Source organism: Mixophyes fleayi, chromosome 4 (assembly GCF_038048845.1).
Source record: "Mixophyes fleayi isolate aMixFle1 chromosome 4, aMixFle1.hap1, whole genome shotgun sequence".
Lineage (NCBI taxonomy): Eukaryota > Metazoa > Chordata > Amphibia > Anura > Limnodynastidae > Mixophyes > Mixophyes fleayi.
In genome coordinates, this window is record NC_134405.1 from 71,482,790 (window position 1) to 71,539,994 (window position 57,205).

Genomic DNA, 57,205 nt, shown 5'->3' on the forward strand with positions numbered 1-57,205 from the left:
TTACAGCCAGAAATTGCTCAAGGCTGATTTTTTAAGCATCTTAACTCATCTGGGCAAGATATGGCCTGATGGAGCCTGCAATATAGCGCTTTAAATACCCAAATAGTGCCTCCCTTAGATTTACTTGGTGGGTTAAACAGAACTCAAGAACTTTCACTATAAATAATGTGCTCAGAGGCTGAAAAGGTAACTTAAAAGTTGTAAATGTGGAAAACCAACGCACAAATGTCCACCTGTGAAGTAGTGCACCTAGTATGCCCATAAACCTACAAGCCTAGATGATGCTGCATTTTGCAGAGATGTAGAAGTTTGCTGTGGCTGATGGGAGTAGTTGTGCAGGTTGAAGGTGTTCCTTGCTAAGGGAAATGCAAAACAAGATTTAGGTTTGCTGACTTGTGATTATTTAAATGATAAAGAAGTGTACAAGGTGAATTTACAGATGCATTCCCTGCTTTGAAGGAGAGTGCTCAACCTTTTTACCTGCAAAAGGTCTTGAATTCTCCTCTATCTGAGAGGTCCCAGAGATTGGGTCTTGTCCATATATTTGTAATGGGATACACATTGCACCTTCTAGTTGCAGTTCTACATGAAAGCCCGTCAACTAGTGTAATAAAATGTAATGTGCATTAAAGGCAGTCCCCATGGGCCCTCACTTTCATGTTTAAGATGTAAATTAAGTCAAACAGAGCAGTATGTTAGGGGGTGACAGTGAAACGTTTATAGAGTTCTGAAAATTGTAGTAAGGTTTTTATTCTTCTTGCCCTGCAGGTTCTCTGGTGGGCTAGGTGGATAATGCTTTTACTAGGCTGTTTTCAAAGTCCATAAAGTTTATATGCATCTTGAAATACGCTTGACAGACAAGTAGATTTGTTTCTGCACATGAAGATACATTGTGGGTCCCTAGATTTTGCAATTCGTAAATGGCCCTATGAAGATTTGTTAATATACTTGTGTTTATCTTCTAGTATTACCTTTTTTTCCCCCCCAACTAATTCTGGATTGTCTTGTTTGTTTTTTTAGGTTCATGGACAAGAAGCTATCATGTAAGTATTTTGCTTGCTTTATCGGTTATATGTAAAGTGGTAATATTATGTAGCGCTTTATATTGAGTGGCTCATGATACACATTAATAACATACAATGACATGAAACAGAAAGTGATAATGGCAGTTAGAGAAAAATAAGCACAGAAAGCAATGCGTTATTACCAAAACTATGAGTTTTTACACTCTTTTCACAGCTTATCATTTTATTGTGAATTGCCTCTTATTGTAGTGCCATGTATTTTATATTTCTTCATGGCACATTCGTTTCCTATGTCTCAAAGCAACTTTTTTTGTTAATATGAATATTTAAAGTTGCACTGCCATCTACTAAATAGATATACGGGTAGTTAGGGGGACCCATCACAAGCCACAATCAAGAGGTGCTCCGGCTAGGGGGAAGAGCACTTTAGAACACTTCAAGTAGGCAGTAGTTCAGCTGTAAAGCATAAAATCTTGACTAATGTACAATATACAGTTAATATTAACATGCATACCATTATTGTATAATAGCGTATAACACTGTGCCCCTCCCTCTGTGTTTTGTATATTGCCTTATGATATATTGATTCCACTTGTGTAAGACATGTTTTATTTTCCAGTAAAGTTAAATGGTGGTAGACATGTCCAAGGAATTCTGCGAGGATTTGACCCATTCATGAACTTGGTGGTAGACGAGTGCACAGAGGTGTCTGGAAGCGGGCACCAAAACACCATTGGCATGGTAGTAAGTATAAGTTGTTGGAATTGCTGGAAAAATGATGAAAATATCTTAAGGTTTTGGTCCCTGTTATCTTTTTCCTTTTTTTTTTTTTTTTTTTTTTTTTCATTGTAACTGTTGAAGCCATTGGTTGATGACGCTACAACTTCCAGAGCAGGATGATTCGGTTGGCTCTATCCCCTTCCCATGTAGCTGAAAAGATTACAACCCATTTAAATGAAAATCTTGGTTATAAGAATTCCTGACCGTTAATCATTCTCACACTGCATTACATTTGTTATCTCCAGGTTATACGAGGGAACAGCATTATAATGTTGGAAGCTTTGGAAAGAGTATAACACTGTGAAGATGGACCCTTCAGACCCCTTACCAGATCTCCTCCCTCAATGAGTCCATAGAAGATGAACACCCTGGATGCGTGATTTGTGACATACTCTTTACTTGTGTTGTGTACTTTATTTTCTCTTTTGTATTAAACGTTTCTAGTTAAGAGGATGTTTTTGTGACATTTTTACAATTTAATTTGGAATATGCTTAAATATAATTTATAACATCTAGCCAGATACAATAACCTAAGTTTGTTACCAAAAGCTAAAATGTTTTGGTCTCCTGTTCATCTTGGGCGGTGTTTTACTTGCAGCCTGAACACCAAGCTGTTTTTACACAAAATGCATTTGCAAATCCTATCTAACTTGTACAAAATGATACAGGAGATGCTTGAACTATCTATAAGCTTATGTTACTGACCGAATATTTAAGCTGAAATATTTTGCTATAAGAAAAGGACATTTATTAGGAAAACAGGTCTAAAGCTATATATAGAAATTTGTGATATACGAATATCACTTTTATTTAACATTGAAATGAAAAGAAATGGGATATATCTAAAATAGTTCTCATTTTAGCACAAGCAAAATTTGGTTACAGTAATTTCAAGTGAAATAGGTAGAAAAGGTGAAATGGTAAATTGCCGAGGGTATATCATCCAATCTACCAGTAAACCCAACATAAAGGATAAGGCTGGGATGTCACAATTTTAAGTACATTTAAAGCAGTATACTACAGTAGCTGAGCCCTATTGGTAGAACAATTGCCAGTGCAAGGGAATCCTCTCTCCAGTAATTGTTCTGAGACTCCTAAAACCTCTGTTGTTTTGATTAATCGCATAGGTCTGTCGTATTCTGCCTGATCTATCTATTAAATTCTGTTATCTTGAAATCCCTGTTGAATACAAAGAGAATTACATGTCATCCACTACAATGGGTTAGCACCTTTAATTAGCAGAGTAGACAGGAAAAGGAACATGTCTGTACAGTTACGGCCAAAAGTTTAGAACCACAAAGTTTGCTGCTTCACTGTTTTTAGACCTTTTTGTCAGATGTTATGAAATGCTTGTAATTTTTCTTCAGTATACCATAAGTATCAAAGGCTTTTATTTGACAATTACATGAAGTTTATGCAGAGAGTCAATATTTGCAGTGTTGACCCTTCTTATTGAGGACCTCTGCAATTTGCCCTGGCATGCTGTCAATCAACTTCTGGGCCACATACTGACGTCCGCCCATTCTTGCCTAATCAATTTTTGGAGTTTGTCAGAATTGATGGGTTTTTGTTTGTTCACCTGCCTCTTGAGGATTGACCACAAGTTCTCAATGGGATTAAGGTCTGGGGAGTTTCCTGGCCATGGACCCAAAATTTCAATGTTTTGATTCCCGAGCTACTTAGTTATCACTTTTGCCTTATGGCAAGGTGCTCCATCATGCTGGAAAAGGCAATTTTCATCACCAAACTGTTCTTGGATGGTTGGGAGAAGTTGGTCTTGGAGGAGGTTTTGGTAACATTCTTTATTCATGGCTGTGTTCTTAGGCAAACTTGTGAGTGAGCCCACTCCCTTGGCTGAGAAGCAACCCCACATATGTAAGGTTTCAGGATGCTTTACTGTTGGCATGACACAGGACTGATGGTAGCGCTCACCTTTACTTCTCCGGACAAGTGTTTTTTCAGATGCCCCAAAAAATCTGAAAGGTGATTCATCAGAGAAAATGACTTTACTGCGGTCCTCAGCAGTCCAATCCCTGTACCTTATGCAGAATATCAGTCTGTCACTGATGTTTTTCCTGGAGAGAAGTAACTTCTTTGCTGGCCTTCTTCACACCAGCCCGTCCTGCAAAAGTCTTTGCCTAAGTGTGCATTCAGATGCACTCACACCTGTCTGCTGCCATTCCTGAGCAAGCTCTGCAGTGGTGGGAGTGGACTCACAATGTTGCCTAAGAACCCAGTCATGAATAAATAATGGTACCAAAATATCCTCCAAGAGCAACTTCTCCCAACCATCCAAGAACAGTTTTGGTGACTAACAATGCCTTTTCCAGTATGATGGAGCACCTTGCCATAAGGCAAAAACATTGAAATATTGGGTCCATGGCCAGGAAACTCCCCAGACCTTAATCCCACTGAGAACTTGTGGTCAATCCTCAAGAGGCAGATGGACAAACAAAAACCCACAAATTCTGACAAACTCCAAGCATTGATTAGGCAAGACTGGGCAGACATCAGTCAGTATGTGACCCAGAAGTTGATTGACAGCATGCAAGGGCAAATTGCAGAGGTCTTCAAAAAGAAGGGTCAACACTACAAATATTGACTCTGCATAAATTTAATGTAAATGTTAATAAAAGTCTTTGACACTTATGATATGCTTGTAATTTTACTTTATTATACCATAGCAACATCTGACAAAAAGGTCTAAAAACACTGAAGAAGCAAACTTTGTGAAAACCAATACTTGTGTCATTATCAAAACTTTTGGCCATGACTGTATATAAGGCAGCTCTTACTTCCATCTGTTGTTTGAGAAACTTACCAAGTTGTCCTGCTCAATATAGAGAACACAAATGGGAATATTAGGCTGTCATGGAGTATTCCAAAGAAATGGTAATTATATTGCTCTTTTCATACACCATGGCAGTTATTAAACGGGATGTATCCGAACTGTGTTTTCAAAAAGGGTGGGCTTAAGAACAACACATTTATTGAACAACTCTGCTATCCAGAAGATAATGTCTGGTAAGTGTGAAGGGACGACCAGTCACCTGTTTTGCGGATATAGTCTGAGTCCTGAGCTTTGTGTGCCCAGGAGGTAGCTACAGCCCTTGTTGAATTTGACTTCCATCTGACAAGGTTTGGATGGAGTATGCCCCTTATGGGGAACCTTGTGGAAGGACAAATCGCTGTTCCATGTGTTTATAAATGCAAGGCATGTAGTTCTCCAACTCAACAAGCAGATTTAATTGCTATAAGAAACACTAAGTGTGAGCCATTTCAGTAAGATATTTCATAGAGGTTTAGAGATGCTCAGGCTCGGTTCCTCGGGAACCGAATACACCTGAACTTGGGGGATCCACGTTTTTTTCAGAAGCGAAAATGAGGCAAAACGTCAATGTGACATCGTCGGATATCGCAAGTTTTGGAATCTAAATACCGCTCTCCACGGCAAGCTAGCGCCATTTGAGAGAGGGACACAGAAGGAGTAGCATAGAGTGTACAGCAGTTGGGCAGGCAAAGTTATAGAATTGAAAGAGGAGGGTTGTAGCAGTGTTAAAGAAAGTAATCAGTGAAATTCAGGAGAGCTCCAGTGTTAAATATCATTGCAGAAAAATCCAAATAATAGTGCTTACAGGGTTGATGTAATTCTGCAGTCCAATTCTACTGTTATATATAGGTAACACACAAAAAGGAGATCTGCGTTGCTAATTGTCATTGCTGAAATACAAATACTAGTCCTTGCAGGCTTTTCTTCTGAATTTGAGTCAAAGTGTACGGTGTTATCAAAATGCATTCACAGCAGTACACAGAAGAGCAGGAGCACCAAGCAGCTGCTGCCACCAGTCATGATCATAGTAATCCCTGTACGTCATCTGGTAAAGCCTATGTAAAAGTACATAGTGTATTTAAGTCAGCCAAACAAAAATGTAAAAAAAAATACCCTTTACATTGGTCAAAAAAAAAAAAATCCAGGCAAAGTTATCTGCAGAAAAAAATAAAATTGCCAACATGCCATTCTACACACGCAGTGGCAAAGAAAGAATGAGGCCTTTGCCTTTCTCTATGAGTGCGATATCTGAAACGGTTACTGAGGCATCTTGTAAGGTCAGTCGTGACCAAGCAAGACCTTGTCATTCGGACTCCAAAAGTGGTGCCCAAATATTTTTACATGTAAAAGCTGAGCTGGAAGAAAACAGTAAGGCATTAGAGGAAAATGTATTTTCAGATATGACACCAATCCCTGAGGAGAGTCCATCCACGAATGCTATGTGTAATTGTGACCATTCTGATAGTGTACCCATAAAGAGGGCCCCTTTCAGCATTTCTGCAGATGTGTGCCTGAACAGCCCGAGTGTAGCCAGTGATACATCAATTGAGGATGCCAGTTTGGAATTGCAACAGGATGAGGGGAATATTTGTGTAGCCGACAAGGGCGCTTATGAGGATGTTGAGGCTGAGGATGATGACAACAACATCTTGCCCCAGTAGAGTTAATTAACAGCACTGTTACCTTAGGTGCCTTAAGGCCATTGTTACTGTTACGAGCCGCGGCGGTGCCCAGCCGCCGCGACTCACTCACCCGCGTCCCGGCCGTCGCCATGGCGACCGGGACGTCATTTCCGGCCATAACCCGGCCGTTGCCGGGGCAACCAGCAGACGCTTCAGAGCTGCGTCCCGGCAATAGGAGGAAGCCGGGCGCAGCGTTCTACAGCCTGTGGGCTAATTAATATGGGCAGATTATAGGAGGCAATTACAGGCATTAGCCTGCAACTGTGCAGGCCAGGGGCAAGCCCTGATTGGCTCTATTTGTGACTGCTCTATTAACCTGCAGGAGTGTGTTTTACCTGTGATTGGTTCAGCTGGGTATTTAAGGCAATGAGGTCTGCTGCCTCATTGCCGGTTATAGCTTCTGTGCTCCAGTCTGCTGACCTGCTTGTTCCAGTTCCTGTATCCTGTATCTACGTTTGACTTCCCGTGTATGACCCTTGGCTTCGTATTGGACTTCGCTTGTGTTTCCTGTGACCCTGATCCTTGGCTTGTTTACCCGTTCTGCTACTTTGCCAGTGACCTCTGACCTCAGCTTGTTCATCATTACTGTTACCTGCTGCCGGCCTTTGACCTCTGCGTGGACCTGACTCTTCTTGCCTGGGTTCTCCCCAGCCGGTACACACTTCACGACCCTCTGTCAGTCTGCAGCCCAGTCTGTCCCCACCATCAGGGGCTCCAGTGAACACCTGACTGGCAGAGTAGACTCCGGGTTGTGTTGTGCCGGCTGGAGGGGTTCCTAACATTATAACCGGCCCACTCACGGAGACAAGATTAGGATGGATGCAAGTGGATCCACACTGTCTCCGGCACAAACCCTAGCAGGCCATGTTGAGTCTTTGTATCAGATGATGCAGGGATTGGCTGAGCGTATGTCTGTTCAAGAAGAAGCCACAAAAGCTTCACAATCTCCTCCAGATCCCATCTGTGAGCCCAAAATGAATTTACCGGATCGGTTCTCCGGAAATAGAACCTTGTTTCGGAACTTCAGGGAGAGCTGCAAGCTCTATTTTCGGATGAGACCCCGCTCCTCCGGTTCAGAGCAGCAACGAGTTGGGATTATTATTTCCCTTCTACAGGGTGACCCCCAGTCCTGGGCGTTTTCTTTGCTACAGACCAGTCCGGCCATGCAGTCCGTAGACTCCTTCTTTGAGGCATTGGGTTTACTGTATGATGACCCGGATCGAGTGGCCTCCGCGGAAGCTCACCTACGGTCCTTGAAACAAGGCAGACGGTCGGCAGAAGAATACTGCGCGGAATTCCGTAGATGGTCACCTGACAGTGGATGGAACGACCCTGCCTTACGTAGTCAGTTCCGTGTCGGCCTATCTGAACAGATTAAAGATTCGCTGGTGCAATACCCGTCTCCTAGCTCTCTGGAAGATCTGATGCACCTCTCCATTAAAATTGACAGGAGATATAAAGAGCGGAAAACTGAAAAGGAAATGTCATCACCTCCATCCGCCTTCGTTCCTATCTCCCAGGATGGTGAGGAACCAATGCAATTGGGAGCATACCGTCTTTCCTCTGAGGAGAGAGACAGGAGACGGTCACAAGGCTTACGTTTATATTGTGGCGCAAGAGGCCACTTCTCCCGTTCTTGCCCAAACAAGTCGGGAAACGAGCATGCCTAAGGAACGAGGGGAGAGTTCACTTAGGTCTACAAATTGTCTCCCAGAAAAATGCACTATTGGTCCCTGCACAGCTCACGTTCAGTGCTCGTTCTACGAAACTATCAGCCTTCATTGACAGTGGAGCTGCTGGCAACTTCCTTGACATCGAGTTTGCCTGCTCTGCTGGGATTCCGCGGATTAAACTCCAATCTGCCATTACGGTATGTGGCTTAGATGGTAGTCCGTTGCCAGGCGGCAAGATTACTTGGGAGACCCCACCATTACAGTTGAACATTGGCGCTCTCCTTTCGGAATCCATAGTCTTACGTCTTATCGAATGTCCTTCGGTTCCTTTAATTCTGGGCCACCCTTGGCTATTCTGCCATAACCCCGTCATGGATTGGGCAAAAGGAGAAATTGTCCAGTGGAGCCCCCATTGTACACAGTCTTGCTTGACACTACCTCTACGTATTATTCAGTCTATTCCGGAGCAGCACCCTTCTCAGTATCATGACTACTGGGATGTTTTCTCCAAAAAGGCTGCTGACACACTACCACCGCACCGCAATTTCGACTGTGCCATTGAGCTCATTCTGGGCTCTAAATTACCCAAGGGACGCTTGTATCCTCTCTCTGGTCCAGAGACCAAATCCACGCAGGAGTATATTGACGAAAACTTGGAGAAGGGCTTCATCAGGCCATCCAAGTCCCCAGTAGGAGCGTGGTGTTTCTTTGTACCCAAGAAGGACGGTGGACTCAGACCCTGTATCGATTATCGAGGGCTGAACCTTATTACGGTTAAGAACACCTACCCCCTTCCCCTCATCTCCGTTCTTTTTGATCAATTAAGAGGAGCCACTATCTTCACAAAAATTGATCTTCGTGGGGCCTATAATCTCATACGTATTAGAGCAGGTGATGAGTGGAAGACGGCTTTCAACACGCTCTCGGGCCATTACGAATACCTGGTCATGCCGTTTGGCCTTAGTAATGCTCCTGCCGTATTTCAGGACTTGATTAATGAGGTGTTACGTGAGTTCCTGGGACACTTTGTTGTTGTTTACTTAGATGACATCCTCATATATTCAAAATTGTTGTCTGTGCACCAGGGTCATGTCAGACAAATCCTACAGAAATTACGGGAACATCACCTCTACGCTAAACTCGAGAAATGCGAGTTCGAGGTCCAGAAGGTATCCTTCCTCGGTTATCTAATCTCCTCAGAAGGTTTCTCCATGGACCCAACCAAGGTCCAAGCAATTCTGGATTGGATACAACCGAATAACCTCAAGGCGGTCCAGAGATTCCTGGGATTCGCCAATTACTACAGGAGGTTTATTGGCGGCTTTGCTGATATCGTGGCTCCTATCGTCACCTTGACCCGAAAAGGAGGTGATCCAACTGTTTGGTCACAACAGGCAATAAATGCATTCAAAACCCTGAAGAAAGCTTTTGTGTCTGCTCAGGTTCTCAGACATCCGGATCCTAGGGTACCGTTTGTTCTTGAGGTAGATGCGTCTGATGTCGGTGCTGGGGCCGTCTTGTCACAAAAAGACCCCCAGACCCACCGCTTACATCCATGTGCCTTTTTTTCCCGTCAGTTCTCATCAGCGGAAACCAACTATGACGTGGGAAACCGAGAATTGCTGGCAATTAAATGGGCCTTTGAGGAATGGCGGCACTGGTTGGAAGGCGCTGCACACCAGATCTCCGTTATAACGGATCATAAAAACTTACAGTATATACAGTCAGCCAAACGTCTGAACCCCCGACAGGCTCGGTGGTCGCTGTTCTTCACTCGGTTCAACTTTATTATCACCTATCGTCCTGGTTCCAAAAATATTCAAGCAGACGCCCTGTCTAGAAGTTTCCTGGCACAACATGCTCCGGTCACCTGCCCAGAGCCTATTGTTCCTGTTTCTATGATTCATGCCGGATTAACTCAAGATTTGAGCTGTACCTTACAAAGGTTCCAGAGGTTGGCTCCTGATAACACTCCGGCAGGATGTTTGTTTGTCCCAGTTCATCTAAGGAAGACAGTCCTTGCTGAGGCACACAACAGTCGGACTGCTGGGCATCCTGGAGTCTACAAAACACTGGAAATCCTTTCCCGTACTGTATTGTGGCCGTCTTTGTCTGCTGACGTCAAGAGTCACGTCCGGTCCTGTGAAGTTTGTGCCAGGAACAAAGTTCCCAGGACTCGCCCGGTAGGTCAGTTAGTTCCGTTGGCCGCCCCTGGTAAACCTTGGACACATCTGTCCATGGACTTTATAGTCGATCTGCCACCCTCTGCGGGACACAATACCATTTGGGTCGTGGTAGACCGGTTCAGCAAGATGGCGCATTTCATTCCACTCACTAGGCTTCCTACTGCTCGAGATTTGGCAGTCTTGTTCATTCAACACATTTTCCGCCTTCATGGACTCCCTACAGACCTCGTCTCAGATCGGGGTTCCCAGTTCATAGCGCAGTTCTGGAGATCATTCTGTACCCTCCTGGGAATCAAGGTCAGTTTATCTTCTGCATACCACCCTCAGTCAAATGGGCAGACTGAAAGGGTTAACCAGTCCTTGGAGAAGTTCTTGCGATGCTACATATCGGAGTTCCATGACAACTGGTCCTCCTTGTTGCCCTGGGCAGAATTTGCCTGTAACAACTCCTGTCACGCATCCACGAAAACCTCTCCGTTCTTTTGCAATTATGGTTTCCACCCCAGATCTAACTCTTTGTATTCACTCCAGTCCGTTGGTATTCAGGAGATCCGTTCCACTGCCAGGGATCTCAGAGTTGTCTGGAAGAAAGTACATTCATCTTTAAAACAAGCCTCACTTGTTGCAAAAAAAAATTCGGACCGACACCGTACCCCCTGCTCCCTTAAGGTTGGCCAGAAAGTCTGGCTGTCTACAAAAAATATCAGGCTCAGACAACCTTGCAAGAAATTGGGCCCTAAGTTCATCGGGCCGTTTCTTATCATCAAGCAGGTGAACTCCGTCGCATTTAGGTTAAAAATTCCAGGCTCGTTAAGAATTCCAAACACCTTTCATTGTTCTCTATTGAAGCCAGTGCTTTATCCTGGTCAAGCCCAGTCTTCAAGTGTGCCTGGGAGAGGTTCCAGTGGGCCAAAAAAATTTGTGATTCAAAAGGTCCTTGATTCTAAAAATGTTCAAGGACAGGTGCATTTCCTTATACAATGGAGGAATCGCGGATTAGAAGAGCGATCTTGGGTTCCGCGGAGACAACTCCATGCCCCAAAGAAACTGAAGGAGTTCTTCAAAAAATTCCCTAGAAAACCAGGATGTCGGGGTCCCTCGACCCCTCCTCAAGGGGGGGGGTACTGTTACGAGCCGCGGCGGTGCCCAGCCGCCGCGACTCACTCACCCGCGTCCCGGCCGTCGCCATGGCGACCGGGACGTCATTTCCGGCCGTTGCCGGGGCAACCAGCAGACGCTTCAGAGCTGCGTCCCGGCAATAGGAGGAAGCCGAGCGCAGCGTTCTACAGCCTGTGGGCTAATTAATATGGGCAGATTATAGGAGGCAATTACAGGCATTAGCCTGCAACTGTGCAGGCCAGGGGCAAGCCCTGATTGGCTCTATTTGTGACTGCTCTATTAACCTGCAGGAGTGTGTTTTACCTGTGATTGGTTCAGCTTATTTAGGTTCAGGTATTTAAGGCAATGAGGTCTGCTGCCTCATTGCCGGTTATAGCTTCTGTGCTCCAGTCTGCTGACCTGCTTGTTCCAGTTCCTGTATCCTGTATCTACGTTTGACTTCCCGTGTATGACCCTTGGCTTCGTATTGGACTTCGCTTGTGTTTCCTGTGACCCTGATCCTTGGCTTGTTTACCCTTTCTGCTACTTTGCCAGTGACCTCTGACCTCAGCTTGTTCATCATTACTGTTACCTGCTGCCGGCCTTTGACCTCTGCATGGACCTGACTCTTCTTGCCTGGGTTCTCCCCAGCCGGTACACACTTCACGACCCTCTGTCAGTCTGCAGCCCAGTCTGTCCCCACCATCAGGGGCTCCAGTGAACACCTGACTGGCAGAGTAGACTCCGGGTTGTGTTGTGCCGGCTGGAGGGGTTCCTAACAGTTACCTTGTTTTGTGGGGGCCCAAACAAACCAAGCACTTCAGCCACAAGGAGTGGCATATTTGTGGCTGAAGTGCTTGGTTTGTTAAAGTGTGCATGTCCTTTTTAAGATCCAACATAAGGTTAGGTGGGAGGGCCCAAGGACAATTTCATCTTGCACAACTTTTATTTTCTGCCAATGTGTCCTAGATGTGCTAGGAACTGCTGTGTGTTTGAGTCATTGTTCTGTCGCTTAGAATCCAGCCAGGTCGCTGCAGTATTTGTCCGAAAGTGTATGAAAATAATATTGTGACCTATGAGGTGGTCAAAATTGACTGCAAATTACTTGAAATTAGTGTTATTGAGGTCAATAAATAATGTAGGAACAAAAAAAAAAAAGAGCAAAATTATGTGATTTTAGCATATTTAAGCAATTTTTCTAAAAAAATACAGATCCAAAACCAAAACACACAAGGGTGATTTTGCCAAAACCAAAACACGAAGCTAATCCAGATCCAAAACCACTTCACGGGGGTCATTGAGCATCTCTAATTTAAAGGGAAGAGATATTAGGGCTCTAAACTTTACCAATCATGCAGAATAAGTGTTACTTACAGCCTAAAGTTTGGAAAACTCTGCACTACATCCACACAGCCCATTATCCAGGGCAGAACATAACACCACCGCTTGGAGGCTGCCTAGTACGAAGCTGCTTAGAAGGAAAGGGTAAAGCATGTTGTAACCTGACATTATTCTAATACCTTGGGACACACGTCTGTCCTTAAATGCTCCCTTCTAGTTACTCCACCTCCCTGCTCTGCCTTATATCATGCACTGTAACCATTTAAAAACATGTGCTCCAACAATTCTCTGCATTATGTAAACTGTTCATTTACTAAAATATTCAAAATCCTTGGTCCATAGATCATTCTCCCCAACTGAGTCTCTTAAGTACATGTGTCATTCTTCCAAACTTCATACATACCTGCATTATTCCCCCAAAATATTATCCTTAATTTATATAGCACCTATATATTCCGTGGTACTGTACAATCATTGTTTATTCATTCACACCAGTTCCTGCCCTGCTTTACAATCTAACACACTAGGACCAATTTAATCAGAAGTCAATTACCCTATCAGTATGGTTTTGGACCATGCGAGGAAAGCTTCGCAAATGGGAAGAACATCCAAACGCCATAGCATTGTCGTCAGATTCAACCTGAAACCGTAGCTCTGTAAAGGCAGCAATGCTAACTACTGTGCAAAACAAACAGGCACTGAACATCCATCAGTGGCTTGGGGTAAACACATCCCAGACTTTCAGCCCAGAGGTTTTTGAAACAACAGATCTTGGCACTAGTGTTTAGGAGGCTTATCAGTTACAACTGCTTCCCCCTTGGTGCAAGGTCCGTGCTGATAATTTTGATCACCAGGGCAGACCTTGCCTTGGCCAACCTCATCCCCCCCCCCCCCCAAAAAAAAGGCAAACAAGCTCTATTGCTACCATCTCCAGCATACCCATGGCTGCCAGGGAACCCCAAGTGCCAGCATGACCTGTAGAGCATGAAGGAAAATGTAAATTAAAGCACACAACAAATTGAAAATAAATGTAATTGATATAAATACACCCCCATACTACCATCTTTAGACCCCTTTATTTCTTTAACTAAGTATGATGGTTGGTACCCTTGGTATCTTCTTGTAACAATCCAGGTCTTGGCAAAATAGCAGCAGAGTAATATACAGTATAAAATAGGGAAATTTCCCATGCTCTGAGGTCAGGGTGTGCATACTAAGTAAATTGCATTAAGTTATCGAACGTAATTTACACCTATGACGTAAATTACGTTTGACTCTGCATGTGACCCTTTATACATTGGTATATTGTAACTGCATGTATAGCATATTGTATGTCTGCTTCTTTTGCTGATTGTTAAGACCACAGAAGAGAGACATACTTCCACATTCTCAGACCATGATTTTAGACATTACATACGATTAAAAATGATCAGTGGTCGATGTGGGGGAGTATACAGTGGTATGCCATACACCACTTCTCCTAATGTCTTTATTGTAACGCTATCAAATTACATTCACTTAGATTTTTCATTCCACCACTTCTAAATTCCCACTGTATAAGACCAAATAGAAATTGACTGGAAGAGGCTACCACTGTCTTTTGTCCTTTTATCAAAAGAAGTAACTATAAATCCATCAATATATGATACCTATATTTTACACTTAGGGGCATATTCAATTGTGTGCGGAGTACCTTTGCGCCTGTTCTGGAGGCACTCCGCGTTGTCCGCAACATTGCTGATTTCCCTTCGCCCCGGGAAATCCGTGTTGTTGCAGTACTGTTTTAACTGATGGCATGCACAGCCACAGTGTTACCGCAATGTCTGCAAGTACTACTGCCTTCTACTGCCCAAAGTTAGTATTGCTTTAGTCAAGTATTTAGTTCAGACTGATAAGACTATATATAGACTGCACAGTGGCACATTCATTTGGATCTCTTTGGTGGGCAAAGATCATGCCCCATTCTCCTCCATGAACATTTTAGGATGCATGTTTCAAACTGAACAGCAGCAGGTTTGGAGAAAGTTCCCATTCATATATCCGGGAAATCATTTATTCATCATTTAACCTAAGTTTAAAGTTAAGTAAACATTTCCCTATACACACTTTGGATCAGTTTGTCATTCATTCTTTGTGCTAGAATTCAGGATTGTAATCTATGTAACCTGTTACAACACTATACCCTCATTAAAATGGAAACATTTGAAACTCCAAACCTCCTATGACTTATCCAATATAAAAATAAAGAGTCTTCTTCAAATATACATAACTCTATAACTCTCTTACTTTTGGCCAATTGTACCTCAATAGTAACTTCATTTTATCACTTTAGTTGCCACAGAATCCATAGTTTAAAGCCTCTAATTGTGACTCACTATATATTATTCTATATCAAGATATATAAGGTTTCCATAGAATAATTTCCCAAGACATTAGAATTCAGTTTGAGATGTCTAGTTAAGTTCGAGATAACAGTTGATTTAAATTCTTAAGCCACTATTTGTAAAATGTTACAGTTATTCCCCAAGCACCAATTATTATATTTTCAACTTACAGGTACAAAATATTGCTGAAAATGCCTGTTAGCTGCAAGCTTGTTATGTACAAATATGAACGCCAACATATCCACATGGTGTATAAGTGTGACTCTCCATTGCATCAGAAACCCTGATGCAGGAGACTGAAACTGTCAGTTAACATTGGATGAAAGGGGCAACTCAAAATACCAGCATGGATGGCTATTCAATACCAACGTAGAAGATGACAGTAGCATAGTTTTGCCCAATCAACTCGTGTCCCAAAGGCTTCCTTCAGTCTTCCTGTACTCCCACAACCCTGTTAGAACATTAATATGGTGACAGTCTCCTCTTGTCACCTTGCAGTAGAAGTCAGGGTGATTTTTGGTATAAAGGAGGGTTCTGTAGGTGGTGGTGTTGGGCGCTAATAGTGATAATGTCCTAGTGATCATTATGCTTAATATGTGCCACTGACTACTGACTGGCCATTAAAAGTCATCAGACCCAGATGTGCAACTCTCACTCGAGGTACCAGGAAACTCTCAGCACCACCGGAACTGTTACTAACATAGACACCACCACCTGGAAAAGGCAGCAGTGGTGAGCACATGATGACCATATTATATGTCACTATTTAATGTCACCACAGCTACTGGTGAAATAACTGGGCTTGTCTATGCACATTATTGGGTATTACTTCCACAGGGTACTTTTTACTGCACAATGCTATCAATGCTTTATATTTTAAATGGAAGTTTTGCTGCTGCTGGAATATTGCTGGGCATCACTACAACTACATGACATATTACAGGTAATATCACCACTTCTGCTGAAAGTGGATTTTATAGTTACTATGATAATCACTTGAAACACACATTACCCTTAGTCTCAGGAATAAGATAAGACTATACATTTAATGAAAAACACCTATGTGTAATAACATATCAGTAGGCAGTTAAAACAAGTGTTACAAGCTATAAAAAACACACATGACAATAAAGCAGGAAGGAGGAGCGGTCACTGGTGAAGACTCAGAGGGCCGTCTGTTACCCATCACTGTGTGGAAACCTAACACCCCTGCTATGGAAACTGCCAGGCCATGTGTAGTAACTTATATACAGAGCGTCTGTACATGCCACCTGAGACCAGAGAAGTAAGACTAGAGGCACTGCTGATTCACAGGCTTCACAGTAAAGAGCCTCAGTCCAGGATGATATCATTAACAGCATATAAGAGTCCAAGTGCTACACACTGCATATCATAGACATTTGCCAGTGAAAAACTAACAAAAAAAACATATTATTGTTCATTTTTTACCAAGCAAAATTTAAAAAACTGTAATATGTAGCCCTGTGGAGGAGCCAGGGCTGCATACGACGTCGCAAAATTCTAGATTGGTACCCACTGTTATGTCCGTATGATCGCTACGAATAAATATTGTCCGATGCGATTAGTGTGGTTCCAACGCACAAAGAAATTTAATAGCAAAATATAACAGTATTATAGAAAACTATGATAAAGTATAAAAGGTATAACAAAATGCACGGTGGCTAAGTGGCTAGCACTTCTGCCTCCCAGCGCTGCGGTCATGAGTTCAATTCCCAACCATAGCCTTATCTGTGAGGAGTTTGTATGTTCTCCCTGTGTTTGCGTGGGTGTCCTCCGGGTGCTCCGGTTTCCTCCCACACTCCAAAAACATACCAGTAGGTTAATTGGCTGCTATCAAAAAAATTGACCCTAGTCTTTCTCTGTCTGTCTGTGTATGTTAGGGAATTTAGACTGTAAGCTCCAATGGGGCAGGAACTGATGTGAATGAGTTCTCTGTACAGCGCTGTGGAATCAGTGGCGCTATATAAATAAATGGTGATGATGATGATGCAAGAAATTATAACCGAATACATTACGCAAAGCCCACTGGAATCCAGCAATCAGCCATCAGTCTTGAAGTATGAGTTAGCAAAGAGGCTGAATGTTACTAGCCAGTGGCTTTTCATGCAGTTTGAGTTAACAACAAACACTGATTATGTCACAATGTACACAAAGATAAACTAAGGTCTTTCTTTATTGGTCCAGGGGTCAAGTCAGTCCAATACAAAGCAGATCATAGGTTAGTTCAAATAATTACTCTCCCTAGGTGGGGGCAATTCATCCAAACAGCTGTATACGAGTCTTGCCTCGGGAACCGCCTAAATTCAGTTTAAACCAACCTATTAACATGTGCTGCATACAGGACCCTGTTCATCAGCCGAGCCAAATGACCAAACACAGCAATTGCCCACCTAATAAGGCTACATGCCCACTGGTATTTCAGATGTGTTTCTTTAAAGCAAGTAAAACCACATATTAAACACAGTATAAGTATATCAGTATTGAATTGCTCTGCATCCTAGTGGTAAAAGAACAGACACCCAAGACATCTGCACTGAAATAGGGCCATTCTAAGATATAAGGATTTTGATATTCATTTATTTTTGTGACTGGGTATAACTTTATATTGTTGCATTTTCATTTTAGGTCTCCCAGCTGCAGTATAGTATATGTCCTGTTGGGTAGAAATCAACCTTTATTATTGTACCTATTATAAATAACATTTTATGTGTTACCTTTCATGCAGTTAACACTTTACTAATATTGTGCACATTCATTTATTGATGAAGAGGCATTTGGACCAGTCAAAACATTAAGAGTGCAAAGGTCAATACATTTAATTAACTTCTGTAGCCCTCTGCCCATTTTTCGGTCGTGTAGAAGCATACTCTCAATCAAAGCACCTTCTTCTTCCCAGGATACCGGCAGGTGGTCTGGCACATGCTGGTTTAAGAACAAGAATGTTATGTGTGGAGCTATCACAAGCATGGTGGGCCAGTAGTTACAGATGACTAAATGAATGGGCACCAGAAATAAATGAAATAATCACTTTATTACATCTCTTTTCTCCTGCACAGTTCTTGGCTGCATATACCTCAGTGGAAATGCCTTGGATTGTCAATCTGTCCCACTCTTCATCCTCGTTGCTATCAGGGCCTCTCTACTGATCTCACCCCACTACAGGGCATCTCTGCTCCTTTATCCTCTGGGTGCCTCTCAGAGCAGACATCCAAGCTCCTACACACAAGTCATGCTGACAGCACCTATCTTGGCTGTATCTGGCATCTTTCACGGCACCTCGTAGCAGTACAACCGTCTCTTATTTCTCTTTCACCGGATTCCGAGACACTGTTAGAGCGTGGGGCACGCTCACTGGCCCACTAATACATCTCTCACTACAGTTAAGTGCTGGAGTCTCCCTCTTAGAACTCATACTGACTTCCGCTTGTCATTATGGGACTGGCTCTGTGTTTCAGATGGCACTAAGGTAAGGGTTTAGACTTATACTGAATAAAGTTCCTTAAGTTCTAGCTCTGGCTATCCCCTCATTTTCTTCACTGATCACAAGAGTGGACACTTAACTGCTCCAGTCCCCCACTACATTACAGTCACACACCAGAGATGATATAATTCCGTCCACATCACTCAAGGTTGTCACACATTGAGCACTGGAGTGTATGTGTAATATATATATATATATATATATATATATATATATATATATATATATATATATTGTGAGTAAACACTAGGAAGCTATTGGATGGTATACATATGTGTTTTCCAGATTTTTGTATTTTAAAACTTCACTAAATTTTCGTATGTTGTTGGAAAACTGTCTCTCCAGTGTGTTCGGCTCAAATAAGAGCTGGTTACAGGGTTCATTGGGTGAGTGGGCAGGCCACCATTCCTTTATGCCAATTCTGGTCTTCTGGACCCTTAGCCAGGTAACAGGATGATTAGCAGGCAGCAGCTGTGAGACATAAATAAAAGGGCAGCTTCCTAGGTGTGCCTCACTGCCTAGGGAGAAATCATCCAGAGAGAAGGTACAGTGATTTGTAAGTTGGCTAAACCTGCTGATGGGCTGGATATTATGCTTCCCCATCAGTAAAGAGGGAACTTTGAATGTTAGTCAGAGCCAGACAGACTTCATATTTATTTCATTGTTATTTTATTTTTGCTCTTTTATTTACTGCACAATAAAATTAGTTGTGGGCTGAACTTGTGTCCCATTACTGGCTGCTTTAGTGTCATGAGCCACCATCTACGCCTATGCCAGGAGATTGCTTCCTGTCATTATTTATCTTTACATTTTAGAGTAGGAATTATTTTATAAATCATTTTCAGGTAGGATGAAAACAAGGTAGCATACATTTAGAAAAACTATTCTTTTGACAACTGTAATAAAGGCAGTGTTGCCAATAGCAACCAATCAGATTCTGGAATTTTTTTAGTAATTTACTAAATGAAAGCAATAATACGATTGGATCCCCCAAGCAACACCACCTTTTCCACAGTTGTTTCTAGGACAGTTTCCAGACATGTCTCCTGGTGCTTGCCTTCACCTACATTCCATTATGGAAACAATGTAAATTCCGCCATGGGACATCAAGTGCCTAATAAAAATGAATAAAAAACCTCAGGTATAGGGTTGTAAAATCATAGGACAGGTTTCTGAGAAAAGATGTCAGAACCATTTATAGGCAAAAGGTTGCAGGCAAGCTTTTACACAGGTCACAGAAATCCAAAGTCACATTTAGCATTCATAATCATCTACAATAGTGCATTGTTTTTTAATAATCCAAACTCATCTTTTATACAGATATTGTTTACAGCTGAGAGTGGAGTTACACATATAGAATACACAGGAAATGCTACAGCAGATACAGACAACATTGAACCTCAAAAGATTTAACACTATAAAATTAGTGCAAAGCATATTTCCTTTCCTTTTAGTCTATACTTTAATAAACAAGACCATGGCAGCCAGGGGCATAACTAGACATCTGTGGGCCCCACAGCAACATTTTGTAAGGGCCCCCATGTACCACCCTATATTGAGAAACTCACATATACACATATGACAAGGCAGGCACACATATGATAAGCTGTGGGTCCCATAGCCACTGCACCCCCTGCTACTATGCTAGTTACAATTTTGACGGCAGCTCAAAGTGAAATCTGGCATTGTAGAACTGATATGTCTTTCAAACCACAAGGATGCAACGCTAGCAGAGTACCTGATGCCCCTGGGATTCTGGCTGGGGACTGGTTTTGAGTTTAAATGGGTCTTAATTACAGACAGGTCAGAACAGAACAGATGTCCTGCAAGTTATGTACCCAAATTGAAGTGTAAGCATAGACAAAGGGAAAGTTGAGGTCAGAGTAGTGAACATGAAATCACAGCCTTAGCAATAGTCAAACACTGTAATCACACCCAGGAACCATGGAACAAGACTTGTAATTAGGCAGTTAGCAGGCCACAATTCCATTTTTATAAAAACACAGACAGGAAGTTGATGGCTTCCAGAAAAATGGGAAAAAGTGTGTCAGCCATCTTAGCTGAGGGCAGACACTCTTCCTGTTATGACGTCCTGTTTAGGAGGCCTGCCCTGCATGACACCTGCTTCCCATCACCGGAGGTTGTGCTTTAGGTTACACCAGAGTGGATGAAGAATCTGGCATGTAAATAGAAAGCGAAGCATTGACACAAGTTGAGCAGACCAGTTGAGTAATATTACAACATAATTTCATATGTATATTTCATACATTGAGACTTTACATGAGTAGTACTTTTATGACAAATAGATGGAAATATTTAGCTATTCCGATCATCATTATTAGATTAAATTATGTTTTGGTACACTCATGTTTAATTAAGAATATTCTTTTATTGATGAAAGGAAAATAATCAGTTTGTCACGAATATTGTATCTTGTTAAAGGATTCTGTGACAGGCTGTTGCATGTTAATAGATTGAAGCAGTTGTGCTAAATGTATTGTGAGCAATGTAATGTCTAGCTGAGGTTCACTTGATGGAAGAGATAAATGAAGTGGAGAAGATGTAAGTATTGTTCAAACACAATGTATAAACAAATGTAAACTATATTAGTTCTGTCACAGTCTGGCATGATCATATTCTAAAATGGAGACTATAATAATTATTTGTGACTGTTCTCTTTGATGACTAGTGCCGTTTCCTATTTTGACACTAGAAGTGTCAGAATTCAGACTCCGCCACATAAATTACAGGGCTAAATATATTGCAATTATTGTTTTAATGCACTTGGTATCGAAAACACAGTAATCTATCTTTTCCCTAGTGGAAGTTTGAAACTTGAATGGATAAATGCTACCAGTAAGCTTCTTTACTGGAGGCAAACAATTTTATGACGTTGAAGTTCAACAATAGTTGCCTTTATCACTTATTTAGGTGCATTATGTTTGGGCACTAGAGAGAAAGGTACAGATTGGTAACTGGGTACATGGACAATTATTTGGGGAAGTGACAGGTAATCTCATACGTACGTGATTAAAGTACTGGGTGGAGAGTGAAATCTGTCATGATAATGGATGAGTGGTGGGTTATCAAGGGCAGTTCATGAAGGAGATCCAAAGAAAAAGAGTTGAAATCTAGGCTGAACCACCATGTGGCCCACGGAATTCACACACCATTAGGTTTTAATGATCATGCTCCACTTACAAAGCAAAGTTCCATCTAATGTTCAGTAACTATTTCATTACTAACCCAGGAACCAACTTACATGGTTCTACAGATTCTCAGTAACTGTCACTTTGATTGTGCTCAGTACTGTACTAACAAGGGAGACCGACACAGAATTATCAATAGACCTGAACATTACAGAATACACCCCCTCCTCTCCTTCCAACTACTATAAAGATAGTGCAGAGTGATTATACCCTCACCCCACTGGTGTGTTTAGCAGATAATTCTGAAAAGGCAGGATAATTCTATTCATAGATACTTGTATGCAGAGCATCCAGTAGTTGCTGCAGAAGCCATGCAATTGATTCCAAACTTTCCTGCTTCCTCAAGACAGAGGTACTGTTGCTGCAAGTATCTAATGAATGGCAGGGTTTCAGCCAATGGATTCTTCACTTTACTGCTAGTTTTGGGGTCCACATCCCACAATACAATTTACCAAATAATTTGTAGTTTGGGTAGAGTTCTTCTTTAAAGGCCACACTGCACAGAAATCATTGGGGAGGTAGGGATTTGCAGTTTCGAAATGACAAATTCCAACACTTCTGGAAACTATGACATCAAAGGGCCCATGTGCAAGGATACCTTTTTAGCAAAAGGAGGCAGATGCTCAAGTGACTGCTACCCAGATGCTTAAGTGACTGCCATCCACGAGAACAAGTGCAAAAAATTAGAGTTACAACAGTCACTAACCCATTGCTTAGAAAAAGAAAAATTTCCCTTCACCAGTGTTGGAAGATTGCCTAGTTAGAGCCAGGCTTAGCAGTGAAGTCCATCTATAACTCAGACTTGAGGCGCTCTGCCAAATCCTCTTGATTGATGTGTTCATCCTTTCCATTCCACCGATGATAAGCTAGAAGAACCACATTCTTGGCGGAGATAGCACTCATCTCCATGGCACTGGCTGCCCACTCTATGCTGTTCACATAATAAATACCATCATGCAGTATTATTGGGGGTGATTTCTCTGGTGGAGTATACTTAGGATAAGCCAGCCATTTTTTTGCACTTACTGCATGATAAGATTCAAACAACAGGCGCAACTGATTATCCGTCAGTGGCTCCGGAGAAAAGACTTTCCAGACTTTAAGATCAGAGTTTTTTGAAACGTCAGATTCCGGTACCGGTTTCACCGGGGACACAGAACCAATGCTGCTGATAAAATGTTTGGGGTTATCTGTGGTTAATATCTCCGATAGGTCAAATTGACATGGCTTTGCACATCCAAAGAAAGAAGCATTGATCCGTCCATGGACAAAAGTAGCCACCGTCTGTTGGTATGGTTTGGAAAAAGTCTCTATGGGTGGGTTGAAGCCCAGGAAATCAATGTTGGCAATCTCCTTATTGAGTGGCGTTGCCAAGAATACAATATCATACATGCCCAGCCCAGGCCCTGCACTGGTCTCATAACTCACTTCATACAGTTTCACTGTACCGCCTAAAAGAAAGATGCCAGAGATAAAACAATTATTCATTATCGAATGAAAACCTTAACACCCATGTGTACGAGACCTACGTAGCCACAATGCAAAGAAAACTTCAAACTCTTATAGACTAAAAAACAATCCTAACTATATAATATGTAGACGACGAGGAAACAAACTTACCAGCTATTTAATACATTGGATTTTGAAAGAAACTTGAGTTAATGGCTAAATAACAGATGGGGATTAAACATTTCAAAAACATTCTGACAGACTGCACTATAAAACTATAATGGTCATTTATGTGTATATTACTTGATACTCATCTATTGAAAAAACGCTCACTATAGTATTGTACCGTAAGCTTAGAATGAGAAATTAAACAACCTTTATATTAATAAAAAATGGAGGATTTGTCATAAAAAAAACCACCAACACGTTTAAAGTGATTTCAGTTCTGACTATAACTTGACAGTGTTCTCCCCAGCACCTATTTCCCAGGTGCTCCACCTGACTGTTTTTTTTACTCGTCATCCGACTCTTGGAGCTCAACAAAGTCCTATTATAATATAATAAACCATTGTTTCTCCTCTTATAACAGGCACTATGTGAGCACTGCAGCCAGCAGTGTGTGTTAGACCACTGACCACCAGTCTGACCAGTCCTGGCAGGTGTGGGCAATAACCTCCAACATTTTTCATCATCACTGCAAAGTATTACAGCTGCCCCCACCCGGCTTGCAAGATTTTCTGGGGAGAACACTGCTTGTGTTCATAAACTATAAGAAGTGCTGTAGTTTTGTGATGGTACCACAATGACTTCTTCATTGACAGTTTAAAAAAAAAAGGTAACATGGCCAAGAAACTATAGGTGATTATCTTATTCCAAGATGATAAACAGCCCACACCACAGCCTGTAGGCACATAACGCAATGAGGGTCTTCACTAAAGGCTATGACCGCCTACTGGCATGTGCATTGTACATTGTGTGTGTAAAGCTTGACTGACGTGTGTGTTACCCCAATGAAGTATGGCCTGAGGTATAACTAACCCCTATGGGCACATCACAGAATATGTTAAAGTCCAACACACCTAAAAACTATGCATGTTTCATTTTACATGCACTGGACACTAACCCGAGCAAATGGTTTGAATAGGCAGGTTCATTATCAATGTGGAAAGATTTCCCCAAACATAATGCAAACCCAGAAACCTTTCACTGTTCCAAGATGAATGTTTTGTGTGAAAGATTATCCCACTTGTGTAATTTCTACATTACATCTGTGGTTCTCTCTTCCTGAAGAATTTTAAATGGCCTCAAACACTTGATTATTTCCTACTATCCGAGCAGCTTTTCACCAATATAACACAAATAAAAATATAAACAGAAAACATATTTATTATAAATACAAAGCAGAAGGGATGAGAAGGTTTCTTAGAATTGCTCACAGAGTAGGTCAATCAGTTTAGACATGTCAATCTTCAGGCAGGATATAGGTACTTACCAGACTTTGTAGGACGAACCCTCTCTTGCACAGAGGTGACGGTGCCCATAATTAGCTGAGCCTTTGAAGCATAGATTAAGCCAGAGCAAACCAGCTTGTTCCCACCTTCCACCGCCCATAGTCCTGAGTCAGTACCAGCCAGAGACACTGCCCCTAGAAAAGAAACAAACATTGATTCTCTTTACACTACTTGTGTTTCACACAAGGCATAAGTGCAGGCATGTGGGTGGCACTGGTGTAAATCTGACCACACAAGCCACAAACTGGTCATATGCTCCACTGGATCAGAATTAGTCTGTGAGATCTTTGCTAAAAACCATGTATGGTGAAATTGCTCCACTGCTGCCAGATTTATGCAGAGCCAAACATCTCAAACCGCTTTGTGCTCCCATTAACTTCCAGGGTGGACTAACGCATCACAGACTGCAAGTGTCACGATTTGGTACAAAAAAATAGTGGCGGAAAATGCATACAGTACTGCAGAAGATATTCATGGGACCTACCAAAGTTATGCGAGATATAGAAATATATCAATGGACTTTTATAAGGCAACGGATAGAAGCATTATTCAACAAATGTACAATTAGTACAAGAGGACATACACTAACACTTAAGGGTAGAAAGTTTAGGGGACATTAGAAGAGTTACTGCACTGAAAGAGTAATATATAGGTGGAATAGCCTCCCAAGAGAGGTGGTAGAAGTTAATACTAAAAAGGGAATTTATAAATGCTGGGAATAAACATAGGACTATCTTAAAACACAACAAAATTAAGGTTCTCAGGAATAAAACTGGGAAAACTAGATGAACTCTGTGATAAAGTCTAAATTTCTTGGAGATCTATGGGGAAACATAAATGGATTATTAAGTGTACTGATCACTTTATGTTAGACAACCAATAACCACACTAGTAGCGGGCACAATGTACACCATAGTCTTTCTTCACTTTAAACATAGCAAACACTATAAACTTGTGTAAATGTTAAAGATATGGCGACTAGGATTTTATTACAGCTTTTCCCTAAGGTTTAAACATGGACTCTCACCAACAAATCCATTGACTTTAACTCCTTGCCCGTAGTTGACTCTCATAGCCGGAACGACTATATCATCGATGAACTTCTGGGAGAAGCCAGATTTCTGCATTGCTTCATCTATGGTCATGTTTAGCTTTGTGGTGAAATCATTGCCCCCCACGGCATGAAGTAAGGATTCCGTGGTGGAGAATGAATAGTCAAAGGTCTGGTACCGGTAAATTCTGCCAACAATAAAAATTAAAGTTAGCGATGCTGCAGCACTGAACCATAAGTGATATACTCTGACAGAGATACATGGCGACATACTGAGCAAAAGTCTCAGGAGTATATTTACTAAACTGCGGGTTTGAAAAAGTGGAGATGTTGCCTATAGCAACCAATCAGATTCTAGCTGTCATTTTGTAGAATGTACTAAATAAATAACAGAATCTGACAGGTTGCTATAGGCAACATCTCCACCTTTTCAAACCCGCAGTTTAGTAAATATACCCCCAGGCTCCCAACTGCTTTGACCAATAACTTTATTCACAGCGACTCAGTGGCCATTATGTCAAACAGTCCTGACATCTTATCTGAACAACTGGCTGCACTGTGTTTACAGTGGATGACAGTTATAAAAGCTGGTGCAAGAAAAAAAGGTGTTTCCGGTAAAAAAAAACACATTCTGTCAGTCCTTATAAACTTTAGAAAATTAAAGCAAACATCGGATTGGTTGCTATGAGCAACAGCAGCATATTCCTTTGCAATGGTGGTAATATTTGTCCACCAGTTCTGGGTTTTGCCCACTGACCTCTTTCTCCTCCCTATATTTGCATACTGGAGCCACTGGCATTATAGTGGTGTCACACAAGAGCTTTTTCTGCTGTATTTTTTTCTCCAGGAAAACATGCTTTATTGAAATGAATGATTTTTTTACCCCTAGAGGTTGTCAGATGAGCATATTCTCAGACAGCTATTAAAAAGCTGCATGCAGCGTTTAGGGCCTGTAGAAAAACAGATAAAGCTAAAAAAGTCCTTTATGCTAATTTTCCTTGACTTGTTACTAGCATTTAAACAGGTGCTGAAAAACTGCTTGGATATTAAACAGCTTTCTGTACAGTGCTTTTCTGTCAGCAGGAAACGCTGCAAAGTACTAGATAGATTTATTACCCTAGTTTGTTTTTCTGCTAAGTGAAAATCTCTTGTATGACTTCATCCAAAAGGCTGCAAGCAGCATTTATAGCCAACAGGAAAATAGCTCAAGTAAAGCAACTAGTTCATAGAAGTCTGCTATTTCTCCTGCAAACAGCTCCAGAGAAACTGCTCAGTTATTATGTGGAGCTTAGAGTTTTTCCTGTGCACAGTACATGCCTTTTCCCCACTAGTGATGTTTCCAATTAAATAAGAAGGTAAAGTGATATATAGGTAGATTTGTGCTCTATAGAGCCAGAATAAATTACATTTATGGCATCGGGTGTACTTTTTACATTTTATCATAATTGCAAACACATTCCATTTTCTGTTCACTACATTACCATTATTAAATGCATTTTTGAAAAATCATGCAATGAAAATATACTGTACATCATATGTAACCCATTGTGATAAATATGTTTTATATACGGTTCTCTGTTTCCCACAATAGGTCTATAAGCATACATGCACACACACACATTATATATATTGTGACAGAGTCACTGGAAGGAGCCTAGATACAGAGGTATATGTCACAGGCTTCCAGCATTCTATACATAAGGCCCAGTCCGGGTCTTCTGTTCTATCAGTCTCTAACAGACTGATTGAGGGATGCTCCTGTGAGGTGCTTGTAATAAGGGAGCTGGGATATCCAGCCAGTGTCTCAGACCTGGGAGAGGTGAGTGCCTCCTAAGACACTCTGTTGCAGGGAGCAACAGTTACATGTGGTTTGGCGTGTGTGTGGGACATAAGTTCCTACACATGAGAGAGAGCCTCCATAAATGTATCAGCTAGAAGCCAGACGGCTAGGATTTTGTTTGTGTTCTGTTCCTGTATTCAAGCTAGTGAATAAACTGGCAATGGCTGTATCCAGAAACTCCTAGACTCGTGTGTCTTTCTGCTGCTGTTCACCCAGGGGATGATACCTGTTCCCCTGAGTATACTACAATATATATATATTATATATATATATATTATACACAAATAAAAGCTATATCTGGCGCTAATCACCACAGCGTAACCACTTCAAATTAATAAGATGAAATTTGTATATATATAATATATAACAATTGAGTCCCGTATCCACAATACATAAAAAACACACTTGACTCTTATAAGAGTGGCAGCCTCGATAGCCTGAAGCCAGATGGTTATTCCGGACGGATTGGATTACTGCAACAGAAGAACAAGCAGGGCGCCGCTCAGTGATATATCAAATATACAACGTGGAATAGAGCAATAACATGCGTACCGTGAGGTAAACAGCGATGAATCTTTTAGGAGATAGTGGAGTAGTCTTTGCTGTACTTGTAGTCCTCCAGATCTCCACCGATCAGTACAAAAATGCAGAAAAAGCAAACATAGTATAGCTCTGTGATATTCTTAGTGAGGGCAATATCACCAATAACCCCACTATCCTATGGGATGTGTGGGAATGGTATCCCAAAGTTACCAATATAAATGACACCCATATAAGTGCAAAAACATTTAAATCTGCGTACCAGATATCATGAAGTATCCCACTTCTGAAGAATATTAAAACAGTGCAACACCAATAAATTCACGCCCACAACCTCATATATATATATAATTATATTTAAAAAAAATGTTCACAATTATTATTATTATCGTTTATTTATAAGGCGCCACAAGGTTTCCGTAGCGCCGTACACAGTACAAACAATGGACCGTACAGGGAATAACAGTACAAAACAATAAATGAGTAGTACCAAGACTTCAGAGGCTCCAGGCAAAGCAAATATATTGAAGTGGAGCAGAAGATAAGGTAGCGAGACAGGAGGGAGGAGGGCCCTGCTCATACGAGCTTACATCCTATAGGGAGGGTAGACAGAAGGCAGGCACAAAGGGAGTCGGATGAGGGGAGCAAGTGCTCCCCACTACTGAGGAGGAGCGAAGTGAAGAGAGTGAGGGTGGAGAGAGGGTTAGGTGGAAGGCTGGTAGGCTTTGCGGAAGAGATGAGTTTTGAGTGCCCGTTTGAAAGAGCACAGGTTATGGGACAAACGGACGGAGCGTGGGAGGTCATTCCAGTGCAGGGGGGCAGCTCGGGAGAAGTCTTGAATTCTGGAATGGGATGAGGTGATCAGAGAGGAGGAGAGGCGACGGTCATTGGCCGATCGCAGGGACCGGGCGGGAGTGTGGATGGAGAGGAGATTGGAGATATAAGGGGCAGTGGAATGGGAGAGAGCCTTGTAGGTGAGGGTAAGAAGTTTGAAGAGGATTCTGTAAGGGAAGGGGAGCCAGTGTAGGGCAAGGCAGAGAGGGGAGGCAGAAGAGGAGCGGCGAAAAAGGAAGATAAGCCTCGCAGCCGCATTAAGTATAGAACGAAGGGGGGCAAGGCGAGAGTGGGGGAGGCCGGTGAGGAGAAGGTTACAGTAGTCCAGCCGGGAAATGATAAGCGCGTGGACAATAGTTTTGGTTGCTTCCATCTTATTTCCATGTTTCGTTTTTGATTAATCCAACTTTATCTAATAAAAGTGTTACAACAATGAAATGTCAAATTAAGATTTCTGTTTTATTGCTTTGGAATCAGGTTTTTTTTTTTTTTTATTGAAGCACGAGGTGCGTGCTCCAATCACCCAGTGCCGTGCAAAAACAGTGCTGGGGGCTTGGGACTTTAGACCCTTCCCAAAAAGGAAAGGGCCCCGTTTCTCCCTATCACCCGAAGCCAAAAGGCCTCTTAGGAGGACAAAGATTCTTCGGACATCCCTTCGCCGAAGCTAGGGGGTGCCCCTTTACGTCCCTGACCCTCAGAGCCAAAAGGCCCCTTAGAGGGCAAGGGTCTTCAGGACTGCCTCTGCCGCAAGGCTCGGGCAGCCCCCTTTACCCCGAGGTCAGCCGAAGCTTTCCCTGGGGAACTGGCTCTTTAACTCTCCCCATAAGGAGAGAGTCTCAGACAACTGAGGGAGAGGGGTTCCCCTAGAGTCAAACCCAAACCCAAACCGTGCAAACGGAAATCACACAAAATAAAATCAGTGCAAAAAAAAAGTGCTAAGTGTGCATAAGTGCTATAGGTCAATAAATAAGAAATAAAAAAAGTGCCCATAAGCCCCAGCCTGATGGCCGGAGGGTGTAAAAATTGTTCTGGCCCAGCCAAAAGGTCGGGACCAAGAAAGTATAATGTGGTGCAGGGTTCGCTCTCAGTGTATTGTGCTCCGTGCCTTACTCTTTACACGTGATTGTGGGGCCACCACCAACCGTGCATTTTCAGGTCACCTCGAGCCGCCAAGTCACCACCGGCCTTCTGGTATCAGACCTAGGAGACCCATCCCTTCCAGGGCATTCGGTCACCCCTTCTAGGACAGGAACTACACTTGATCTTAGCCAAAAGGCCGCTTTGGAATCACTGTTTGAACAGATAAACGGTGTAATGCAGCAGCAGCTGTCAATTTAAGAAATCTCTTGCATCAATCACTCATGTACCTAGTTGAGTTCAGTCTACACAATTTATAGACATCAGCTAATTAGTGATTACATTAAGCACCTAGTTTTGCAGTATATTGAAATGTGGCAGGTCAATGAGAGGAGAGAAGCAACAATAAAAAGTGAAATAAAACTGCTTCAGCACCTAACACTGCAATTGTCAGCCACACAAATACCCATTAGCTATAACCTTCTAAATGTTATGTATATTCATACATTTAAAATGATTCAATTCAGAATATATAGTTCCTTTACTTGAAACCAAAATCACCACCACATACCTCATGAATTTATCCAAAACGTCTTCTACCCACATGTACATGCGTAGGAAGTTGAGTCCATAATTCCAAAGCATTTTGATAACGTTTATCAGGTACCATTCGCTCTCTTGAAAAATGAACTCATCCCCGTTGTAAATCCCAAGCAGATTACCAGATAGTGAGCGAGTACCAAGACCTGTGGAACAGACAATATTAGTAGGAGTTCCTTAAAAGGTTATCTGCATCCTTTGACTAAATGCACAGTTATGAACACTGAGCAAATATGTGCAAATCTAAAAATACAAAGTTTCCCTTTAAACCAATCTGCAAGTATAATTGGCATTTATAGGTGTTAAAGATAATGTAATGGCTGTAACCAAACTAAAACAGGATTATCCTATCATGTATGAAGAGAATTTGATTCAAGAAAGAAGAAAAAGGAAAATATTGCAAGCACTACTCTAACGCAACTAGATTTATTCAAGATATAAAGCTGCCCACAAATCAGCAGATGGAGACGTTCGGCGGTGGCCTGTATCAGTATCAGTGAATCACACAGGACCCATTTAGTGCAGAAGGCTAAGGAAGATGGGTTTTCTTTGTAGGGCTTCTCCATGTCGGAATAGTGGTAATCGTAAAAACAATTACCACCGGTACAGATATCGGTCACTGGCTGACAAGATTCTCCAGCATACCCAACTAAAATCTGATTGATCATAAGTTACTTTGAAGGGGACTGCTGGTCATTTTAGAGAATCTCAGCATTTTTTCATGTCTGCTCACATAAAACGACCAGAACAACCAATCAGACTTTAGCTGTCATTTTAAAAGTGCAGGCTAGAAAATGAAAGCCAGCAAATGATTGGTGCTGCAATTTTCCTAATTACTCCCAAACGTATGAGCACAATAATAGTAATTCAACTGCAAACATTCAAAGAACATTTTTTTATAGAAAGGGAATATTTTTGATTGTATACTCTTTATCTATATAAGCAAATGATCTTATTTTAGAGTCTGTGATTTACATGTCTGCTAACTGTTAAGTACTTACCCTACAAGAGAGTACTTACCCAGCTCCTTGACAAAGGATTTCATATGGAGATTCAGGGGGTGTATCACGGACCCCCCAGCTTCATAGTGGTTTCCTTCCATCTCCACAGTAGATAGTCGACCTCCCACATCCCCCTTCTCAATTATGTCGATTTGAACATGTCTTCCAAACTTCTGGCGTAGAAAATATGCTGCTGAGGTGCCACCAATTCCAGCTCCCACAACCGCTAGAAAAGACACAATGGCAAGTGCACCAAAAAGTCAAAGGTTCCTCATAACAAAACAGTGCAGACTGCAAATATTATCAGTTGAAGCATTATTTGGCCTATTAATTCACTAGGAATTAGTGGCATCACTGAGGCATGAGGAATAAGATGCCTCAGAGATGTCACTCGTTCCTGGTGAATTGATAAGTGGCATATTAATGAATATTGGTTGAGTACACAAAATGGCTGCCTCAACTGTGTGTAGATGACAGGTAGAATTTAAGGGGGGGGGGGGGGATTCAATTGCCGGCAATGTGGTGCGCAAACATTGCGCCTTGCACATTGCCGGCAATGGTAGAAATCTCCAACGTCCATGAGACACTTTGCAGCTAACTGAATTTCCCTCTGTGCGTAATAAACTTTATGCAATAAGCTACTTCTTAAAGTGCTTGGCTACAGTCACTTATTTTTGTTTTTTTATTATTACATTTTCGTTTGGGCAACAGGTAAACTCAGCAGCTGTAATTTGTGCAATTAAAATGAAAACCAGTTACACCATTTGCTAACAACATTCTCTTCATATGGTCAGCCCATTTCATTCGCCAGTCTTCATAATGTTTCTAGTCCATTCTGAGTATCAGGTCATCACTATCATGACCCAATCTTAAAAGGTTTCAAATTAATCTTTGATATCCATTGATAGCTCGTCATACCTGGAATTCCAATGACAAATCTACAGGATTTCTTTTTAGGGATACTTTCTTTCATCTGCGTCAGTGACCCTTTCATGGCTTCAGACTATCAATATTAATGCCACAACTATGGCCATTCATTTTCTTTCAGACAACCCCACACAGCTTAATTTATATTCAAAATTCTAGATGGCCACAAGTTCAGGCAGCGGTGGTTTCTCTCATGCAATGACCTCTGTAATCTACAAGTGAAGGAGGGAGCTGGGATTAAAAATGATTTTGTCTTCCTCCTCTATCGCAGCAGACACTAAGGGGCTGAATCAAGATAGAAAACACCTCTGGTAGGTATATAAAGCCACCACCATTTTATCAAGTTGTCTTCTTTTCTGTATTTCTCCTGTGCCAAGTGCAGTTAGCCATTTCTTGTTTTTACCTGCAGATATGGCAGTCTAATAAAGAAGTGTAAGTTGCTCAATCAATGTATAGGCTATAGCAGGTGCGTGAAAGGGTGGGGTTATCCTAAAAGGAACAAACACACAGAGATCCCCCAGCACACTGCTATAGCCAGCAACATATCTGCTATTTCTACTGTAGATAAAAATGCAAAAGTCTCAGTTGCACACATTTGCAAATGTATGTTAAAGCCACCCGCCTCTCCACGGCGCTTTTGCTAATAGGGTGGTCCTAACGCTAAACAATGAGAGTCCCATATATTTGGGCTATACATATGTGTTTTTAAATTGAGAGCTAACTTACCAAAGAGGTACCCCAGAAGCCTCTAAATAGCAATCCAATGTCAGCACTCCCCCTCAGCTACCGACACTAACATGCCTCTCAGACAAATTAAAGAAATGTAAGTTGCTCAATCAATTTATAGGCAGATATGGCAGTCTGCAATGCCAGGTGATGCTGACACATTGCCCGGCACCTTGACAGAGCATATTGGGATAGAGCCTGAGCTTTTTCTAATTCTCCTCATCGAGAGCCTTAGACATGCCCTGCAACATGAAGGACTGTGCATCCTGTGCCAAACACCTTCCACAGGGATATTTGGGGAGACTATATGTAAGTGGGTAACAACAGCCACCTCCCCAGACAGCAAATTTAATCAAATGGATGAAAATCGCATTAGTGGAGACTTTGTTAACTCAATAGGATCTATGGCAGGCTTTTTTTTTTTCTTTTTTTTTTTTAGATAGGAAATGGAAAAACATTTTGTTTCCTAAGGTGATAGATGACATTATTGGTGAATGGGAGCATCCAGACAAGCGACAATCCAATGCGACCAGGTTGAGTCAACTGTATAATTTTCCCCAATATAATCAGATTCTGGGATATACCTCCTAAGGATAGTCAGCAGGGACAGGAAGATTAAAGCGTATCAAAGAACATCCATGTCACCACACATATAGCATTAAAACTAACAGTAACAATGGCAGAAATGCAAGAAATTCCTGGGTTCCAGATTTTTCTCCCAATGATACCCATGAGGGTCATTTTTCTGAAGACACATGGGTAGGAGGCAGGATCAACACATTTTCAGATGGATGAACCTCAATGCCAGATGCATGGGTCTAGGCAAGTTATAAGAGGGTATGTATTGGAATTTGTGAGACATCCTCCAGGCAACAAGGTTCAAAGGTCCCCACCAACAAATATATCAGAGTGCAGATATTACTGAAGCAAGAAGTAATGATCAAGGTTACTGTTTAAAGAAACAGGTTTCTACTCCAATCAGGGCCGGATTAAGGGAATGGAGGCGGCATGGATCACCCCCCCCCCCCTCGGTGAGCCGAGCCGCCCCCCCCCCGGTGAGCCGAGCCGCCCCCAAGGCACTTACCTTCTTCTCCTGGCATTGCAGTCTTTCCCCGGCGCGCTGTACGCTCTTTACTGAGGAGATCTCGTGAGAGTGAGACTCACGAGATCTCCTCAGTAAGGAGACTACAGCGTGCCAGGGAAGGACCGCAGTGAAAGTGCTCAGCAGCACTGATCGTGCCGGGGGCGTCCCCGCCCCGACCGATCAATACTGCTGCTGAGCACTTTCAAGGGCCCCCTGGATGTCCAAGGCCCCTGGGCTGTAGCCCAGTTAGCCCTATGGTTAATCCGGCCCTGACTCCAATGTGCAATTTTAGATGTATGGACCCTCAATAAGCATATAAGATAGCGATAACAGTAGATGTACCGCAGTGATGCTTGTGAAATAGGCTTTCCAAAATTTTGCATGCTAACTGGGCTACCACTGGCAGTGACCCCATGTTGTATAGGGTGAATCCCTATCCCCGGCACAAATACTGTTTTTCACCATGCATAGCGCTTCTGCCCCATAAACTGGGTCTGGAACTGCACTATACAGACAAAAGTATTCAGACGCTCGACCATTACACCAACAGGGACTGTAATGACATTGTATTCAAATACATATACTTTAATATGGAGTTGGTAACCGTTTTGCAGTGATAACAGCTCCCACTCTTCTTGGAAGGCTTCCACAAGACGTTGGAGTGTTTCTGTGGGAATTTGTGCCTATTCATTCTGTAGAGCAGTTATGAGGTCAGGCACTGATGTTGGACGAGAAAGCCTGGCTCGCAAACTACGTTCCAGTTCATCCAAAGGTGTTCGATGGGGTTGAGGTCAGTGCTCCGTGCAGGCCAGTCAAGTTCTTCCACACTGAACTCATCAAACCATGTCTTCGTAGTGCTTGCTTTGTGCATTGGGGCACAGACATGTTAGAATAGAAAAGGAAATTCCCCAAACTGTTGCCACAAAGTTGGAAGCATAGCATTGTCCAAAATTACTTGGTATGTTGAAGCATTAAGATTGCCCTTCACTGGAAATAAGGGGCCTAGCCCAAACCCTGAAAAACAGCCCTATACCATTATCCCTCCTCCACCAAACTTCACAGTTGGCATAATGCAGTCATGCAAGTAACGTTCTCCCAACATCCGCCAAACCCAGACTCGCCCATCTGACTGACAAACAAAAAAGCGTGATTCGCCACTCCACAGAATATGTTTCCAATACTCCACAGTCCAGTGTCGTTGTGCTTTACACCATCTGACGCTTAGTATTCGTCTTGGTGATGTGAGGCTTGCATGCAGCCGGTCGGTCATGGAAACCCATTCCATTAAGCTCCCACCGCAGTTTTTGTGCTTACATTAATGCCAGTGGAAGTTTGGAACTCTTCAGCTATGGAATCAGCAGAGCGTTGGCTATTTTTAAGCACTATGACCCTTAGCAGATGTTTACCCTGCTCTGTGATTTTACATGGTCTTTCGCTTTCTGGCTGAGTTGCTGTAGATCCTAAACACTTCCATTTTCTAATAATATCACTGACAGTTGACCGTGGAATATCCAGCAGGGATGAAATTCCATAAACCGTCTTATTGCAAAGGTGGCATCCTATCAGTACGTCACTGAGCTCTTCAGAATGACCCATTTTGTATCACAAATGTTTGCAAATGCAGACTGCATGGCTAGGTGCTTGATTTTATACACCTCTGGCAACGGGTCTGATTGAAACACCTCAATTCAATAATTAACAGGTGTGGCCAAATACTTTGTCCATATAGTGTATATAAACTTTACTTAAAAAGGGACAACGAGCATGAGCAGGCAAGGTCTAGTAGCCATAGCCTAAAGGAGAAAAGAGTCCATGTTTCAAAAGGTGTGTATGTAATTAAAAAGTCCCAACAGAAAACAAGTTTGGCAGGGACCTCAGTCTGTGCAGTTAAAGGACCATGCTCCTTCCACTCTCTGTTATTCTCTGGTTTTCCTCTTACCTCCATTCCCCTCCTCACATCATGACACTGCCCCCGTTACACGTAGCCCTGTCCTCACTAACTTAGCCACACAGGTCACTGCCTCTAACAAGATCAGCACACTTATCTCCTGAATCTGTACTGCTGTGAACACTATGATTGTTTACAGGTTGTTCAATACACACACAACTTCAAAATGTACTGTACATGGACAAACAGGATATGGAGACTGTGACAGAATGGACCGCTTATACCATACTGTCTAATGCTGCTAGGGACCAGTTGGCCTTACTTTGCCACCGTTCCCTTTCTTTATCCCAAATGCGCCCTCTAACCGCAGTAGGAGAGGCTTACAAATGCTGCCACCACTAGACTCCTTACCGGCAACTAGAAATAGGTTCTTTCTGGGTAACTGTCGCTGCTAGTGTACCCCGTTGCTGGTGTACCTGGGCTGGTACCCCTGACCTCTTACTATGGATCAGGGTGCTGTGGATGGACCCCCCCCTGGCCTATCATACTGGCCAGAGCTGCTGGGTAGCAGCAGAGCGGTGGTACCGGAAAGCTGGGTCCAAACCTCAGAACAGCCGGGAACGGATTAGAGTTGGGTCTAATCTGTAGGTCACAGGAATTTCAGCACAGAGAAGTTTCCAAGCAGGTTTTGAATAGAGATGGGCGGGCTCGGTTCCCCGAGAACCGAACCCACCCGAACTTTGGGTATCCGAGTACCGCCCGCTCGGAATCCAAACCGAGGCCGAACGTCATTGTGACGTCGTCGGATCTCGGGGCTCACGATACTTGAAGATTATAAATACACGCCTCCACAGCAATCCATCGCCATTTGACAGAGGGAGAGAGCAGGGTGTAGTCACAGGCTGATTAGAGCAGGGACAGAGAATACAATATTCTGATTCCAATTGTGCTAACAAAAATCGCTGGAGGATAGAGGATTTTTTTTTTTCTTTCAATATTTGGCAGTCAAAGTGCTTTTGGGGTGTCCCCCATAATTGTGCATAAATATTTCTGGCTGTTAAAATTACTATCTGTCAGCAGTATCTACCAAATACTTTTTAGCACTCCCCAGTGCTTTTGGGGTGTTCCCCATAATTGTGCATAAATATTTCTGGCTGTCAAAATTACTATCTGTCAGCAGTATCTACCAAATACTTTTTAGCACTCCCCAGTGCTTTTGGGGTGTCCCCCATAATTGTGCATAAATATTTCTGGCTGTCAAAATTACTGTCAGCAGTATCTACCAAATACTTTTTAGCACTCCCCAGTGCTTTTGGAGTGTTCCCCATAATTGTGCATAAATATTTCTGGCTGTCAAAATTACTGTCAGCAGTATCTACCAAATACTTTTTAGCACTCCCCAGTGCTTTTGGGGTGTCCCCCATAATTGTGCATAAATATTTCTGGCTGTCAAAATTACTATATGTCAGCAGTATCTACCAAATACTTTTTAGCACTCCCCAGTGCTTTTGGGGTGTCCCCCATAATTGTGCATAAATATTTCTGGCTGTCAAAATTACTATATGTCAGCAGTATCTACCAAATACTTTTTAGCACTCCCCAGTGCTTTTGGGGTGTGCCCCATAATTGTGCATAAATATTTCTGGCTGTCAAAATTACTAACTGTCAGCAGTATCTACCAAATACGTTTTAGCACTCCCCAGTGCTTTTGGGGTGTCCCCCATAATTGTGCATAAATATTTCTGGCTGTCAAAATTACTATCTGTCAGCAGTATCTACCAAATACTTTTTAGCACTCCCCAGTGCTTTTGGGGTGTGCCCCATAATTGTGCATAAATATTTCTGGCTGTCAAAATTACTATCTGTCAGCAGTATCTACCAAATACTTTTTAGCACTCCCCAGTGCTTTTGGGGTGTCCCCCATAATTGTGCATAAATATTTCTGGCTGTCAAAATTACTATCTGTCAGCAGTATCTACCAAATACTTTTTAGCACTACAAGTGCTTTGGGCTCAGAATGGATTCAAAGCAGTCCACATATGAGCAGAATGAGCAACCAGGTTCTGTCAGCAGTCCTGATGTTAGTGTTCCCAGTACGTCATCTGGGCAAGGCGATGCCAAACTACACAGTGTTTTGAAATCAGTACAAAAAACACACACCAAAATTTTTTTTACTGTGTTGAAGCGAAAAAGAAGTGTATCCATCCAACAGTGGGATGTCTAATCGTGAGCATTCTGTTAGTGTACCCATAAAGAAGGGCCCTTTCAGCAGTTCTGCTGATGTGTGCCTGAACAGCCCGAGTGTAGCCGGTGATACACCAAGTGAGGATGACACTTTGTCTTTAGAAGAGGATGTGGGGGAGATTTGAGTATCCGACGATGAGGATGCGGTTGATTGTGTAAGTCCTGCAGCAGTGTGGTACCAGTGGGAGCAGTTCTGGCACGTGAGGTTCTCGCACCAATATGCACTTTCCAAACACAAGCAGGGATGACGCAGGGGGCAGAGCACAACAGATTAACATCTGGGCTGGTTTGAAACATTTTTTTTAAAAATGTGTGACCTTGACAATAACTCCAACCAATCCTACTATTAACATGCAAAGGATGGTGGAGGGCCTATCAGGGATTAAACTGTATTTTTACTAATTTACAGTCATAAGGTTTGGGTGTAATATACACCCAAAGACGAGTGCTCAATTGCTAAGAGTCATTGATGAAGAGGAAGACAAGCAGGCTTGTCTATAGAATTTGCAAGACCAAGTAATTTGAATTCCAAAAGTGGTGCACAACTACTGTTACGTGTGAAAGCCGAGCTGCAAGAAAACACTAAGGCCAATCTCTGTGGAGAGTCCATCCAACAGTGGTATGTCTAATCGTGAGCATTCTGATAATGTACCCATAAAGAAGGGCCCTTTCAGCAGTTCTGCTGATGTGTGCCTGAACAGCCCGAGTGTAGCCGGTGATACACAAATTGAGGATGGAATTAGAAGAGGATGAGGGGGAGATTTGTGTAGGCGACGAGGGCGCTAATAATGATGTGGATGATTAGGATGCAGACAGATACCAAACTGCCTTTGTCCATTTCTTTTAATATTCTAATTCTACAGTCTATGCAGGCTGCTTTTTTCTATTCAACTACAAGTGGAGGGCGGGGGGGGGGGGGGCACAGACAGCCACCAAACTACCTTGGTCCATTTATTTTTTATATTGTTCAGTCTATACAGGCTGCTTTTTTTTTTATTCAACTACAAGTAAGGGGGGGGGGGGGGGTGGCTATAGACACAGAAACCAAACTGCCTTTGTCCATTTCTTTAGATATTTAAGTATAAGTGTAGGGTGTAATATACACCCAAAGACGATGGCTGCATTGCCAATATGCATAGATGGAGAGGAAGACAATCTGGTTTGTGTGTAGAATTAATGAAGGCCGACCTACCAGGAATTAAACAGTTTTTTGGATAATTTCTTAGCTTTACAATTACATTACTTATCCAAGAAACAGGTGGAGCACTAAATTTGGTTATTTTAGGGCCAAAAACATTGATTTTCCAACAAAATAGCAAAACAAAACCAATCAAAAAAAAAAAACCAAAACACGCAATGGCGGTTTTGCAAAACCAAAACCAAAACACGACGGTAATCCAGATCCAAAACCGAATACAAAACCAAAACACGGGGGTCAGTGACCATCTCTAGTTTTGAAGCAAGTGATATTTATTTACTCTCACACTGGTTGAAGGTACCAGTGATCAGGTCAGATGGAACAAGAAGAACAATTTTCAATACAAAACAGAGCCTTTTTTTATACACATTTGGAGACTAGTCTTAGCAGGAGGTAAGCCGTCCTCCTGTTCCTTTAACCAATCTGGGGTGATTCATGCAGCCTGCACACAAATCAACCCAGAAAGATTAACACCTTTTAACATTGCTGCTAGTGGCAGGGGGAGTATACTTCCAGCCTGTCCACGAGCTGCCAGGGAGAGGGGGGCTCAGCCCACTCTCCTCTCCTGGTGCCTGTCTGTCTGGGGCAAGAGATTTATCTTTTAAATCTCCCGCCAAAACAGACTTCCAGGGACTGGGCTCGGGGGTCTGGCTCTGCTCCCTGGCCGAAAATAGTACCAGGGGAGAGCAGCCAGATTCCTGCCCCGTCGCTCTTTGAGCTCCAACTGCGACTTAGCTTCCTGGGGTGCTGCACCTCCTGGACCCATTGGATTCCAGGAGGCTCCCGTGGAAGTCCTCTGGCAGCCACTGAAGCTGGCTACCGGGGGGTGAAGGATCCATGGCTGTTCCGAGGGACAGGGTAAGTACTCTTTGCTTTCATTTTACACATACACTTTATATTTACAGTATACACATTTACAATACAAATAGTTCCACTCATAGTTGCATAGTTAACCCATTCAGTGCAGCGCACCTGTTCTTTATTGGCGCTGCAGCGCCTACACAAAACCATTTTTCATTGAATGCATTTAACCCCTCATTTACACTCCCCAGCACAAGGTTTTAACCCCTCATATGCTGCAGCGCTGGGTACTACCCACCCAGCGCTGCAGCGCACAGTTCAGAACACATTTCCATTACAAAAAAAAAACATTTTAATACATATACAGTTCACGCGGCGACAGGTATTAACCCTCCAGGCGCCAGAGTCCATTTCAAGTTGGCCACCCCACTCGTGCGTCAGCCGGGACTCGGGGAACCCAGCCACAGAGACCGATCTGACCCTATTTCAAATAACCTTGAAATGTATACCCTGTAAACACTAATTTTGTATACAAACACCATTGAGAGCTGATGTATCACACACTATTCAGTATGGTGGGATGTTTGTAACATAATTGCTAAGTCATCAGCCTTCCAGATGTAGCACTGGCACACACATGCAATCTAGTGTCAGGGACTGCTAAAGAAACACAACATTTCCCAGAAGGTGACGGGGAGAACGACAGTTGGGAGTGAGAGGAATTACCTCAGACAGAGAGCGGCAGTTGGGAGTGAGAGGAATTACCTCAGACAGAGAGCGGCAGTTGGGAGTGAAAAGGAATTACCTCAGACAGAGAGCGGCAGTTGGGAGTGAGAGGAATTACCTCAGACAGAGAGCAGCAGTTGGGAGTGAGAGGAATTACCTCAAACAGAGAGCGGCAGTTGGGAGTGAGAGGAATTACCTCAGACAGAGAGCGGCAGTTGGGAGTGAGAGGAATTACCTCAGACAGAGAGCGGCAGTTGGGAGTGAGAGGAATTACCTCAGACAGAGAGCGGCAGTTGGGAGTGAGAGGAATTACCTCAGACAGAGAGCGGCAGTTGGGAGTGAGAGGAATTACCTCAGACAGAGAGCGGCAGTTGGGAGTGAGAGGAATTACCTCAGACAGAGAGCGGCAGTTGGGAGTGAGAGGAATTACCTCAGACAGAGAGCGGCAGTTGGGAGTGAGAGGAATTACCTCAGACAGAGAGCAGCAGTTGGGAGTGAGAGGAATTACCTCAAACAGAGAGCGGCAGTTGGGAGTGAGAGGAATTACCTCAGACAGAGAGCGGCAGTTGGGAGTGAGAGGAATTACCTCAGACAGAGAGCGGCAGTTGGGAGTGAGAGGAATTACCTCAGACAGAGAGCGGCAGTTGGGAGTGAGAGGAATTACCTCAGACAGAGAGCGGCAGTTGGGAGTGAGAGGAATTACCTCAGACAGAGAGCGGCAGTTGGGAGTAAGAGGAATTACCTCAGACAGAGAGCGGCAGTTAGGAGTGAGAGGAATTACCTCAGACAGAGAGCGGCAGTTGGGAGTGAGAGGAATTACCTCAGACAGAGAGCGGCAGTTAGGAGTGAGAGGAATTACCTTAGACAGAGAGCGGCAGTTGGGAGTTAGAGGAATTACCTCAGACAGAGAGCGGCAGTTGGGAGTGAGAGGAATTACCTCAGACAGAGAGCGGCAGTTGGGAGTAAGAGGAATTACCTCAGACAGAGAGCGGCAGTTAGGAGTGAGAGGAATTACCTCAGACAGAGAGCGGCAGTTGGGAGTGAGAGGAATTACCTCAGACAGAGAGCGGCAGTTAGGAGTGAGAGGAATTACCTTAGACAGAGAGCGGCAGTTGGGAGTTAGAGGAATTACCTCAGAGAGCGGCAGTTGGGAGTGAGAGGAATTACCTCAGACAGAGAGCGGCAGTTGGGAGTGAGAGGAATTACCTCAGACAGAGAGCGGCAGTTGGGAGTGAGAGGAATTACCTCAGACAGAGAGCGGCAGTTGGGAGTAAGAGGAATTACCTCAGACAGAGAGCGGCAGTTAGGAGTGAGAGGAATTACCTCAAACAGAGAGCGGCAGTTGGGAGTGAGAGGAATTACCTCAGACAGAGAGCGGCAGTTGGGAGTGAGAGGAATTACCTCAGACAGAGAGCGGCAGTTGGGAGTGAGAGGAATTACCTCAGACAGAGAGCGGCAGTTGGGAGTGAGAGGAATTACCTCAGACAGAGAGCGGCAGTTGGGAGTGAGAGGAATTACCTCAGACAGAGAGCGGCAGTTGGGAGTGAGAGGAATTACCTCAGACAGAGAGCGGCAGTTGGGAGTGAGAGGAATTACCTCAGACAGAGAACGGCAGTTGGGAGTAAGAAGAATTACCTCAGACAGAGAGCGGCAGTTGGGAGTGAGAGGAATTACCTCAGACAGAGAGCGGCAGTTGGGAGTGAGAGGAATTACCTCAGACAGAGAGCGGCAGTTGGGAGTGAGAGGAATTACCTCAGACAGAGAGCGGCAGTTGGGAGTGAGAGGAATTACCTCAGACAGAGAGCGGCAGTTGGGAGTAAGAGGAATTACCTCAGACAGAGAGCGGCAGTTAGGAGTGAGAGGAATTACCTCAGACAGAGAGCGGCAGTTAGGAGAGGAATTACCTTAGACAGAGAGCGGCAGTTGGGAGTGAGAGGAATTACCTCAGAGAGCGGCAGTTGGGAGTGAGAGGAATTACCTCAGACAGAGAGCGGCAGTTAGGAGAGGAATTACCTTAGACAGAGAGCGGCAGTTGGGAGTTAGAGGAATTACCTCAGAGAGCGGCAGTTGGGAGTGAGAGGAATTACCTCAGAGAGCGGCAGTTAGGAGTGAGAGGAAGAGGGAGCAGATCCTTACCTGAAGGAACACTGTAAAAGGGAATTGAAAATAAAACAGGGAATATGAGCCTGTCAGACTGACTGAGGACATACAGATAGTGAGAGGAGCCCCTACCTGCCTTTCTAGTTAAAACTAAAACAGAAAGACTCCTGAGAGACAGAGGAGGGACGTCTGTGAAGACGAGAAAAACGTATTTCAGAGAGAAGAAGACTGCTGAAGTCCTGACTGGAGAAAATCATCTGGGACCCAGAGACCAGCCGTAACATGAATAAGTAACCTCCTTGCAGTGGAGGATCCAGGGGGGCAGCAAGCCCCTAGCAGGGGCTGCACACTATGTGCAGGTCCATTCAGCAGAGACGGGCAGGGAGAGTGTACCGCCCGGCTGCTCTGATTGTGTTTAAAACACAATCAGAGCGGCCGGGCAAAGGGGGTGGGGACTAAATGCCCCCCCCTCCCCCAAATCGCCCCCCGTAAAATAAAATTCTAGATTCGCCCCTGCCTCTTTGGTTCTGTGTGTATATATATATATATATATATATATATATATATATACACACACATATATTTACTGGGATTGTGCATTGTAATAGTAGTTAGGAACTAGGTGGGAAGGCCCAAAGAAAGTTAAATTGCACCCTTTTGCAGGACTGTGTTAATGCTACACGGGTGAGGATAGGGACAGGTAGTTAGTGAAAAGAAACTAAGTTATAGAAGTGATAACCTGCAAGAACCCTTTTATTTATTTTGTACTACTTTTAAGGACCATTCCCACACCCACGTGAAGAGGAGTTCATCTTACTGCACACATGATCGTCATCTTCAGTAAAGAGCAAAGAGAATTTACAAAATGTTTGTTGCTGGAGGGGAATAATATTGCTTTGTTCCACTGAGTGTGGCTGCCAGGTCAAACAATTGTTTTTTTCTCCTGAAGAGGCTAAGGGGCATATTCAATTGGCTGCATTACTGTCAAAACTAACGCGGCCAGCTCACCATTACAGTTAATACGGTAATTTTAATCCGGATTATTTCTGCCTCGCGGCTCCTCAGCATTAAACATTACCGTACTAACGGAATAATGCACACTATTACCATAGTAACAGTAATGGTGCGCCCACCGGGTTACTTTTGACAGTAACGCGGCCAATTGAATCTGCCCCTAAGAGGCTGGGCCCCTGATCAGTACTAATGTGATTACACTGTATTTATGTATTATATTGTTACTGTTATAGTTTTGAGATATGTTGTTTATTTAAATTGCATAGTATATTTTTTTTATATAAAATATAAAAATCCTTTTAAAAAGCTCTCGCCTAAGCAATAAATGCGCCGGTGTGGTTTTTAAAAATCATTTCCGTGTGTTAATACCCATTTCTGCGTGCCTGTGGACCAGAGAAGGGGGCGGAGGGTTCTTTGGTCTCTCTCCAGTGTTGCTACAACCAAGACACTACCTAGTGAAGGCCCTTCTGAAACCAGAATAAAAGATACAAAATGTATTTACCGACCACACACACAAATTGACACACTTACATTCACACCCTACTACTACAAAGGGGTGTTACACAGTTAAACTGGGCTTAGAAAATTTCCCCAGTGCAGTTAGAAGGACAATGCTGTTTTTAATTTATATTATATAATTACCATACATGTTTATAAATATAGCGTTGCAAGGTTTGCTTGTTTTTGTTTTGTTTTTGTGGATGTGATGTGCCAAAAAACCACATATTTTGCTATCTTAAAATAATGGCTGTTTGGGCTCATTTTTGTTCTTGCATTAAAATTATATTGCACAATAAATTATGGCTACCAACACTGGCCTGCAGAGGTCTGCCGATAATAAACACATGATGTTACATGGCCCCTTCATATTGGCTGAGCCAGTTACACTCTAGATAACTTCTATGGCCATATAATGAATCAGCTGTTAGATAGTTAAGATCAGAGCAAAGTTCAGTACAGTCAGAGGCTGAAGTATGCCAAAAATAGTGGAAGAGAAAGGTTAAACAATAATATTTAGGAGAAGAATATGAGAATGATACGTGCAGTTTAACACTTCCACTAATGTTCTGTAGACCATGCAGATTTAAGTGATGACATACACAATCACGTCCTTGTGCCAAGTCAGCTGAGCATCAAAGTGGCATACAAGCAACAAACTCATGTCTAAATGCATCCACTGTAGAGCACCAACCTTTTGTAAAACTGCCCCCTCCCCCCAAAAAAACAAACACAAAACAAGAAGCCTAAATAGACTTTTGTTTTGTATGTTCCTTCTGCAAGTCTATGAACCTACTCACTCTTGCAAAGTCAGTTCTCTCTGCAGATCATCATTCTTCCTTATGGGAACTCTGCGCACAGAATTACGCCTACTCATGCTGACTTTACTCACTCTTCTTCCATTCATTCCCCTGGCTGATAACTGGAAACTCTAAAACGTGATTTCTGCAGATCACTTCTCACAACTGGCGGCTGCTGCCCATTGTGATAATGCCCGCCCCTGCTATACTCAGCCCGGTCTCTGTGCTCTCACCTATCCTGCTAGGGGGATGCCGCAGCTCCTCTGTCGCTGCAATCCGCAGGCTACACAGTATGAAGGTAAAGACAGCTGTAAGCTTCATGGCGTCTCCCGATCACTTGCTACACTATGCCACAGTTCGCATGCGCTGCATTCTCCACTGTTTCCTGCAAGTGTCGCCTCCCCTTGCATTCACACCTCACGTCCTGCAACTGGGTCACTCAGCAGCTGTCTGTGAGCTTTTCCCTCCATGCATATTAAATGCTTCACACGTTTTACAAAACTAACGTGCTTACTAATAATGGTATATTTATGGAAAAAAAAAATAGAGTTCCATTTATCGTAACTGAGTATTATTTTTCTTAAAGGGGCATTGTCATAAAACTGTATAATTTATGGTTCTGTTTAAAAGGACTACAGCACTAGTTAGGCAAATTCTTCACCCCCCTTGCATCCCCTCTGTGTGGGTCGCCGCTTCCTGAACCCAACTGTTAACACATTACTTTTACCAAGCTTGCACCGAGAGCCCAACGAGATATTTAGGGGCACATTTATCATGTATCGGGGAAAGTGAGAAATTATTGCATGGATAAGGATTGATGTATTTCTCAAATTTATGAAAAATGGATCACAGAAATAGCAGTTCCGAAAAACTGCTGTTTCCGTGTTAAAAAAAACCATACTCACCGCTGCCTCTTCGGTCGCGCTGTCTCCGGATCTCCTCCTCTTCAGTGTACTTGCTCTTCTTCATGCAACTGCGCATGTGCCGATCCGGAGAGCTTGGGACTGTGACAGAGAGGGATCGCAAGATCACTCCCTGCCCATGCGCTGTCCAGCTCTGCTCTCCGGAGCAGAGCTGGACATAACGAAGAACAAAAGTTTCACCTGCATTTCCTATGACATTAACACAACAAGTTCCCGAAAAAAAGATTTTTTCGGGACTTGCTAAATTGCGGCCAGAGCAGTCACTATACTGTTGTATGGTGACTGCTCGCAAAAACGATCAGCAGTGAAAAGCAGCAGATATCAATGATATCTGCTGCGATGCACCATTAATAAATTTGAGTTGGACACATCGTGGACTAAATTACACGGTAAGTGCACGATAGTGCAATACCGTTATTTCTTAAATATACCCCTTAGTGAAGTTGGCTTCTTAATCATCAACATAAGCAGCGGATCCATTCCGATAATGTATTGCAGCACAACTAGCAGTATGTCCCACAGTACTGGCAATTCTTTCCTCGCTTCACTGTCAATGCTGTAGTCAAGACCATTAGGCTTCATACCCACTAGAACACCAGTGAAAACAGATGTGAACACAAACGCATCTTTAGCATTTTCACTTCTGTCCGAGAGGTCAATTGAGGTCATCTAGGCTTCCTCAATACATTCACTTGTGGTCAGGGCTGCCAAGAGGAATTCAGGGCCCCGGTACAACAAATTAATGGTGCCCCCCTTATAGTTTATTATGGTAAAAAAAATTACGCCGGCGCAAAATTTTTCAGATGTGTGGTCATGCATTTGGGGGCGTGGCAAATGCGCCATTGGGGCGTGGCTAACACATCAAACTCAATAGGCTCTGAATTCGCCGGAGCGTTACATATGTCCGAGCACTCCTGGCTTTCAGGACATCTAGCACCACAGTGTAGTATACAAACAATGCAGTGTGTACACAAAGAGTTCAGTCTTGGCCTGCACCTTACATTGGGCACAACACTCACCAAAAATTGCCATTGTCCCTACTAGAATCACAGCATTTCACATACTGTTCTGCTCTCTCCTACCTGTTCTTCTCACTTTCACCACCTGTGGCTGCAGGTTTCTTTAGTTGCGGCTTGTCTGAATCCTGGAATGCTGGAGGCCCTATTTGGAAAAAAAATGGCTACATTTAGATAATTCCAAACAACTCTGGCGTTAAATCAATACCACCCACGATTAATAATTAGGCCTTCCCTCTCGTAAGCCTTAGATGCTCTTCTTTTCCTTTCTTTTTTCAATCTCTATAACCCTATTTCTTTTATGCCTTTTGTGTTCCTTTTGTTCACCTTTCCCCCTCTTTTTATTATCATACGGTTGTGGTGAGTTTCCAGACGAGGTTAGGTACCCAACTTGGTCTGTCCCTTTCCCTTCCCTCCTTCACCTTGTTCCCCCAATAAAAATAAAAATTCTGGCAGCTTGTTATACTCGCTAACTCCGTACAACAGTGCAGGAAGCACATTTGGAATTAGGAAGACGTTCTACCTCAATATTCGTTTTGTAGATCTTTAACTCCCTACTGGAACGTACTGGGCTGTGAAAAATATATTTATATGTTTTTTGATGTTTTTACGTATTTTTTATTTTTCTTAAGTTGAGCCTTTACATTTTGTAATCCTGGTACTTGGATAATATGTTTGTCAAGCACTGTTGTAATTTATTCTCATATGCTGTTACAAATAAAAAGTTTAAAAAAAATAATAATTAGGCCTTCCTCCAGCTCCAACATTACAATAATGTGCCCCTTCATCATCGCCATGCCTTATGATCACACTGCACCCTCCATGCTGCTTTTGCCCTCTTCACCTGGCTCCCCTTCATCACACTATACTATGCTGCTCCCCCCCTTTTTCAATCCCACTGTGCCATGCCTCCCCCTTTTTAACCTCACTGTGACATGCTCCCCCCTGTTTTTTAACCCCACTGTGCCATGTTGCCTCCCGTTTTTTAACCCCACTGTGCCATGCTGACCCCGTTTTTTAACCCCACTGTGCCATGCTGCCCCTGTTTTTTTAACCCCACTGTGCCATGCTGCCCCCGTTTTTAAACCCCACTGTGCCATGCTGCCCCCCCCCATTTTTTAACCCCACTGTGCCATGCTGCCCCCTGTTTTTTAACCCCACTGTGCCATGCTGCCCCCGTTTTATTAACCCCACTGTGCCATGCTGCCCCCGTTTTTAAACCCCACTGTGCCATGCTGCCACCCTGTTTTTTAACCCCACTGTGCCATGCTCCCCCCTGTTTTTTAACCCCATTGTGCCATGCTGCCCCCGTTTTTAAACCCCACTGTGCCATGCTGACCCTGTTTTTTAACCCCACTGTGACATGCCCCCCCCTGTTTTTTAACCCCTCTATGCCAGCCCCCCCCTCGTTTTTTTAACCCCACTATGCCAGGCCAACCCCCTCGTTTTTTAACGCCTCCATGCCAGCCCCCCTCCTTGTTTTTTAACCCCTCTATGCCAGCCCCCCCCCCCCCCCCCCGTTTTCCTCCCTTTACTTACCTTTTCCTTTTCTTCTCTCTTCTTTCTTGGTCCTCTCTGCTGCTCTGTGCTCCATTCAGACTGTCTAAATGCTGGGCGTGACATGATGACGTCACACCCGGCATTCAGACAGTCTGAATGGAGCAGAGAGCAGCAGAGAGGAGAGGGAAGAAGAAAAAAAACAACAAAAAAATGTAGTTTTGGGAAAAAACAAAACAAAACGTCGGCGCAAGGTCCCGGGCCAGGCCCCCTGGCATGCCCGGGTAATTAGTACCCGCTCCACCCCCCTCTCGGCGGCCCTGCTTGTGGTAAATGCAAGTGAGTAGAACAAAAGAGCATTCAGAAAAATACAATGATGCTGCAACGCATATTTGACATCCAGCAACATATATTGGATTAGTGTTAAATGCAACACTTACCTCAGTGCAAAATTTACCAAAAACTACTGGCAACGCGGTCAACTTATTCAGCTCCTCTCCACAAAGGTGGCCAAATCCTTCCTCTGGCTCTGCCAACATTACTACGAGAGGGGAAATGAAGCAGACTCTATCTTAGCCCAAAAACTCTGGATGAAGAGGACCCAAAATAGGGTGACGTCAATTAGATACCCTGCAGGACGCTCACTTTATGATCCCAAAAAAATAGACCTATTTCATAACTATTTCTCAGACCTGTACGACCTGCAAAAAGATAATGCCCCCCCACAAGGAACGCATTAAAAGTTACTTGCAAAAATGCAATCTGCTCCGACTCAAACGAGCTCAGACAATGTCCCTCAACATTGAAATTACTGCAGAAGAACGTAAAGATTACCATCAAGTCGCTTAAAAACACATCTGCCTCCTGCACAAATGACTTCCATGCCACATACTATAAAAAGTTCCTTCCCTCCCTCTCACCCCGACTATTAGAGCTATTCAACTCCATTCTCCAAGGTAGAAGATTTGATGGGGCCACCACCAGGGCGGACATAGTCTTCATCCCCAAGGAGAGCAGAGATCCTCTCCTATGTTTCAGCTACAGGCCAATCTCGCTGTTAGACATGGACCTTAAGATTTTTGATAAACTGCTAGCTAACAGATTGGCCTCAGTCATTCTGACCCTTGTACACCCCGACCAGGTTGGATTCATACCTGGCCGCCAAGCAGTGGACAACACCTGCAAAGTCAATGACCTAATCCGTGCTGTAAACTCAACCTTGACCTCTGCCGTGGTGCTGGCCCTCAATGCAGAGAAGGCGTTTTATAGGGTGGCCTGGCCCTTCATGCACCAGACTCTCTGGGAGATGGGCTTCACTGGCCCATTCCTTAGGGGTATTTCAAGACTTTACCACAATCCCACAGCGTCCATCCTAGAACGGCCCTAGACAAGGGTGTCCTTTGTCCCCCCTTCTATTTGCACTAATGATGGAACCCCTGTTGGCCTCACTCTGCAACCACCCGGACACCTGGCCCACGTGATCACAAACTGGCCCTCTACGTGGACGACACTCTGCTCACACTAACCCACAATATACCATTCCGTTAGTGTTAACCGCGATTGATGAATATGGCCAACTATCAAATTTTGAAATTGACACAGATAAAATGGAAGCACTTCCACTAAACATACCCAACCACTACTACGCACTTTACAGTTTTGAGTACCATTTCCGCTGGTAGCCGTAAAGATTGAAGTATCTCGGGGTGTACCTCACCAAGCACCATGACCAATTGTTTCAGGCCAACTTTACCCCACTGAACGAAACCCTCAAATGAAGACCTCCGCCTCACAACACATCTGATGGATCGGTAGAATAGCGGTATTCAAGATGAACCTTCTGCCTAGGCTCCTATATCTCTTTGAAACCCTGACAATTAGAGTTCCCTCAATTGTCCTCAAGGATCTACAGAATGCCATTGTATGCTTGTTTGGGCATCCAGAAGACCCAAAGATGCACCTCAAGGTCCTCTATATGCACTCGAAGGAGAGGGCAGTTTGGGCTCCCCTGCCTGTACAAGTACTACCTAGCTGCTCATCTCACACAAGTGGTACTTGCTCATTCGCACTCACGCACTAGACTGTGGGTGGACATTGAAGGACACTTATCCACATGCACTCCCTTTTCTGGATCAACCCCAAATATCGCCCCCTGCCCACCCAACCCACTGACCCTGCATTTCTCACTGTCTGTTTGGAATTTCTGCATAAAGGCATATAACTTGATATCCCATCTATCCCGTATGTCCCCCCTGTGGAATAACCCTGAGTTTGCTCCCGGTCTCGACCCTAGTGCGTTTAAATGCTGAAGAGTCCATAATGTCAATTTTTTCTCTGACATTTGTCCTGTCTAAATACTTCTCTGTGTCACTCACCGGACTGTTGGTTCCTCTAGTTCTAGACATGGGTCTCTCTCTCTATCTCTCTCTTGCCGGCGCCTGTCTTGTGCCGCAGCCGTCCGCCATCTTTACCAAAGGTTTGCGCATGTGCAGACCTACAGACTGTTAAAACCTTGTTCCTATCCTCATTGGATAATTAATTACTCCTCACTACTTAAGACACCTGTTGCTCTATTACCTTTGCCTTTTCTTGGTCCTCATTCTGTTGAGATACCAAGGAGTTTCCTGTTCCTGCCTAGGGTACCTGTTTGCTGTGGACGTTACCTGCACCTGGACAAGTCGCTACTCCACACAAGTGGTAATACATACCAGCTGCAGACCGTTCCACGCTACCTTGGATTTTACCTGCTCCTGGACAAGTCTTCAATCCACATAAGTGGTAATACCTGCCAGCCGCAGACCGCTCCATGTTACCTCGTATCTTACCTGCTCCTGGACAAGTCTTCATTCCACATCAGTGGTAATACCTGCCAGCTGCAGACCGCTCCATGCTACCTCGTATCTTACCTGCTCCTGGACAAGTCTTCATTCCACATCAGTGGTAATACCTGCCAGCTGCAGACCGCTCCATGTTACCTCATATCTTACCTGCTCCTGGACAAGTCTTCACTCCACATCAGTGGTAATACCTGCCAGCCGCAGACCGCTCCATGTTACCTCTTATCTTACCTGCTCCTGGACAAGTCTTCATTCCACATCAGTGGTAATACCTGCCAGCTGCAGACCGCTCCATGTTATCTCGTATCTTACCTGCTCCTGGACAAGTCTTGATTCCACATCAGTGGTAATACCTGCCAGCCGCAGACCGCTCCATGTTACCTCGTATCTTACCTGCTCCTGGACAAGTCTTGATTCCACATCAGTGGTAATACCTGCCAGCCGCAGACTGCTCCATGTTACCTCGTATCTTACCTGCTCCTGGACAAGTCATCATTCCACATCAGTGGTAATACCTGCCAGCTGCAGACCGCTCCATGCTACCTCGTATCTTACCTGCTCCTGGACAAGTCTTCACTCCACATCAGTGGTAATACCTGCCGGCCGCAGATTGCTTCACGCTACTTGTATCTTGCCTGCTCCTGGACAAGTCTTCACTTCTGCCGGCCGCAGATTGCTTCACGCTACTTGTATCTTGCCTGCTCCTGGACAAGTCTTCACTTCACATCAGTGATAATACCTGCCAGCCGCAGCTTACTCTAATTACTTCCTATGTTACCTATTTTTGGGACTGAGTTCTATTGTGCCTCTGTAGTATGGCTGCGAGTCGCTGACTCTTCTACTACTGTATGATTGGCTGCTCGCATAGACTTTCTTCAGTTGTCAAGCATCTGCCTGTTTTATACTACCTGCGTGCTAAGCACTTGGAACTCTCTCCTCCTATTATTACTGCTCATCATTCTGCCGAGTTACTATTGTTTCTACTGCTCAGAGACATATATATATATATATATATATATATATATATATATATATCATTGACATTCCTTCTTCCTTTCAGTTTAAGTAGTGCCGTGTATCTGTTGTGCTTAGCTGTACCGTATATTCACCATACTTCCCAGGGGGCCACGACCTGCACAGTGGAAGCCGCAAGAACCCATACTTCCTTGCGGGAGTTCTTGGAGAAGACCAGCCACTGTGTTAGACTCCGCGCCTCTGGTGAGTAAGACTACATCTGGTGAATTCTGGGTAAAACTCCTAGTGCCCGTGACAGTAAGAACAGGCCATGACAGACCCAGGTTCGGAACCAACAGCTAAGGACTTACTGCAGCACCTGGTTACTTGGGTGGAACAACAAGATGTTCGTCAGCAACAATTACTTCAATGTTTTCAGTCCCTAGTCTCTCGGGGAGACCCTGTGCAGACTGCACCTCCTATTGTGAATCCTCTGGGGTCTTCTTCTCTCCCAGTGCCATCCCAGGTGTCTACTGCTTCTGCTCTACACCTGCCTACTCCTTCAAAATTTGATGGTGCCATGTTAATTTCAACTTTTCGAAGAATCTTTGATGAACCTGGTCGTGTTATTTCAGCTGCATCTAGTATTCTTCGGTTGCGCCAAGGATCCCGTTCAGTAGCACAGTATGTAATCCAATTTCGCACACTCACCTTTGAACTCCAATGGAACAGTGAGGCGTTAATAGCTGCTTTCTGGCAGGGTCTTGCTGACAAAATTAAAGACGTATTGGCCTCACAGGAGTTACCTTCTTCCTTGGATGCTTTGATATCTGTGTGCAACCGAGTGGACATGAGATTCCGAGAAAGAAACTCTGAAATTGAGTCTTCATCTAAAATACCTGTCTGTTTGGCATCCCGATTTCGTCATCCTTCACCACCAATAGAACCCATGGAGGTGGGACGTTCCAGATTGACTCCAGAGGAAAGGGAACGACAGTTAAAGAATAAACTCTGTATCTATTGTGCTGATCCAAATCATATGCTGAATTTATGCCCTAAAAAGTCGGGAAACGCAAGGCCCTAACCTGTTCTGGAGAGGTAAGGTTGGGGTCCCTGGAGTCCTCTCCATGTCATATGGATTTTAAAACTTGCTCTTTTGCTGTTACTGTTTCAACTTCTACTAATTCCTTTACATCTCAAGCACTTCTGGATTCTGGAGCAGCTGGAAGTTTCATCTCGAGTTCCTTAGTGTGTCAGTGGTCCTTACCAGTGATTTATTTAAAAACTGCTATTGCCGTCACTGCCATTGATGGTTCACGAATTACTAATGGAACTATTAATCAACGTACCATTCCTCTATCCCTTCAAATTGGGGCCTTACACCAAGAGCAAATTTCTTTGTTGGTCCTTCCTGTTACCACTAGTCCTATTGTACTTGGTCTTCCATGGCTTCAGCTCCATTCTCCACAAATTGATTGGAACATTCCACAAGTTGTTTCCTGGGGTCCGGCTTGTCATCATAGATGTCTAACTCAAGTCCTCCCTGTGAAAATAAATAAATCCTCTATATCCCCTTGTTTGCCTGGTCTTCCTCCACAGTATGCTTCTTTTGCTGATGTATTTGATAAGACCCATTCAGAACGCCTTCCGCCTCATCGGGCTTGGGACTGCCCAATAGATTTACAACCTGGCAAGAATCCTCCAAGGGGTCGTGTATATCCTCTCTCGTTACCTGAGAGCCAGGCGATGTCTGACTATGTCAAGGAAAATCTCCATCGTGGGTTTATTCGGCCATCTATTTCTCCCGCTGTATCGGGCTTCTTTTTCGTTAAGAAGAAAGACGGTTCGTTGAGACCTTGTATAGACTATTGAGGTCTAAACACCATAACCATCAAAAACCGTTATCCTATTCTATTGATTACTGAACTCTTTGACCGCATCTAGGGAGCTCGGATATTCACCAAGCTAGACCTCTGTGGTGCTTACAATTTAATTCGGATCAAGGTCGGAGATGAATGGAAGACAGCTTTTAACACCAGGGATGGACACTATGAATATCTTGTCATGCCATTTGGGTTGTGTAATGCCCCAGCTGTCTTCCAGGGATTTGTGAATGAGATCTTCCGGGACTTGCTGTATGTCTGTGTCGTTGTCTATCTAGACGACATATTGATTTTTTCTCAAGATCTTTCGTCGCATCGACAGCACGTTGCAGAGGTTCTTTCTAGGCTCCGAAAAAATCTACTATTTTGTAAGCTGGAGAAATGTTCCTTCGATTATCCCAAATTCCGTTTTTGGGATACATTGTGTCTGGAGTAGGCCTAGAGATGGATTCGGAGAAAGTGAAAGCAGTTTTACATTGGCCCTTGCCAACTACACTCAGACCCATCCAACGCTTTTTAGGGTTTGCTAACTATTATCAACGTTTTATTCAGGGATTTTCTTCCATTGTCTCTCCTATAGTGGCTCTTACCCGTAAAAGTGCCAATACCAAGCAATGGCCTCCTGAGGCTCTCCAAACATCTCAATTCCTCAAGAAGGCGTTCTCTACCGCTCCTATTCTTCAACAACCTGATGTGACTCTCCCATTCTTCCTCGAAGTTGATGCTTCTAATGTTGGACTAGGGGCCATTCTATCTCAGAGATCGGTTCAAAAGAAATTTCATCCTTGTGCTTTTTATTCTCGAAGTTCATTGCCTGCAGAGAAAAATTATACTATCGGGGATAAGGAGCTATTGGCCATTAAAGTAGCCTTAGAGGAATGGAGATACCTACTGGAAGGTGCTCGTCATCCGTTAACTATATTTACTGACCACAAAAATCTTCTCTATCTTCAGTCAGCTCAATGTATGAACCCCCGACAAGCAAGATGGTCACTCTTCTTCTCTCGCTTTGATTTAATTATCACCTTCAAACCAGCTTCTAAGAATAAAAAACGGATGCATTATCTCGGGCGGTTGCTCCTTCCTCTGATCTTGAAGATTGTTTTGATCGTCCTATACTCGATCCTAAATGTGTGAGTTAAGCTGCTTCTTCTACCAATGTTCTAACGTTTGGGAAAACCTTTGTGCCACCACTTCTTGGGAAAAAGATCTTGTAATGGTATCATTCCTCTCGTTTTGCCGGGCATTCAGGAGTACGGAAAACATTAGAGATTCTCTCTCAGAGTTACTGGTGGCCCTCCATTTGAAGAGATGTTAAGGAATTTGTGGCCGCTTGTGATGTTTGTTCCCAATTCAAGTCTTCCCGTAGAACACCGGCAGGGTTACTTCAACCACTACCCATTCCTTCCAAACCATGGACCCATATAAGTATGGATTTCGTTACTGCCCTTCGTCTCAGCAAGAAATGTAATACCATCTGGGTGATCGTTGATAGGTTCTCTAAGATGGCTCATTTTGTCCCTTTGATAGGCTTACCTTCTTCCTCTACATTGGCCGATCATTTTATCAAGGAAATATTTCGAATTCATGGATGTCCGTCTGAAATTGTTTCGGATAGGGGAGTACAGTTTGTCTCCAGATTTTGGCGAGCCCTTTGTAAGACCTTGGGTATTCGATTGTCATTATCGTCCTCATACCATCCTCAATCTAATGGACAGACCGAGAGAGTCAACCAGGACCTAGAGACTTTCATAAGAATTTTTCTTCAGCCAATCAGGACAATTGGGTAGACTTACTCCCATGGGCTGAATTTGCCCATAATAACATGTATCATGAGTCATCTTTCAAAACACCATTCTTTGTGGTTTACGGTCACCATCCGTCTCTCCCAGAATTTCCTTCCCTCCCTCCCTCCCAAGTTCCTGCTGTTAATGTATTATCTCAAAAATTTAATTCCATATGGACTCAGGTTAAATCCTCTCTGAATAAGGCATCCTCGAGATACAAATTCTTTGCTGACAAAAAGAGGCGAGCTATTCCGGCACTTAAAGTTGGAGATCGTGTATGGCTCTCTACCAAGAATATTCGCCTGAAGGTTCCTTCTATGAAGTTTGCTCCACGTTTTATTGGTCCATATAAAATCACTCAGGTGATAAATCCTGTTTGTTTCAAATTGTTATTGCCTAAAAACCTTCGTATCTCCAACTCTTTCCACGCTTCATTACTCAAGCCTCTCATCATCAACCAATTTTCTGTCCCTTCTTCAACACCTCGTCCAGTCCAAATTCAACAGGAGGAGGAGTTTGAGATTACTCATATACTTGATTCTAAAATTTCTAGAGGAGTTCTTCGTTTTTTGGTTCATTGGAAAGGCTTTGGTCCGGAGGAGCGCTCTTGGATCCGTGCGGATAATCTCAATGCTCCAGCACTTCTGAAGAAGTTTTATACTAAATATCTGGGCAAACCCGGTTCCAAG

The 57,205-nt window shown here is 43.4% G+C and overlaps 2 protein-coding genes across 2 annotated transcripts in view; one reads left to right on the forward strand and one right to left on the reverse strand.

Annotated features, from left to right (window-relative positions):
* SNRPG (small nuclear ribonucleoprotein polypeptide G) overlaps positions 1 to 2,253 on the forward strand; it is a 2,820-nt gene extending 567 nt beyond the window's left edge. Inside the window, exons 2-4 of the mRNA XM_075207421.1 lie at positions 1,021 to 1,043; positions 1,645 to 1,769; positions 2,051 to 2,253. Of these exons, the coding sequence (XP_075063522.1) occupies positions 1,021 to 1,043; positions 1,645 to 1,769; positions 2,051 to 2,101 (199 nt within the window). The 3' untranslated portion in view covers positions 2,102 to 2,253. The remainder of the gene's footprint in view (positions 1 to 1,020; positions 1,044 to 1,644; positions 1,770 to 2,050) is intronic.
* Positions 2,254 to 19,754: 17,501 nt separating this feature from the next.
* On the reverse strand, positions 19,755 to 45,999 carry PCYOX1 (prenylcysteine oxidase 1). The gene is made up of 6 exons (XM_075207422.1): positions 45,853 to 45,999; positions 31,633 to 31,839; positions 30,584 to 30,758; positions 25,698 to 25,909; positions 24,652 to 24,804; positions 19,755 to 23,161 (listed from the first exon to the last, which is right to left on the reverse strand). The coding sequence occupies exons 1-6, from the start codon at positions 45,938 to 45,940 to the stop codon at positions 22,500 to 22,502; spliced, it is 1,497 nt and encodes a 498-aa protein (XP_075063523.1). The 5' UTR covers positions 45,941 to 45,999; the 3' UTR covers positions 19,755 to 22,499.
* Between the last annotated feature and the right edge of the window lie 11,206 nt (positions 46,000 to 57,205).

Excerpts from the sequence above, each read along its gene's own strand:
- PCYOX1 (XM_075207422.1), bottom strand. The coding sequence starts at position 45,940 with ATGAAGCTTACAGCTGTCTTTACCTTCATACTGTGTAGCCTGCGGATT. Across the intron at positions 24,805-25,697 it reads TAAAGTCAATGGATTTGTTG|GGGCAGTGTCTCTGGCTGGT; the intron begins GTGAGAGTCCAT and ends TTTCTTTTCTAG. Across the intron at positions 23,162-24,651 it reads GGTTCGTCCTACAAAGTCTG|GCGGTACAGTGAAACTGTAT; the intron begins GTAAGTACCTAT and ends TCTTTCTTTTAG.